Below are 72,089 nucleotides of genomic sequence, written 5' to 3'. Positions count from 1 at the left end.
CTTGTTGGTTATTCAAACAGATATTGCACGGGCTAATGAGCTCTGGAATTGATGTTGGTACTCTTCTACCATGGTCATCTATTTTAGATTTTGATCGATTCTCTCAATGCATTTCCTCGAATTGAGAGGGTATGTCATTCTCGGATCTCCTTTTTTAACTTGTAGAAGTTAAAGTTAGTTTGGACAGAACTTGCACTCCCTTACCTTTTTCATAAATAATTGTTTTGTAAATATATCCTTCCTTATAAGAGGTGAGGTGAGCCGAGGATGTTTGTTTAGTCAATTTTCATACATAAATCAAAATTTAGATTTTTTTTCCATGGATGGATCGTACTTACAATTTGAAATTAATTGCTCAAATTTAAACTTCAAAAAGCTCAACGTTGGATGTGTGGTTTGGCTTTGAAGTCAATTTTTTAATGAATCAAAATTCTATGTGGTTTGATTCGATTCTTTGATATTTCGATTTCAATAAAATTTTGATTTAGTATAATTATAATTTGATTTTCATTTTTCAAAACAAGTGTAAGTGTATGTAATTTTTTCATTAAAAGAAATTATATTTGAATTATCATTTAAATTTAAAGTCAATTATTAATACAAATTAGATCATATATATGTTGTACATTTAAACTATTCACAAATTATATAAAGTGTATGTATGAAAATAAGCATGAAAACAATAATATAAATATATTGATTAATTTATATTTCAACTACTATTTTATTATATAATCTTTAATTATATGGTACATATATAATAAATTATTAAATTTATTATACATATGGTAATACAGTTGCAATTAAAACCTATAAAGGGGTTTAATATTTTTATAATTAAATTTATTAAAAAAGAGTTAGATTAGTAAAAGATAATAATAGTAGGCAAATTATAACCATAATTTAATAATTATATCATACATATATTATAATTTGTTTAGAGTATATTATTAGATAACAATACAGCTGTGATTAGTTATTGTAGATAAGTCTCTTCTGTAACTGAATAGCTTAGAGTCTTATCCTTTGTATTCTATAAATACTTATAATTATAGAAGTAATATACATCGAGACTAATATTCTATAACCATTTACATGGTATCAGAGCCCTATTAGGTATCAACTCTTTCCTTTCTTCTATTTTTTTTTCCCTGTTCTCGTTGTCTTCGTCATGTCTTCCAACACAACATCCCCTTCTCATCCTGCCGAGTCTTCCACCCAACCTGCTGTTTCCAATTCTTCTCTCCATCCATCTTTTGGAGTTTCTAATATTAAAAATTATGTCAATGAAGCTCTCAATTTCACCAACTACCTTCTCTGGCGTTCTCTCATTATTCCTGTTTTACAGGGTTATGATGTGTATGATCACGTTGATGGTTCAGTTCCTGCACCACCATGTGTATTAACAAATTCTAATGGTGAATCTAAACCAAATCCAGATTTCTTATTATGGAAACAAATTGACCGTCTCGTTTTATCTTGGATTCAGGCTACTCTTAGTCCTGCTATATTGCGTAGTCTCATCAAACCAAATGTTGTTCTTACTGCTCAGCAAGCCTGGGAAGCTATCGAAACTCTGTTTCATGATCAAGCTCATGCAAAACTTCTTCAACTTAAAGCAGACTTTTACAGCACTGTTAAGGATAATTCTACCATTGATGAATATCTTCAGAAATTAAAAACTGTTTATGATTCACTCTGTTCTATTGGTCATGCTATTACTGAGGATGACTTAGTTATGCAGATTCTGGATGGTTTGCCTGTTGAATATGAAAATGTTGTCATCAATTTGACGGGAAAGAAACCTCTTCCTTCTTTTGCGGAGACACGTACTTCTTTATATCTTCAGGAGTTGCGATTGCAAAGTCGCGCAAAGAAACAATCTCAGCCAGTTCCAAATCCGGCAAATTCGCAGACAGCGTTAGTTTCTACTGAACGCAATTCTTCTTCCAATCAACGAGGCCGTGGAGGTCGAGGTCGTGGTGGCCGTAATTCTGGTTACTATAATAACAATGGTGGTGATTCCTATGGCAGAGGGGGTCGTGGTGGTCGTTCTGGACGAGGAGGACGTGGATATTATTACAATCAATCATCTTCTATGTATCATCCTGGATCCAATTTTTCAGGTTCATACAATGGTGTGCTTGGTCCTCGACCCACTGGTTTTTCTTCACAATATGCTGGTTTTCCACCTCAATCTGCTGGTTTTTCTCAACCCACACAGTGTCAGATTTGTTTAGAATATACCCATATAGCAAGAGATTGCCCACATTTTACTCGTTCTGGACAATTCTCGGGTGATCGTTCCTTTGCTGCGGTTCAATTTCCTGAACCTGTGCATTCTGCGTGGCTACCAGATACAGGTGCTACTTCCCACATGACACCTAATCCAGGTATACTGTCTTCGTGTCTTCCAACTCCCGTTTCTAATACTGTTGTGTTTGGTAATGGACATTCTCTTCCTGTCACTCATATTGGTTCAAATTCTTTTCCATTACCTAGTCGTGATTTACTTTTAAAAGATGTTCTTGTCGTCCCTTCTTTAACTCATAATTTAATTTCTGTTAAGAAATTTGCTCGTGATAATTCCTGTTCAGTTGAGTTTGATCCCAATGGTTTTTGTGTGAAGGATCTCAAGACGCGGACTCCACTTCTCAGTTGCAGTAGTCCAGGGGACCTTTATGAGTTCTCTCCTTCTTCATTTTCGTCTTCTTTGTCTGGTGGTTCTACGAGTCTGATTGCTTCGGCAAATTCATTCGAGTTGTGGCATCGTCGTTTAGGACACCCTAATTCTTCCATTTTGTCAAAGTTATTTCGAACATCTAGTTTTAATAAAGTGTCTTGTACTGCTTGTCGATTGGGCAAGCATACTAAGTTGTCGTTTTCTCATTCTCATGTAAGAGCTTCGGCTCCTTTTGCATTAATTCATTCTGACGTTTGGTCTTCTCCTGTTTCATCTTTTAGTGGCTATCGATATTATGTGGTGTTTATGGATGATTACTCTCGATATGTGTGGTTATATCCTTTAAAACGAAAGAGTGAGGTTTATAATTATTTTGTTTCATTTGTGGCTTTTGTGAAAACCCAATTTGGTGTTTTGATTAAGTGTTTGCAGTGTGATGGAGGTGGCGAATACATTAGCAATCATTTTCAACAGTTTGCTTCTAATAATGGTATCCGTGTGCAATTTTCTTGTCCATATACGCCACAGCAAAATGGCGCGGCTGAACGATTACATCGCACATTAATAAATATGGTCAGAACTTTGCTTACTCAATCCAATTTATCTTTGCAATTTTGGGTGGAGGCTGTGCATATGGCGGTACATTTACATAATATTTTGCCTAGTGAGACATTACAATTTCAATCTCCTTATGAACAATTACTGGGTAAACCGCCTTCTTATACTCATTTACGAGTTTTTGGCTGTTCTTGTTTTCCTAACATAACAGCAACAGTGTCTCATAAGTTGGAAAATCGCTCAATTCATTGTATTTTCCTTGGGTATCCTGATACTTACAAGGGATTTCGTTGTTATAATCCGAAAACTGGCAAAGTGATTATTTCTAGACATGTGCTGTTTGACGAACATCAATTTCCCTTTTTACAGTTCCAGCAACATGTTTCTGCACAACCAGCAGCTTCTGTGCAACGTGGCTTCCATCTTCCTTCATTTCCACGGCAAGTACCATTGTTACAAAGTTGTTCGAGTAATAATAGAGCTCAGAATCAGCAAGCTGTTACCGTACAGGACTGCCGTTCTCCTGTTCATTCAGAACCAACGGATACTGGAAATCAGTCATCTGCGGCTCATTTCGATACCACCAGTCCTGCTGTTGCGGATTCTACACCTATTGTTCCTAATGAAACAAATAATGCCTTGACTCTTTTTCCTGCAGATTTGGCAATTACAGGTACCTCAACTCAGACTTTGCATCCCATGCAAACTCGTCTCAAAGATGGGATTCGAAAACCAAAGAAAATTTTCTCCTTGACTGCTCATGGTGATCAGAATCAGATTTTGCCCGAACCTCAAACCTATACAGAAGCTCAAAGCCATCATGAATGGAGGAAGGCGATGTCTACTGAATATGACGCATTATTGCGCAATCAGACATGGAAGTTGGTCCCTAAGCCATCCAATGTTAATATTATAGGTTCGAAGTGGGTGTATAAAGTGAAACTTCGATCCGATGGAACTCTCGAACGGTACAAAGCCCGTTTGGTTGCACAAGGATATGCTCAGAAGCCTGGATTGGATTATGATGAAACTTACAGTCCGGTTGTCAAACCAACAACAATTCGGACTGTACTTTCTCTTGTTGTTTCGAGACAATGGCCGGTGCATCAACTAGACGTCAAGAATGCTTTTTTGCATGGGGTTTTGAAAGAAAATGTCTATATGAAACAGCCACGGGGATTTATACATCCTGATTTTCCAGAATATGTATGTCAGCTTCAAAAGGCTCTTTATGGATTGAAGCAGGCGCCGCGGGCGTGGTTTGAGCGTTTTACGAATTTTTTGAAAATGATTGGTTTCAAAGGAAGTCGTGCGGATTCCTCGATGTTTGTGCTGCGTGAGGGACACCACATGGCTGTGTTATTACTTTATGTGGATGATATAGTATTGACAGCATCGTCCCAAACTTTGATGAGTCGGCTATTACAGGTTCTTAAATCGGAATTTGCTATGTCTGATTTAGGAAGTTTGCACTATTTTCTTGGTATATCCGTAAAGCAAAATTTGGATGGGTTGTTTTTGCATCAATATAAATATGCAACGGATTTATTAAAGAGAGCAGGAATGGAGATGGCTAAACCTGTGTCAACACCAACTCTTAATGAGTCCTTGTCTTTGTCATCAGATAGTGCTTTACTCAGTGATCCACAACTATACAGAAGCCTTGTTGGCGCTTTACAGTACTTGACTTTTACTCGGCCGGACATTGCTTTTGCTGTTAACCAGGTGTGTCAATTCATGCATAATCCAAGAGAGAAACATATGCTTGCGGTAAAGCGAATTTTACGATATGTCAAGGGGACTGTACATTATGGTTTGCAATTTTATAAGGGTGGTTCGCAGACTTTAACAGCTTATTCTGATGCCGATTGGGCAGGTTGCCATGATACTCGCCGGTCCACTACAGGTTTTTGTCTCTATTTTGGTAAAAATCTGATTTCTTGGTCTGCCAAGAAACAGCCGACTGTTTCACGATCAAGCGCGGAAGCAGAATATAGAGCAGTAGCTAGTACGGTGGCTGAACTGACTTGGATTACTAGTTTATTGCGTGAGCTTGGAATACAGCTTGAAGAGCCACCTGTGGTGTTTTGTGACAACATTAGTACTACATATATGTCAGCTAATCCCATTCAACATGCACGAACTAAGCATATTGAATTGGACATTCATTTTGTACGCGAAAAAGTCATCTCTGGACACCTACAAGTTCAACATATTGCAAGTACTGATCAAACAGCTGATGTGTTTACTAAAGGACTTTCTGGGACACGTTTTCGTTTACTAAGAGACAATCTATGTGTTATGCCACACATTGATTGAGGGGGGATATTAGATAACAATACAGCTGTGATTAGTTATTGTAGATAAGTCTCTTCTGTAACTGAATAGCTTAGAGTCTTATCCTTTGTATTCTATAAATACTTATAATTATAGAAGTAATATACATCGAGACTAATATTCTATAACCATTTACATATATAACATGTCTAAAAAATTATGGAAAAACATGTGTAAAAAATTAATTCTCGATTAGATTTTGATATGATTCTAGAACAGCTTCAGTTTGATTCCTTATAAAGATTTAGAAATATAAAATAAATTTTGTTTAATATGGTAATCGATAATTCAATACGGTTATTTGATTTTGTTTGAAACCTTAAAAACCATAGATACCCCCCTACTATTTTGGCCACATAAATCTCCTCATGTGGATTTGTTTCTCGAATTCCACTAATATCTTTCATTTTGATGCGGAACTCAGAAACAATATGTGATAAAAAATTCTGTCACATAACTTGACAAAGAACGGGACTACGATATTTTCCAAGGGTTGCTCTACTACACCCCTAACCAATGTGATTAGTAATATAGATAATGAAGTAATTCCAGCTAGAGAACATCACAAAAAATTCTTGAAAAGTTAACTAAGTATAGAGAAAATCCATATTAGAACGCTATAAGATTGAACCTTAATAAGTTACTAAACAATGGAGAAGAACCAAAATATTATTCATAACATCATCTCTCTTAATTTTTTTTTAATTCATGGTTGTCATCTTAAGGATATTTTTATTACTTCAAAATCTTAATTCTAGTGTAGGAAGGTGTAATTACAATACAAAAAAAGTATACAGTCAAATAGTCAAACCTAAATTATATTAAAGATCCTTTTCGTAAATTTTCTTGAAGAAATCTTCATCCTAAATGAGTTGCATAAATTTGGCTTTTAAGTTAGACCAAATTAATTTAAAATAAATCCTACAAAATACTAAAATACAAAAATAATAAAATTGGGATAAGTGCAATTCATCCATATATGCATTACATGGTCTCAAATTCTATTGTACGTCCACATATGTTGAAGAGATTATGACTTGTTTTCTCATTATTCCAAACTTTTCAAATATAGTTGTAACGCCCCGGAAATCCGGACCGCTACCGGCGCTAGGATCCGGGTCGACTTAAGGCCGCCGGGACCCGTAGCAAGCCTGACATATAACCTGTAAACCTGTATAATCCCATACATGATCAACAACATGCATAAAAATTAAAACTTTTCCTCATACATACTGTCATCAACTAACTCAACCTGTGCATACTCTGATCATATACATAACATAGTCCCTCTGTGGGATCTCATCAAGCCTTAAAGGCAAAACAACCTGTGTTGAGTTAGTTTACATAAACATCATAACATAAGATCATGTATATATAAAAGGGATTAACAATATATTATGGTCAAGCACAACTCTATCCTCAATGACTTCATTACATAACATCCTGAATATTTCTACATCTCATCATAATACAGTTGTCATGTCCACAAACTAACTATTACATATATATGACCTTTTTCTCTTCTTGCCTTCTCTATCTATCTCGTACCTGCAAACCTGGGGGTTAGGGGAGAGGGGTGAGCTAGATGTCCAGTGAGTAGAACTATAAAAAGAATATTTAAAACATGCTATCATGAAATGCGTCACTGCACAAACAAATCACGCCACGGATGGACTGATTAAAAAATTCCTCAACTCCATGCCCGGCCCTATTATGGGCACCACAGGACTTCGTATTGCCCGGCCCTATTATGGGCACCACAGGACTTCGTACTCGGAGTTATTGCCCGGCCCTATTATGGGCACCACAGGTCTTCGTATTGCCCGGCCCTATTATGGGCACCACAGGACTTCGTATATAGAAGGCTAATGAATCATCCTAATGTCCATCCACTATCATCTATCACAACAATACAATGCGGCATAGTCGTGAATTCTAATGCAAACAACCTATAATATGATCATGATGCATGAAGCATGATAAAAGCATTTCATTTCTTAATTTAAAAAGGTTAAGTTTAGTTCCACTCACCTCTGGCTGACTCTGACAAACTCTGTAGCAGCTGGCTCACTGCTGGGGTCCTTGGTTCCTCGGGTCCGAACCTACACAGGTGGACTCCAATGAGGGACTAAACATACAAAAACATAACTCTAATAAACTCCCCAAAAACCCCCTAAAACATCAGGAAAACATCACATAGAAATATGCATGAAATGGCTGAACAGGGCACTTTCGGCGGCACCTTCGGCGGCCGAAAGTCCTGGACAGATTCGAAAGTCAGGCACTTTCGGCGGCACCTTCGGCGGCCGAAAGTCCCAGACAGAGACGAAAGTCTCTTTTCGGGGGCAACTTCGGCAGCCGAATGCTGCCTCCACAAAGGGGGTTCGGCGGCCGAAACTCCCTTCGGCTGCCGAACCTGGTTTCTGCCAAAGGGCAGAAACTTGGTTCAAACGAACCTCTTGCCTCCCAAAACCTCTAATCATGCATAATCTTGCTCTACAACATGCATACTTCACATACATTACGCCTAGGGGTCTCAAACTATCATATACCCCAACTACAACACTTCAAACACACAAAAATCAACATACATTGCTCAAATCGTCAAAATAACCCATAAACTCAACATATAACCTAACATGCATTTCTACCCTTAGATCTAGCATAAAACTTACTTAAAATACATGAGGAGCTTAAGATCGGCTCTTACCTCTTGAAGATCGAGAGAGAGACGACCTAAACTTAGAGATCCACGAAAATGAGCTCCTGAGTTCCCAAAGCTCCAAAACTTGGTTTAAAAGCTCAAAACCTTCAATGCAAGCTTAAAACTCAAGAAAAATGGTAGAGATTTGGAGGAAGAACACAAGAGTTGCAAAGGGAAGGTCAGAAGCTTGCTGTGGCCGGAAATGGGAGAAAGCTCGCCCATTTCGGCTAAGTGCCCCATTTATAGGTGGCTGGCCAGGCCACGTTCGGGGGCCGAATGTGCCTCCGCATCCATGCAATGTTCGGCGGCCGAACTTGACTTTCGGCGGCCGAACCTGGACTGCCCTCACTCATGCTTTCGGGGGCCTAACGTGCCTCCAAAACGCATGCATGTTCGGCGGCCGAACTTGACTTTCGGCGGCCGAACCTGGGTTTTCCTCCAATGCTATTTTCATGCAAAAACTCATTTAGTTTCATACTTTAAAACCATTAAAAACATGAAAACATTTTATGAAAGCATGGTTCTACCCTACTAGAGGTCTCCGACATCCGAGATTCCACAGGACGGTAGGAATTCCGATACCGGAGTCTAGCCGGGTATTACAATAGTTCTTATCTTGTAAATCTTGAATTAAATAATGGTAACTTAATTTGTCATAATTTATAGCTTTCCATATTGAATCTTTGAAGAGTGTGAAAACTTCAATGCACAATTTATTGCTGAAGAAATGACACGATTCTTTAACAACAAATTATGCATTGAAGTCTTCATACTTTTCAAAGATTCAATATGAGAAGCTATAAATCATGATAAGTCAAGTTACCATCGCTTAAAATACTTACGAGATAAGAACTATATTTGAGAAGAAATCTTTTGATAATGAAATGTTTTAAGAATGAAATCATTATTGAGACTAAATATGATGAGGAGGATTATTCTGTTGAAAAATCCATGCAGTTGATATAGAAGCTCCTTCAATAAATCAAAGTCATGATAATCAAGTTGCCTATGAGATTGTTGCTGAAGAACACAAGCCTGAAGATGAGTATGTGTACACCGATCCTTTTCTCACTATTATGCTTGTTGATTTGATGATGAATCTCCTTGAGGAGAGAAGGGTTAATGCGTGCACAAGGGGGGCAATGCCTTTCAATAATTTAAAGTGTAAGAACATTGTGATATTCTTCAAGTATTCAACTAGGAAGGCAAGAAATCATTAGGACTCAAGGAGAATTTGAATTATTCATGTTGATACCACGTTTGAAAGACTAGAAAAAGAAATGGGCTTATTTTCTTAAAAATTTATGGGTCCAATTGCAATCATACATGAATTACACGATTTAAAATTCTATTGCACGTCCACATGTGTTGAAGAAATTATGGCTTGTTTCTCATTATCCCATCCTTTCCAAATATAGTTCTCATCTGTAAGCCTTAAACTAAGCGATGGTAACTTGATTTGTCATGATTTGTCGCTTCTCATATTAAATCTTTGAAGAGTGTGAAGACTTCAATGCACAACTTGTTGTTGAAGAATTGTGTCATTTCCATGCTTGCATCATTCTGTCCTTCCTCGAAAACATTTGTCCTTGAATCTTCAACTATAATGACAAGAAAATGATAAGCATACACGGGATCATTTCCATACAGGTTGTTTGTGCAAGAATGTCAAAAGTAATTGGAATCTCAACTTCTTGAATCTTGGATGGAATAATCATCTGAATCAAAATTAGAGCCAATATCAAAATTTTTTCAATTTCAATGTTTTAAAAATTATCTTTATATTGGTTGTGTTTTTCAACAATAGCAACTTGGATTTCTTGGAATTGATCTACCAAAGTGATTTTTATCTCAAATATGGTTAAAATTTCTTCACTATCAACATGTTGTGGTGGTAATTGGGATTGTTTTGCCCATTATAATAAAAGCTTCTTTAAGACTTTCGCTTCATTTTAGAATTTTTTGATATGCGCTTTTACAAAATCACAACTTTCACTTAAGAAATTAAGGATCTCTGATTATTTTCTTATATGGAATTTCTTGGATCTTCTATACGCCATGTTTTTTATTACTTTTTTTCTCTCTTTTTTTCAAATCTCACACAACTAAAACGAATTTTTTTTTCTTTTTTTTTTGAAAGGAACGAGATAAAAATTGAAATAAATGAACAATAAATTCAATAGCTAAAATAAAATAAAGAAACTCAAAATAAACAATAATAATAATAATAATAAAAGAAAACGTAGATAAATAGGAATTTATCTGCTACTAAGCTCTGATACTAACTGATACCAAATCCAGGACCAACTCGTAATAAAAAACCCTGTCACATAACTTGATAAAGAATGAAACTAAGATATTTTCCAAAGGTTGCTCTACTACACCTCTAACCAACCAATGTAATTAGTAATATAGATAATCAAACAATGGTGACTAATCCATTTTACACCTAAACAAAAATTGTAACATTTAATATCTGAATTATATTGTATGATCCATATAATTTCAATATACTTAAACACCTGCATATATGAGTTGTAAGATATTGGAATTCTCTTATATTAACCCAACAATTGTATATATATATATATATATATGACGAGTGCCATCAATAAGATTATCACAATATTTTTTTTTCTTCAATTTTTCTCATGGAATCAGTGCAATAACCTATGAATATTGAATACTTTACTTAAACAACTACCTTATCTACCTAAACAAATACCTAAAATGGCCACTACCTTAGAGCCATCTTTAATGGACTCAAATGCAACCACCAAGAAAAATGAAGATGTCCTCATATTGCAAAATTCAGATAATTGAAGAATAGTATTAGTCACAATACCTCTAAACAGTACTAACTACCTCACTAGAGCAGGTTTATGGTCATTGCATTAAAAGCTAAAGACAAGCTCTATTTTTCATAAATGAAAAGTGCACAACACTAGAAGCATATTCAAATCAGTACGAAAAGTGGTTGAAGGTGGATTTTATGGTTACTTCATGGATTTTGTATGCCCTTTCCAAAGATCTAGCTAAGTCCGTCCTTTATGCTGTCTTTGCAAAGGAGTTATGGAAAGAAATTTAAGAGAGGTTTGGAGATAGCAGTGGACCCCTTCTTTTCTAGCTCAAGAGAGAGATAAGTACCCTTTGAAAATACCAATAACCTTGCTAAACACCAGCAAAGGAAGTAAATTTGGATTAAATGGCCAGACTATTAGATTTTTAAAATTTCCTTAACTTCTATGTTTTAATGCTCAATTTTTCTTGAGTCTGATTCAATTAGAGGCATGCATCAACAAATAAAAACATGATCAATGACATTTGTTTTAAGGATGAAGCCCTATTAGCATATATGAAGTGTAACGACCTGACCCAAACTCACCTAAATAACTTTTGGACTCATTTTTCACTTAACTCAAAATAGTTAACCCAAGTTATTTAGTAGGTATTAAGCTAGCTATATATTCCTCAACAATATTATCACGGAATGATGTGGGATTTTCAATCCTAGATGTTGTTGGGCCCCACTATCTTTCCTGCTAAATTTGCAACATCCTCGTCACAACTCTACTATGCTAAATCGAATATAATTGCTAAGTTAGGACCGAACTGTCAGGTATTGTGGTTTACTAGTGCCTTGAGTGACTCTATCTCGTCTCACACAAGTAGCCCTTTCCTCATAGACTCACTAACTCCGCATAATTTTTCTGATCTAGGTACTAATTATAATAGTCTGGTCCAAACTGAGCTAAATAACTTTCGAACCTATTTTCTACTTGTCCCAAAATGGTTAACCCAAATTATTTAGTAGTTTTGACCCGATATTATATACAATTTCAAATTTCAGTGAACTTTCAATGTGGGACAAGTCCCATATTACTCCCTCACTCAATTTTGTGATGTCACTGTCGTAATCTTTCTATGCTGAATCAGGTGCAATTGCTATTTAAGACTAGACCCTTGGATATTGTGGTTCGTCAGTGCCTTGAGCGGCTCCACCTTATTTCACATGGGTAACACTTTCCTTGCAGGCCCACTAGCTCCGCACAATTTTTTTGACCCAAGTGGCTCTAATACTAATTATAACAGTCCAACCCAAATTAATCCAAATAAATTTTGGACCCACTTTTCATTTCTCTTAAAATGATTAGCTCGAGTTATTTAGTAGTTATTAATTGAGTGGGAAAGTAATGTGGGACTTGTATATAATAGCGGGTTTACTGAAATTTAAAATTGTATATAATAGCGGGTTAAAAACTACTAAATAACTGAGGTTAACTATTTTGGATCAAGTGGAAAGTGAGTCTAAAATTTATTTGGATTAATTTGGGGTAGGCTGTTACATGGAAAAATCTAGGTTAAAGGTTAAAAATATCCTAAACAAATATAGGATTCTACCTCTTATAGTATAGATCAAATTCTTGCTCTAGTGAAGAGACTCTCATAAGTGAGTTCTTTGATCTATCCACACGAATCGAACATGACAATTGCATCAAGGAGAACAATGATAAGGACATCATGGTGGACATTGAAGCATCACAATTTAAAGGAGCCATCACAAAATCTAGAGCTAAAGCCTTACAAACCATAACGTTGGAGCATTCAATAAAATGAGTTTTAAGCCATAAAGAGAGTTTTATAATGATGAACATATAAGTCCAAAAAGGTTTAGGTAGTCCAGAATTAGCTAAATATGTTGAAGCTCATTTAAGAGAATGTCATGTTAATAAGCCGTGTGGTATGCCAAGTAGGAGTTGAAGTGGCATCTTAGTTGAGGTGGAAACCAAGGTGGAGGTGAATTAGATATATCTTTGGCATCCTTGGAAGATCCTCACCCATAATATAGTGTGCACAATTGTCTAAGATACAAGAGCTTGAAGATGAATGCTATAAACTAGATTTGGCTAACCCAGTTTTTATGGCAGATTTGGAAAAAGAATTCATTCTATATTTGGCTAACCCAGTTTTTAGAGATTGACACTTTACTTGCTGGATTTGAGTATTTTCTTTTTATAGTTAGTTATTTAAGCTTTTATGGTATATAACTTTAATTGCTCTATAAAAGCATGGAGTAATAGTTTGAATCATACCTTGGTAAAATCCTTTATAATTCCTTCTTTTTCTTTTCTCTAGTAGTTTTAGAATTTCATAATAGAAAAGTTGAGAGAAAAATTTCATTCAAGCAGGTCTTATAAAGCTAAGGTCATTTTACTCACTGTGAAGTTATGTTATTTGTTAAGTTCTATTTAGAACTTGAATTTATTATAAATTTACCACTTATAATATCTTACGCTTATGCTTTAGAAACTCTAGTATAGGTTGCTTTTGTATTTCAAATGCCATTAACTCCATTGTATCTTTGTGTTTTTAGATTCATAGTGTTAATGAAAGTATTTCCATTCTCAAATGTCATTCTTATTTATATTGAGTTATTCAGAATATTATTTAAGTGTGTGTGAGCTTGGTTGATGGACGGTTCTTCTGTGATCGAATAATATGAGTTATACTTCAAGTTGGATTTGACTAAGTCTTGTATCAAGTGGTATAAGAGCTTTTTGATCCTCAACCAAGTAATATTACAAGAAAAGTAAAAAATAGTGATGAAATTTACCGACTAAATTATGAAAAAGTGGTCACTAAAGTAAATTACTGATCGTTTACCAACCATCTAACATACCATACCTACAATTGAATTACTAATCGATTACTGATGAAGTGTCATATCTATGTTTTTACTTTTTTGTAGGTCTTAATCTCTGTTGTTGTTGTTGTTGTTCCTTTCTTTGTGTTCTATTCTTGGTATTAGAAGCCTACCATTCTTGTGCTTAACCTTTCTTTCTTTCTTGTTTACCAAAAGAAAAATGAAAAAAAAAAAAAGTCTCATTTTCCAAGTTGGCCAGTGTAATCTTTTCAGCTAATGCTAATTTTCTTTTAAGCTTTTTACTTACTTTGTGTTATTTTAACTTAATTGTATTATTTAGCTGGAGTTTTAATATTGAACATTACTTTTAAAGTGGAAGTTAGAAATCTAAGCAAACTATTCCAAAAATTGCTGAAAATTTTCAAACCATTTAAATAGTATCTAAGGGCAAAATCACATAAATTTCATACTAAAATTCCATCATTTGGGTAGAGAACCAAATTTGGCCAAAAATTAGAATTTTCCTTCATTCACATAACAAACCTGCCTAGAACTTTCTGAAATTTTATTGGCTTTCGTGATATTTTCCTACAAGGCATATTTAATTTCAAACTAAAATTTGGCTGCAAATTGAACCTTTTATTCTTTCACATAGAAAATCTGCTTCAGAACTTTTTGAAATTTTATAGAGTTTCTTGAAATTGTCTTACAAGTCATCATATTCAATTTCAGACCAACATTCCACCATTTGGATAGGAAATTAAAATTTAGCTATAAATTGGATTTTTTATTGAATTACATTGCAAATCTACATAGAAACTTCTAAAATTTTAGAGGTTATGTAAAGAGAGAGTTTTGATTCTCCACATTCAATTTCAAGTCAAAATTCCAAAATTTGAATTTTGGACCAAATTGGAAGAACTGGTGCGTTAGCTTTATTTTTTCTATCTTTGTTACATTAAATTTCAACTTTGGTATTTGGCATTTTATCAACTCAAGTGCCACATTAAATATTCTTCATCTCATTTTCTTCCTAAATCATATTTAAGTATAGCTTGAGAGAATTGAGTTTAAAAGTGGAATTTGATTCAAGAACACCTAGAGGAAAAAGGCAGGAGTGTGTGAGGTCACAATATGGTAAAAGCTTAATTTTGAGTGTTCATAAACTTTGGGAGGGAGAGCCATTTCTATTAACTTGATTTTTTGCAAGAAAAACAAATGTATAATACAAGAGAATTAAAGGAGACTAGTAGGATAAAGGATGTTAGAGGTAATGAATCATAAATGTATACTGAAGTTGAGGAAAATAAAAGTGAGACTTTATATAGAAGAGCTATGGCACACAAATTGTTCAGTTTAATGATGGTTGTGCAAAATTCTTTTGAGAGACTCATGATTGAGTTAATAAGGGATAGAGAAGAAAGACTTACGGAAAGAAGAGTTAGTGAAGAAAGGAACCTAAATGTGGAGAGATATGAAGGAGGTATAAAAAGACTCAATTTGGGTTGGAAAAGGGAGAGATAGGAGAGAAGAGCAATATGATCCAGATTGAGAATATGATCTGGTGAAGAGGATTGGGATGAATTTGAGAATCATGATTAAAGTTATCACTAAAGGGGTAGAGAGTATAAAACCACCTAGGAGTAAAGGCATAATAAGGAAAAGAGAAGGCAAAGTTTAAATGGGAGATAACTATGAGAGAGTAGACAATAACATAGAAAGTATCAAGATGAAAATACTTATTTCTATAGAAAGAATGACCCTAATGTCCATGTAGAATGGGAGAGGGATGTTGAATTGATTTTTGAGTGCTACAACTATTTAGAAGATAAGAAAGTATGCCATTGTGTGGTGGGACTAAGTCCAAATAAGAAGAAGAAGAAATAGGGAAAAACCAATCCGCAATGAAAAACATAATGAGGCACAATTTTGTGCCACCCTACTACATTATTTTAAAGTGTTTTTAAATTTTAAATATTAAAATCTTATTCCACAAGAATAAAATAATAATTATCTAAAATTAATTTTGTTATAAATAAGTATAAAATTATGTAAATAACTATTTAAAAAATTTATTTCTTAAGCTTTAAAATAAAATGATAATTAATAAATAATTTATTTTTAATAAAATTTTATATTATTATTTTAAATATAAAATATTATATATTTAAAATAAATTAATAAATAATATATACTATACAATTGTTTAAATAGTAAAATTTCATCGTAAAATTATTTATTAATATCTAAAAATTATTCATTAATATTTAAAATAAAATTGTATCTAATTAATATTTTTATTATTAATAATTTTGTTTAATGTTATTCAAAAATAAAACATAAAAATATTAATTAAATTATTAATATAAAATAATAAATAATCAATAAGTTGTGTGAATATTTATATACAAAATAAAAATAAAATAAATAAGGGAAGAGAGAAAAAAATGAAAAATAGATGATAGAAAAGAGAGAAAAATATTATTTTTTATTTAAGTTAATTTAGAAATAGGTAAAAGGAGGTTTATCGGAAATAGATTAAAATTTGAAAATTTTGAAAAAAAAAATAAGTAATCAAATTAAAAATATATTAAAAATTGAATAATGTTAAATGAAAATTATTATGATTGAAGTGATTTTTTAAATTTTTTTACTCTCAATTTTATAATTGATCTTTAAAGTAAAGCTTTTTTTTTTTTTTTTCTCTTTTGTGGTCACATCTAACTTTTTAGAGATAATATTATTTTTATAAATTAATAATTTTTTTAGAAAAACTAATATTTTTAAAAATTTACAAAATATTATATTTATATTGTAATATATATTTTTAATAAGATTTATTTAAGAAAATATGCATGTCAATAAAAGATTTTTAAAAATATAAGTTACTTTTAAAAAATTTCAAGTAAAACATAACTTTTTATATAATTAAATATATTTTTATTATAAAATAATTTAATCAAAATCACATATAATATTTAAAGAATTGAGGAAAAAACATCCACAATATTAATTTAATGACAAATACAATTAAATAAATTATTTCAAAAAAAAAATACAATTAAATAAATTTAAAAGATCTTATATTTACTCTTTTCATATTCCATTCTCATTTAAAACTTCAATCTCCAATTCTCATTATAAAAAAAAAAAATTGAGAAGAAAAATCCTAAAATTACAATTGTTGATTATTTATATAACATACAAGTGAACCTACGTGGTGAAAAAACTGGAAAGGCTTGAAGAGGAATGGTCAGAAGATGAAAGGGAAAGGTAAAGTTGAAGGGGCGAAAGGAAGCAAAGTTACTGGTTTACACAAAAAAGGAAACGGTTTTGCGACTGAGAAAGGAGAAGAAAATGGTGAGCAATTGCAAGAAAGTGCTGGACAAGGGAAGAATGGAAAAGATGGTGAGAATTCGGACAATGTGAATGGAAAGAAAGAAGCGATGTTTACTGATAACCAAGAAGACAAAGATCTCGAGGATGTAATAAAAGTTCTATTAGAAATGAGAAACAAAGTTTCTCATAATCAAGTGGAGGAGAGGGATGAGGGTATAAATTCTGGGAATCGGAAAATTGATTTGGGAAATCAGGAGATGGATACTGAGAAAGTTCAAGAAAATGAAAAGAAGTTAAGGGATGTTGAGAACAGTGAAGAAGATGAAGAGGTTTCAGTCGGGAAGAAGCCTGGTAGAAAGGGGATGAACGGGACTACAATCACCGGAATTAGGGTTTCAGAAATAGAGACAGTTAATAAAAATGGAGATTTGGCTGAAGGAGATGGAAAGGAAGTGAGTGAAATAGGGAATGAGAAGAATGATGGCGAAAGGGAATCCTTGTCCATCAACAGTGGCTTGCAGCAAGATTCGAAGGAGGTTAAAATTAACAGGCGCAGTCACGAGGTTTCTAACTTGATGTGTATTGTGGATTGTTAATATTGCCTATTTGATTATTCTTGGTGGTCTGTGTTTCTGATTTTTGGGTTTGCAGTTTGCTGCGAAGGTTTGCGTAACGTGCCATCAATGCCAGAGGAATGATAGAGGTCGTGTTGTCCGGTGCAAGAAATGCATGAGGAAGCGATATTGCATCCCCTGCTTGATTAACTGGTTTAGTTTACCCAACTAATTACTTTCTTCCTTTTACCGTCTTCCTTTTAGGCCCGTATTCACATTTAGGGTTGAAAAGTGCATGGCAATATATATTCTTAGTATTGCATGTTTTTGTCAGTAATATTATAGTTAATTCTGATAGTCAATTATATATATCATATGAAAGTGCAGTCTTGATGCTTTCACCACGTGAAGTGGTCTGACAGTTTCAATTGAACCATAAGTTTTTCATTGATGTGACTATTAAAGGTAATTTATAGTTATAACGAATTGGAATTGGATTGTATAATAAATCTGCTAATTTTAATTTTAAAAGATTAAGAGCATGATTTGTTTGAGTAATTTCTGTTATTAAAATTCCCATATTTTTATGTTTAGTTCTTTTAAAAGCATAGAATTGGCAGTGGTGGCATAGCCCAATGGTAATTGTATATATTTTGAAAATTGGGAGACCCAGGTTCAAGTCCCCCTCCCTTACACATGTAACCGAAAAAATAATTTCTGAAATATTAAAGCGAATTGTTCCTACAATAAATAACACCCACCTGATAGGCATGTATCTAGTTTTTACATGATACTGTTGCTTTCATTATTAATTTCATTGTTTGATACTTTTTTTTTCTGTGTATGTTTTCTGCTGGTCTGATAGCAAGTTATTATTAGGTAATCTCATGATATATTCTTTTCCTAAATAAACCTGTATAGGAAATGCTCATTGATTTGCACAGGAGATGTCCTGTGTGATCTGTATGTGCTTCTACAATTGAGCTAAAATTTCAATAATCTGCAGTGAATAGGAACATCCATGAGCCAGTTAAGCTTAGGACTTGTTTTCAATGCATGAAGATGAACAGTATCATGTTTTACATGTGAATGCTGTTACTCTTAGTTAATTCACTATTAGTGTTTCTTCTATTGAAGTCATTTTTTTTCTTGTTGTAGGTATCCTAAGATGACGGAGGATGATGTTGCTGCTGCTTGTCCAGTTTGTCGTGGAAATTGCAATTGTAAAGCTTGCTTGCGTGATACTCCAAAATCTGTCAGTTCTTCCACCTCACAACAATGATTTGTTTGTATATTCTTCATATGTTCTGACTAGTATTGGTCATTCTGTATAGTGCTTGCATAAACTTGAAAGCCTGGTTGTCGGTGATGATAGAAAAGTAATGCATTCCAAGTGTTTGCTCCAAGCACCTCTCCCACACCTGAAACAGTTGAATGGAGAACAAATGATGGACAGAAAGATTGAAGCTACAAAACAAGGTACTTTGCATTAGTGACAGCTTAGTTTGGAGTCTAGAAGTGTTTTAGGTCCTTCCGAATATTTAGGGTTGTATGGAACAATGGTTTTAGTATGCTATTAGTGGTTGCCAGTTTAAGGCCCAAGCATTAATAGTTAAAATTTCCAATTTGTAGCAATCTAGTTATGATTTTGAACTGTTTACCACTGAATTAGAAAATGTTGTTTAAATTGTGTTAAGTATTGAATCTCCGGGACTATCGGAAAGCTGGTATTGTTAATAATTATTTTCTTGTTTTTTCTTTTCTAGTTGTATTTTTTTTTTGTTATCATGAGTTTTGACTTGTGTTGTTTTCTCTTTTTCAGCTTTTGCCTCGCTCATGGACAACCTCAAAATTGTGAAGAATTTTACCCTGTCTAGGGAGACCATGTGGGCTGCACTAGAAGCCTTAAGGGCTAGCAAATCTGTAGCGAACATGACTCGTGAGGTTTTCCAGTTTGTTGCCCCTGTTTTTGCGAGCCAAACTCTTGCTCCTGTCCCTGCTCTAGAGTTGACATTTGCTGCGGGGGGCTCTCGTTCTGCAGTTTCAAAGGCCTCTATTCCTGCCAAGGTGTCGGCCTCGGCCAAGTTCCCGACAGCTCCCAAGCAGACCTCCAAGGAGCCTATCGCCATTAGTGAATCTGCCGAGGGCGGTTTTAAGGGAGGTGTTGAGGTCGCTCCTTTGGACATCCAATCTCTTCAGACCTTCACTGCTGTTGTGATTGGAGGGGCTGCTGGTAAGCGGGCGCGAACCTTCGAGCCCACTCCTGAAGGTAGAGTTGCTAAGAGGACTCGGGCCGCAGATTCTACCAAGACCGCGCATCTCCCTTTTACTGACAAAGGGAAAGGGGTTGTGGAGCTGCTATCCTCAGCCCTTGACAACGAGTCCCTCAACACTGTCGATGTGACTCCTGAATCTACATTGGCCTCAATCGCCAAGGAGCTTTGTAATAAAATGTTTGGTGGTGCTCCAGACACTTCAGATCCTCGCTTCCTAGCCTTCTTTAGCTACCTTGCTTGCTCCACTAAGCAGCAAGCAGCGTTCAGTGCTCGCTCCTTGGACAACCTCAGAGATAGTATGAGGGAAATGCTCGTTATGGTAAGCTGTTGTGCTTTTCTTAAGGATACTTATATCTTCCTTGGTTTTTCTAATTCTGTCTTTTTCATTCTTTGTGGCAGGCTTTGGGAGTGTTTCTTGAGATTGATGCTCGGAACCGGTCATTTCAAAGCTCGGTAGAGGAGCGTCGAGACGAGAATATTACTGCCACTGGTGAGGCTCGCGGGCAAATTGTCGAGCTGAAAGGAGTCATTGAGGACCTTACTCAGCGGCTGGGGAATATGAAAGAGGAGGCTGCCCGAGCTTCCTGTCGAGCTTCTACAGCCGAGTCTCAGCGAGACGAGGCCTTATCACAGCTGTCCTCTTTAGAGGAGTTCGGTCGTCAACATGATGAGGCCACGACCCAACGTGATGAGGCCTTAGCTCATACTGTAGTCCTCCAGCAGGAGCTTAATAAACACATCGAGGACCTAAAGGGTATGGTCTTGGCGGTGGAGGAGTCTCGCATTCAACAACAACAACTCCGCCAAGAGGTCACTGCTCTAGAGGAGAGATGCTCTGTTTTGTTAAAGGATGCTCGGGCCGCAGAGGATAGGGTCCAGCGGGCTTGTGAGAAGTGCTTACAGGAGTATAAAGACTCTCCCGAGTTTAAAGATATAATTCACTGGGCCTATGAGATACGACTAGAGGAGTATAAGGCTTCCGCAGAGATGAAGGAGGCTATATATAAGGAGGCCTTTCGAATGTTCGCCTCAGGCTATAACCAGGGCTTGAAGTCGGCTAGGGATACCCCCTCCACTCCGTTGGCGGACTTACGAGCACCAGAAGTGGACTCTGATGGCGAAGACGTGCGTTATGGAGAGGACGACAATCCTTTGCCCAAAGGAGTTCCTCGCTTGCAAGGGGAGGATGCTGTGGACAAATCTTTAAATGACTTAATTAGTTTTGGTTCCCCTCCCCCCCTGCTACTTTTGTAACCCATTCGAATGATCAATAAAATTTATATTTTTCCTTGATCTATTTGTGTCTATTTTATTTATCACTTCGTATTTAAATTATCGCTGGTGAATATTAAAGGTAATTTATAGTTATAACGAATTGGAATTGGATTGTATAATAAATCTGCTAATTTTAATTTTAAAAGATTAAGAGCATGATTTGTTTGAGTAATTTCTGTTATCAACGTTCCCATATTTTTACGTTTAGTTCTTTTAAAAGCATAGAATTGGCAGTGGTGGCATAGCCCAATGGTAATTGTATGTATTTTGAAAATTGGGAGACCCAGGTTCAAGTCCCCCTCCCTTACACATGTAACCGAAAAAATAATTTCTGAAATATTAAAGCGAATTGTTCCTACAATAAAAAACACCTACCTGGTAGGCATGTATCTAGTTTTTACATGATACCGTTGCTTTCATTATTAATTTCATTGTTTGATACTATTTTTTTCTGTGTATGTTTTCTGCTGGTCTGATAGCAAGTTATTATTAGGTAATATCATGATATATTCTTTTCCTAATAAACCTGTATAGGAAATGCTCATTGATTTGCACAGGAGATGTCATGGGTGATCTGTATGTGCTTCTACATTTGAGCTAAAATTTCAATAATCTGCAGTGAATAGGAACATCCATGAGCCAGTTAAGCTTAGGACTTGTTTTCAATGCATGAAGATGAACAGTATCATGTTTTACATGTGAATGCTGTTACTCTTAGTTAATTCACTATTAGTGTTTCTTCTATTGAAGTCATTTTTTTTCTTGTTGTAGGTATCCTAAGATGACAGAGGATGATGTTGCTGCTGCTTGTCCAGTTTGTCGTGGAAATTGCAATTGTAAAGCTTGCTTGCGTGATACTCCAAAATCTGTCAGTTCTTCCACCTCACAACAACGATTTGTTTGCATATTCTTCCTATGTTCTGACTAGTATTGGTCATTCTGTCCAGTGCTTGCATAAACTTGAAAGCCTGGTTGTCAGTGATGATAGAAAAGTAATGAATTCCAAGTATCTGCTCCAAGCACCTCTCCTATGCCTGAAACAGTTGAATGGAGAACAAATGATGGAGAGAAAGATTGAAGCTACGAAACAAGGTACTCTGCGTTAGTGACAGCTTAGTTTGGAGTCTTGAAGTGTTTTAGGTCCTTCTGAATATCTAGGGTTGTATGGTACAATGGTTTTAGTATGCTATTAGTGGTTGCCAGTTTAAGGTGTTTTAGGTCCTTCCAAATATTTAGGGTTGTATGGAACAATGGTTTTAGTATACTATTAGTGGTTGCCTGTTTAAGGCCAAGCATTAACAGTTAAAATTTCCAATTTGTAGCAATCTAGTTATGATTTTGAACTGTTTACCACTGAATTAGAAAATGCTGTTCAAATTGTGTTAAGGATTGAATCTCTAATAAGGCAGAAAAATAGGACGGGAGCGGAATAGAAGAAATAGTAGAGAAAGAAAGGAAAATTGCAGAGTAGAGATTGATTAGTATTGATAATTCTTGGAATGCCTTACGAGATATCTTCTGCTGGAACTTATAGTTCTCAATAACTGCCCTAACAGAATCAACTATAGTATCAACTAATTGATAACATTTTTCAACAGCTTGATCACCACAGACCACCCTAACTATTTTACTAGTTCCACAAACAATCACAGCCCCCTGCCCTCATATTCTCCTTATCAGTCATGACATTCCTGCTTCTTGAAATCATTCCTGAGGACAAGAATGAGTAGTGGAAACTGCAATCTAATTTATGCAAACTCTTATTGAAATAGAAGTTTTGCAGAGTAAGCAATAAAAGATAAACAACTAAAATGGTGAAGTTGAAAACCAAATCGAAGATTCTTGTTTTATTGGTCGTGTTTTTTCATAGTTGAAAATTTGCAAGCAGGCAGAAGTGTTTCAAGGTATAAGCATCAAGGGATGAAATTTACCGTTAAAGAGTTAATATAGTTTCACTCTGTTAGTAAATATTTAACACCATTAATAAATACTGATGTGCCATTTAAAAATTAATTAAAAATAATTTTTAATTAAGATAAATTATATTTTAATATTTAAATTTTTATAAAATATATAATTTAGTTTAGATATTTATAAATTTTATTATAAAATTTGATTTTATAATAAAATAGTCCCTTAGCTATAATTCATTCCTATATTCTTATAAATTGATCTCTAAATATTATAATTATTTACAAATAAGTATTTATATATTTTTTTTCAAATTAATCTCACATTAAATTTAATATCTTAAATAAATTAATAAAAAAAATTAAACCAAGAATCTTGATACAATATGCATCTAAATTCAAGTCGAAATATTTTTTTCTAATCTAACTTTTCCTTCTCAATTTTTTTTTATCAATTAGGACAAAAAAAGATATCATATTTTTTTGCCAAATTTTATTTTATTATTTTTTACATGTAAAATATTAAAATTTAATAAACAGAGAGATTAATTTATAAATATTAGGATTTATTAGTAATTATAATATTTAGATTAAATTATAATTTATCAGTAATATTTAAAAAAAAATATCACTTTGCTAATAATGTGAAAATACAAAATCTTTTTTTATTAAAAATTAAAATATAAACCCTATTTGAAAATTGGCTAAACTACATTATCATTTTTAGTAAAATTTTCCAAAATTTTAGAGATATAATGTAATTATATCTAAAATTTAAAGGGTTTACGTTATAAAAATATAATATCCAAACTATTAATATGATAAAGTAATTTACTTCATAATGAATAAATATACAAGCATCACCAATTAAATACATTAAAAGAAAATAAGCATGGTGGTAGTATTCACAGACTTAAACCGGTAATAAATATATCTGAATAAATTAAAAAAATTTTAGATTCTACTCCTTAATTCCTAATTCTCAGTTCAAAAAAAAAAAAAGCATGGTGGTAGTCCGATTTTAATTATGAATTGAACCGAAATAAGTTATTTTAAACTAATATGAAATTTTATGTTAGGAAAGTAGAATCGACCGGTTTAAATTTATGATTCAATTAAATTTTATTTTGATTTTGAATTTTTTAAAATAAACAATAAATAACTTAATTATCAAAATGTTATGTCAATTTAGATGTAATATTATTTTTTAACATTATACAAATGTGTATACAATTTACTTATTTATTTAATTATAAATGGAATAGTATTTAATATTTATATTTATTTTCTTTAATTTCATAAAAAATTTTGATTCTCCATTTTTTTTCTAATCAAACTCTAATAAAGCAATTTAAAATTTAAATTTAACTAGAATTAAAATCATAAAAAACTGTAAATTTAACTGTAACGGTAATCATAGCTATTTTAAACTCCATTGAAATCAGATCGAAAACGTCAAAAAAAAGTTATTTTAAACGGTTAAAAAGGGGAAGATTTCAATGTAAATCGTTAAATCAAATTGAACAGCTAATCTCGAACCAGAACCGGCCTTTGCATGCCTTCGGAGAAATCACAATTTGGCGCCAGATTTTAAAAAGCCACGTGAATTCCCTACCCACTGTTTTCGCTTACCAAATACAAAACCCCCTCCTGTCTCCTCACGTTGCCCAATAAAAAACCCTCTCTTCTTCTTCTCCTCTTATTTTCTCTCTCCTAATTTCTTTGCTTAAATTTCTGTTCCTTTTGCTTGATAAATACCTTCTCTTCGCCGATTGATCTTCTGTGCTCGGTCCTTTGGCCATAGGACGGGGTAGAAAGCTGCAGCTACCGGAGGCAACCCTCGAAAATTTGATGGAACTGCAGGAAACTGATGGCGATTCCCCGGAATGTTTTGAGTCCATGGCGGAACATGGGGTGGGCGATGAATTGCTACAGGGAAAGGAGCAAGTTTTGGAAAACAAAGAACGCGACAGTGAAATCGGCAAAGTAAACGGCGGGAAACCGAAAGGAACTGAAACGATTGGGACGGAAATTGGAGGTGAGGTTGTAGATAATGAAGTAATTTTTAGTATTAGGGAAGAGAAGGCGGTGGAAACTGAGAAGAAAGGGAAAGGAAGTAGTGAGGGAGCAGCGGAAAATTGTGATTCTGGGAAGGCCGGTGGTGGTGGGTTGGGGAAGAAGCGTGGTAGGAAGCCCAAGAAAAAGCAGGAAAGCTTGCAAGTTCAGGACAATGAGTGCGGCACTGTTGAAAAGAGTGGTGAAAAAGGGGAAAGGCTTGAAGAGGGTAGCCCAGGTAACGGTCAGACGATGAAAGATAAAGGTGAAGTTGAAGGAGATGGTGCGAAGCATATTCGTAGAAAGGGTAAAAAGAAAGGAAGCAGAACTGGCGGCAAGGTTTCTGGGTTAAAGCAAAACCAAAATGGTCTCGTGACTGTGGAAGTAAGAGAAGAATTGCAAGACATTGCTGGAAAAGAGAACGAAAACGATGGTGAGAAGTGGGACAAGCTGGGGGGGCTATGCCTGAAAGTAAAAGTAGAAATGACGTTTACTGAGAACCAAGAAGACAAAGAGACGGGGAATGAAATAGTAGGTAAATTAGATATGAAAAATGATATTTTTCTGAAGCAGGAAGAGGAGGGTATAACATCTGGGAAGGGGGCAACTAATTTGGGAAATCAGGAGATGGTTACTGATAAAGGTGGAGAGAGTGGTGGTTCTATTGAAGTCAACGAAAATTCTTACAGGAAGAGATTGAGAACTAATGAAAAGAAGGTGAGCTATGCTGAGAACGGTGAAGAAGATGAAGAGGTGTCGGTCAGGAAGAAGCGTGGTAGAAAAGGGAGGAACTGGAGTACAGTCACAGGAAACGATAGTTTGGAAATAGAGTCAGTTAGCGAAAGTGGAGATTTGGCTGAAGGAAATGGAAAGAAAGTGGGTCAACGAGGGCGAAGGAAACACAATAAGGAGAAGAATGATGGGGAAAGGGAATCTCTGACAAGCAACTGTGGAGGTTATTCGTTACGCAATCTGAAGGTGTTGCAGCAAGATGTGAAGGAGCTTAAAATTAACAAGCAAAGTGACGAGGTCTCTAACTTGATGTCTTTTTGAATATTAATATGGCTAACTTGTTTTCTTGGTGGTTTGTGTTTCTGATTTTTTTTTTTTTGTGGCAGTTCATTGCCGAGGTTTGCTTAATGTGCCATCAGTGCCAGAGAAATGATAAAGGTCCTGTTGTTCGGTGCCAGAAATGCAAGAGGAAGCGATACTGCATTCCCTGCTTGACTAAATGGTGTAGTTTACCGAACTAATTATTTGATTTCTTCTACCGTCTTCCTTTTAGCCCCTTTGACATTGAGTTTTAGATTAAAAAAGGTACTTTTTAGAGGGAAAAAAACTTTGTAGTATTCTTATTGATAAAACATATCAAATTGAATTTATAAATTTTCATACTCTGTAATTAGGTATATAAGAAAGTATTTTTCTGAAGAGCAGCTCTAACAATAGAGCCAAACAGATTAATAATAGTGCATAGAGTTAAAGATTGAAAGTTAAATTCATTTATATGTAATATGTGAAAGTGCAGTCTGAGGCTTTCACATCATGAAGTGCCTTAAACAGTTGCAATTGAACAAGTTTTTCAGTGATGTTGTGGTAATCAATTTTACTTTATATAAAATTTCCAAATTTATTGTATGATTTCATTCTGAAATTGTTGTAACTATAAATTACTTATTGAGTTCACTGCACTATCATATATATGTACATTTGTATATGTATATATATGTATATCATATACAAATGTACATATATATGATAGTGCAGTGAACTCAATATGTAATTTATAGTTACAACAATTTCAGAATGAAATCATACAATAAATTTGGAAATTTTAATTTTAAAAGATCAAGAGCGTGAATATATATACATACACACATATACATATACAAATGTACATATATATGATAGTGCAGTGAACTCAATATGTAATTTATAGTTACAACAATTTCAGAATGAAATCATACAATAAATTTGGAAATTTTAATTTTAAAAGATCAAGAGCGTGACTTGGTTGAATAACTTATTTCTGTTGTCAAAGTTCCCATATTTTTTGTTCCTTTTGAAGTATTAAAATTACTAAAAGTTATTTAAATTAATTTTTTCTATAATATGTGTGCAATAGTCTGGCTTGTATCTATTTGTTACATTAATTTATGATTTTGGATGTGTATGTTTTCTGATAGTCTGATGGTGCAAGTTATTATGTGGTAGCCTTAATTGTATTTTGGTATCTTTTCCTAAATGCAACCCATATGAGAAAATGCCCATTGATTTGTGCAGGAGATGTCTTGTGTGATTTGTATGTGCTGATATCTAAAATTTCAATAATCTACAATGAGTTGGAGTATCTATGAGCTGATTAAGCATATTAGTTGTTTTCATTTCATTTCACTGAATATAGCATAGTGTGGATATTTATGATCTGGATCGTGTCTTAAATATTACTGAAAGAGCTGTTACCATTAGTTAATGTTCTTATTAGTATTTCTGCTTGAAGTTCTTTTGTGTTCATGTTGTAGGTATCCTGAGATGCAAGAGGATGAAGTTGCTGCTGCTTGTCCAGTCTGTCGCGGAAATTGCAATTGTAAAGCTTGCTTGCGTGATACTCCAAAAGAAGTCAGTTCTTCCACCTCACAACTGTGATTTGTTGGTATTTCAACATATGCTCTATTTGTGCACTTGGCACATAATTTACTCCTTCCTTTATTTTGGTTATTCCTTGCAGCGTCTGAAGAAACTCAAAGGCCTGGTTGTCAGTGATGATAGAAAAGTACTGCATTCTAAGTATTTGCTACAAGCACTTTTTCCATACCTGAAACAGTTAAATGAAGAACAAATGATGGAGAGAAAGATTGAAGCTAGGAAACAAGGTACTTTGCATTAGCTCCAGCTAGTTTGGAGCCAGGAGTGTTTTAGGTTCTGAAAATTTAGGGTTTGCATGGGTCAATGGTTTTTGGTAAACTATTAATGGTTGGCAGTTGAAGACCAAAGCAGTCACAGTTAGAAATTCCAACTTTTAGCAACCGTTTACCACTGAATTTGAAAATGCTGTTCCAACTGCTATGTTTACAAATACTTCCAAATTAGATGTTGTGGACCCAAAAGCCAACCACTGGTTCTCAATCATTCTTCCAAACTGGCAATTATAAAAGAGACATTCTGTTTGTGTGAAAGGTATACTTTTTGTTTTCTTGCCAATGCCATCAGTTAAACGTCTGGATGCCTGAATCTGACAAATTACTCCTTTATTTATATCCCTATTCCTATTCCTGTTTCTGCAGTTGCTTCTAAACTCTTAAGTCATTGCTCTTTTCAGAAAAGCTGTTGATTTGTGATTCATATTGAAAATTTAATTTTAATTTTATTGTTTTATTATTCTTCTGTGTTGTATGCACATGAATATTTTTGAGCTCGACTTAGAGTAGAGGGTGGATGCTGCAAATATGAGTTTCTGTTTTTCTGCCCATGCATAAGTGTTTAGGCTAGGTTGTGGGCTTGTGTGAGAAATGTTGTATTTGACATTGCGAAATGACAATTTAATTTCTGCACAGGTGTATCACTTGCAGAGTTAGAGGTACAAAATGGTAATTGTCCTAAGGATGAACGCATATATTGGTAAGTCCTTCTCTAGGTGTCAAATTTTGCTAGTTTCCCTCAAACTTTGGTTAGCATTGAAGTTAAATATGGTTTTTCATTCTCTCTCCTCTGTTCTCACTCTTTTTTTATTGGCAGCGACAATTGTAGGACCTCCATCTTTGACTATCACAGAAGCTGTTCAAACTGCTTTTCTGATCTCTGCCTTATCTGTTGCCGGGAGATTCGTGATGGACACCTACAGGGTGGTGGCCAGGGGATGGTTACAGAGTATATTAACAGAGGGCTTGCATATTTACATGGTGGAGACAGTGAATTTATTTTACGACATGAGGTGTCACCAGGAAGTAGCTCTAAGGATTCTCTGAGATCAAACTTTGGATGGAAAGCAAATGAAGATGGAAGCATTGTTTGTTGTTGCGGTTTTGGCAACCTAGACCTGAAATGTTTGTTCCCAGGAAATTGGGTTTCAGAGTTAGTGAAGAGAGCAGAAGATGTTGCACAAAGATTTGAACTTGACAGGGCTACAATTCCTATTGAACGATGTGCATGTTTTAATTCTTTAGGAGATGTTGACATGAGAAGTAATCAGTTGCTGAAAGCAGCATCTCGAGAGGATTCTGATGACAATTATTTGTACTATCCAAGGGCCATTGCTATCAAAGAGGAGGATTTGAAGCATTTTCAACACCATTGGATGAGAGCTGAACCTGTGGTAGTTAGCAATGTTCTTGAAACTGGAACTGGTTTAAGCTGGGAGCCAATGGTCATGTGGCGTGCCTTCCGCCAGATAAGAAACGAAAAACGTGACACACTTTTGGATGTGAAGGCCCTTGAATGTTTGTCTTGGTGTGAGGTCAGTTTAATTCATTATTTATTGCAGTATATTAAAGAAAAGGTTGCTTGATTACTTGGTGTAATTTATCTCTTTAATCATAATTTTTAGTTTTGACATTCACCAATAATGTTAATGCATAATCTTCAAGGAGAATACTTTCTGTATTTTATATGGCAGTGATCTAGTGTGAAACACAAACTCTTCATTTTCTCTCGGGTCCTAGATTGTGTCTTGGGATAATAGTTAGGAAAGGAGCTCATTGGAGCAGCTCTAAACACATCGTACTCATTAATGAGTCTTAAATCTCAATTTTTTAAAATTAATCTTTTAATTTTATTCATGATAAATTGGTCGTATTTATGGTGAAAGCTTACGGCAAGAGTCCTACTCAAATACTAAAAATTAAACATATCTACTTTTATGATAAGATAAAAATGAGGAAAAATTACTATTTAATCCCTATTGTATGACAAAACACACTAGCTGGTCCTTCTATTTTGAAAAATGCATTAAAACGTTATTGACATTTTAAAAAGTCTATTAATAAGTTCTTATGTTAATTTTAGCCGTTAAATATTTTATTGTTTAGTCTCTGTGGTTTTGAGAAAATTCATTAGTTAATTCCTCAGTTCTTTAAAAAGTCTATTAGTTAGTCCTTTCGTATTAAGAGCGTTTTAGACTTTTTTGAAATACTTAATACTTAAACTTAATTGAGAAATTAATTAATAAACTTTTTAAAACGTCAATGACATTTTAATGCATTTTTCAAAGCAGAGTGACCAACCAACCAACCAGTGAGTTTTACCATACCACATGGACTAAATAGTTAATTTTCCTAAAGATAAATGCTATAGATAATAGATTTCTTCAATATTTGGATTCTGTTGAAGAATAGATTTGGTCTATTTGTTCTTCAACAACATCCTAATATTGAAGAAGTCTATCATATATAATATTTTTTATCTTTATCTTATCGTAGCATTTTTTTTACCTTTATCTTATCATAGGAGTAGATGTGTTTAAGTTTTAGTATTTGAGTAAAACTCTTGCTCTAAGTTTTCACTATAAATATCGTTAATTTATCATGAATAAAATAAGCAGATTAATTAACAATAAAATTTGCGATTTAAAACTCTCTTCCCTTAGCTAGTCTAATGTGTTAAGAGCTCTCTCTGACTAGCTCCTTCCCTAATAATTCTCATTCTCCCGTGATGTGATCCATGACGTGAGACCACAACAGCTTTTGCCTTAATGGCAGTTTGGTAGAGCTAGCTACCTTTATGGTGATGTTATGCTTGTATGCTATCCTGTCAGCAAAACATTTTTCTAAAGAAAAAGATACAGACGCTTTCTTGTCCTTATGGTTATGTGCTAGAATGCACTGCTTTGTTGTCCGTATGGTTATGTGCAAGTATGCACTTTGTTATCTTCTTTGGAGTACAATATTATTTTTGCATCAAGTTTCGAGTGTTGCAATAGTTATGAATACTTATTGCCAGTAGAAAATTCTTAGAAGCCAAGTCTCTTATCCCTACTCCAAAAAGTGAGGTGGACTGCTTTCTCATGATATGGATCTTAGTGATTCAACAGAGACATGTATAGTTGAGTAGTTTTGCTACACATATAGAAACACCAAGTAGTTTTGGCGCTTGTTTATCAAATTTAAATTGAATATTTTGATGTATATGTTGAACTAATAAGATCTATACTATGAATAGCTCAATTTTTAAAGTGGGGACCAGAGAGTTGGCTTCTAAGGAACTCTCTCTCTCACTTGCTCTCTCTATGCGCGCACACGCATGCATGCAAGTAGTATTTTCCACTTGTTTGTTGAATTTTAATTGAAAATTTTGATGTAGCTTGTCAACGATGTGCATTTTGATAATATATATATATATTTTTTGTCTGCATAGTTGTGCAATCTGTTTTCAGTAAGTGAATTGTTCCAGCAGGTGAATGGTATAGATTTTTAATAAATGTATGGAATTATTTGCATTATATAACTCACTTGCAGGAACTATTTAATGTCATTTATCGTAATAAAGTATAAACCACATCTATACTGGGGTTTTTAGCATAGGGGTGGGGGTAACCGCTATTGTGCCATGTCAGGTTGGAGAACCATATGGTAAAAAGTTGGGATGTAATATTCCTGTTATTAACTATTGTTCCTTATTTTATACACAAAAGTTGGGATATAATATACCTGTGATTAACTTATTTTCCTTATTTACACTGATTGTGAATTTTTTTCAATTATTGTCAAAATTTTTTTTCCTCTTTGCCGTAAGCCTTTTAGCATAAATATTGGAACTATAGGTTCTTTCTTATATGAGTGGACAAATATAGTTACAGGTACGACTCTCTCCATTGTTTGTGTGTATGTGTGTATTCAGTTTGGATCTACACTCTCTTAGCATGGCATTTCATTATTACATGTTTTCTACTGATTCCTATAGTCTCATTTCCCACATTGTAAGCGCCTATATAGAATTGGAGGACTAAAATTGTTTTCTTAGGAAAAAGCACAGTTTTAAATGATGTTGAAAAAAAGCAGTTTGAAGGAAGTTCTATAATTTTAGTGTTCTTATAACTAAATCTTTTTCAGATACATTAGTTAGAGAGTATTCAAAAATTTGATAAGTTTTTCTCAATGACAGCTCCAATGATAATATCATACAAACCCCAAGTATATGGTTTTATTATGATGTGACTGCTGTGTGCAAGTTACAATTCTAACCGGTGATGGTGAATTTTTGACAATATGCAGGTAGATATTAGTATTCGCCATTTCTTTATGGAATACTTGGATGGTCAATGTGATGCAGAGATGTGGCCTCGGATACTAAAATTGAAAGACTGGCCTCCATCTACTATGTTTGATGAACTTTTGCCACGGCATGGTGCTGAGTTTACCTTCTGTTTGCCCTTTAAGGAGTACACACATCCCTATAATGGTCCTTTGAACCTTGCTGTCCGATTGCCTAAAGAGTCTTTGAAGCCAGATTTAGGACCAAAGACATATATTGCTTATGGCTATACTCAAGAGCTTGGGCGTGGAGATTCTGTAACCAAACTTCATTGTGACATGTCTGATGCAGTAAGTTCAGTTTTTCCTCCTCTTTTTTAGTTTTTCTTGCATGAAATGAGAGTTTGAATCTTAAATTGAATGGGAGTAGCTTTGGGAATCTATTTATGTACTTCATGTGTAACACTTCCGCTAAAAATGTAATTAGGATATTAAAAAGGCAACTATACAGTTATGTTGTTTCCAGAAGATTGAGTTAGTTAGGACAATTATTCAACTAAGCAGAATAACAGTAAGGTTTCCAAGACTTCTGTAAAAAATAATTTCAAATTCTTCAATTAAATGATATCTCTCTTTCTGTCTATTCTTTAATACTCTTGATTCTCTCTCTAATTTATCTCCTTTCTCTCTGAATCTTCTAATTTTTTAAGATAGGTTTCCTATACCTTAACGTGCTCTTCCTCCAATCTACCCCTAATATAACACAGAGGCTGCTCAATTCCAATATTTTGAAATCAAAATGAAATTGACCCTGCACTCCCTTCCAAGTGAAGTATTCACAAATATGGTTTTTAATTGCGGTTGTGGCATGTTCTGTTCATGGTTGCTGTTGCAGTCTTAATATAAGGGTAATAGCCAAGTGCTACAAAAAATTTTCAAAAAGTTTTCATAGGTTCATAAAGTGGGTAGATATTGTAAATACAAATAAAACTAAGATTAAAAACTAGATATTAAGTATAAGGGTAAAATATAGTTTAGACTCTGAAGTATAATGAAATCTCCACTTTAGTCTTTGATCTTTAAAATCCATGTATTGAGTCGAGAGTCCTTAAATTTGAATAAACCTACACATTAGTCCTAGTCCTACTGTTAAAATGCCGTGAATTCAAGTAAAATGACTAAAATGCCCTGTATTATATTTTTTAATATGAAACAACCAACTCCTTAAAGTTTAGCAAAATCTACAATTTAGTCCTTTTATTTAAATTTTATTTTATTTTATACAATTCACTTTCCATGCAGTTCTTTAAATCTACTGACTGTTTAAACCCAACAACCCTTGGCCTCTCAATACCACTGCTTAGATGGCTAAAACACTAAAAAATGAAAAGATAAAAAGAAAACAGTGTGTGTATATAACTTGTAGCAAATGCATTATCAGGGGTAAAGACCGCTACTGTTACATAATTGTGGTAATGGCAGCTATCCATACAGTTCACAGAATGCCTTTAAGTAATGGTGCAACAGATAATGAACTTTTCCAACACTTGCAAATAATTATGTAGTGGCAATTATTGAAACAATACAAACATTGCAGAAACTAGTTTTCTTCCATCTACTAAAGACCCAATTCTTAAGCAATCGGGCGGGGCCTAACTCACTCTGAAAAGCTAGCTTAAGGGGAGAGAAGTGCCCAATATTTCTCGATTAATTTAGCTCCTAGTATTGTTCAAGCTCAATGAGAACAATTAAGGCAAATTAATTTGCAGTATCAATTGCACTATCAATTAATAGTATATCTTGAGCATCTATACTAGTGCACTTACTAGTTGGAGGAAAAAAATTGCATAAATCCTACAAGTCGTAGCATGGGCTTTGGATTAAAATAATGATCCTTTTGGTGTTATCAGAGAAGCCAAAGCTATATGCATATATTTCAGCTTTTATATTTTTCTAAATATTTTTTTTCCTTCTTCACTCTTACCCAAAGGTTAGGAGAATCTTAGAATATAAAGTTGTGCATTTTCATAATTCTACTAAATCATGTATTTTTTGTCTCTTCAAATGTTGTCCCCATGATTTGTACTTATGTTTGCACATGTGTATGCATGTACAAATACACTAATGTATGTATTATATATCTTTGCTAAAATTGGCTGTTTCAGGTGAATATTTTAACACATACAGCTGAAGTAACCCTTTCTCCTGAAAGGCTTGCTAAGATAGAAGAATTGAAAAAATTACACATAAAGCAAGACCAAAGAGAAATTTTTGGAAACAATCAGGTTGTAGAGGAAGATGATGGCGAAATGGATGGTAGTTTTTGTGGCAGCTTACTTGCAACTGATAATAAAACTGGGGAAGTTGACAACCGAACTGAGGATTCTCAGTCTAATGTTTGTGCTGCTTCAAATAAATCAGAGTTGAAAATTAGCAAGCAGGCTGAAGTATTTCAAGGTATAAGCAGTGAGACTGATGGAATTTACTCTTGAAGTTGGTGAATACATTGAGGATTCTCTGTTAATTGAACATATCTTTTCTTATAAATTAGAGCTTAAATATTATGAGGCAGATGCTGTTCAGGGTAGATGCACTGAGAGTAGTGGACTATCTAGTTGTGCAAATGTGTCATTGGGGCCAGATGATGGTGGTGCAGTTTGGGACATTTTCCGAAGAGAAGATGTTCCTAAGTTGCAGGAATATCTTATCAAGCACTTCAAAGAATTTAGGCACATTCAATGTTGCCCACTGGAGAAGGTATTGTAGTGGAATAATAAATTCGGCTGTGCATGGTTATTTTTTCCACTGAATTATGTCGATGTGATAATTTTTAATTTGTCAACAAGTGTGAATCCTCTCAAAAAAAAATGCAATAAAGAAAGATATGTTACTCACTGTAATTGATGATTAAAACTTTATGGGCTTTAACTTTTAAAATTGCCCTAGTGTTTGAACCTTATTTAAATGATTATTGTGCAATAACGTTCTGGAAAGCCTTTTAGTTTATTTGCAACTTAAATGGTACACTAAATATTTTCAAAATGGGTGGCTGTGAATGATAAGTGGAGGTTATGAATTGGATGAAAAAATTTGGAAGTATGGTGATTTTGCAAATCAGAGGCTTGTTGAAGTTAAATAAACTAAGCCAATTAACTGCTGCATGTGTTGTGGTAGGTATTGCTTTTTTGATATTTTACTTTGTGAACTACTGTTTCTTCTTCTATAGGTTGTTCATCCTATACATGATCAGACTTTTTATTTGACTCTAGAGCACAAGAGGAGGCTGAAAGAGGAATATGGTTAGTCATCTCATTTATACTATATGTCATAGTTAGATAAATTTTATTTTATCATTTGTTTTTAGTTTGAAGTTCTGGTTATGTGCTTTACTGTATGATACAGGTATTGAACCTTGGACGTTTGTCCAGAAACTTGGAGATGCTGTCTTTATTCCTGCAGGTTGTCCTCATCAAGTGAGAAACTTGAAGGTAAAGTAAAATTTTTATTTAGCAACTGCTTGGGTATCAGAAAATTGTGACAATACACCAGGACACTGCCAAATATTTTATCATTCAGCCTGTAACAGTTTTGTTATTCAATGAGATAAATTGATGTCTGCTTCCTTCATCCATATGTTATATAGTGCAAAATGTCATGTATGTATCAGAAAGAAGTTGCTTTTGGGAACCACATGATTTTCTGTTGAAAATTGGCGAGTATGGCATTTTTTCATTTTGTTCATGTTGACACATCTTTGGACATTATCATTTAATGTTTTTGCACATTTTGAAGCTTGTAGGAATAATTTGATAGGACCTTCTTATCATAATTTCTGATCCATTTGCTAATTTCATGCATGACAAAGTATCTCTTAACAATTGTTTCCATAATGCTATAGTCATGTATAAAGGTCGCATTGGACTTTGTTTCACCGGAAAATGTTGGTGAGTGTATTCGTTTGACGGAGGAATTCCGTTTACTTCCGCCAAATCATCGGGCTAAAGAAGACAAGTTGGAGGTATAACTTGCTTCTCGATTATATAGTTATTGTCTAATATACATTTTATGTTGTGTTATTACACAGTGGTCGTAGTAATGTTGAAATGGTTCTGATATGATTCTATGCTGTATAAAATATATATATGTATGTTTGTATATTGGTCCAGTGTGCAGTTTTTTTTCTTTTTATAGTTTCATGGTGGAAAAGAAAAGTTCTTGTACTTCCATGATTTGGTGGTAGCTGCTATTTTTATTCCAAAGTTTGTGTGGTACAGCCTTGAAATCCAGATTGTGGAGTTCGTTATCAGCACAACTATAGCTAAATTCTACCTTTGCGTATTATGCGTAATGAAGTTTTAATTCGGAAATTTGATTAGACTGAAGGGGTGTTTGGTTCAGTTGTTAGATGCAACTGATAGGATTCCAGACAGCTGAGCTTAACTGAGATCAAATTGATAGGATGCCTATCAGCTTTACAATTAGAGATGTTTCTTATTAGTTGGTGGCTAATTTGATTTTATTTTTTATTTAGACTATACCACCCTTTGTAAAATTTTATTGATTGTAAAATTTTTCTTTTAAATTAAAATTTTTCATCAAAAAATTATTTAAAGTTATAAAACATACTAGATAAATATAAAAATATTATAAACAATAATTAAATTAATCATCACATTCATCTAATAGGATAAATAACATTTATATTCATATAAAACATCATAGTTATTAAAGACGTGCCTAAGGCTCTAGGCACAACTAGGCTCAGAGGTCAGCGCTCAGAGGTCAGCGCCTTGACACACCCTAGTCGAGCGATGATTCAAAGTCGCAGCCAGGTGAGCCAAGGTGCACTCAGGCGAGCGTATAACTATGTGTATATTTGTAGAAGTGTGTGCGAGTATATAAATATATAGGCTGTGGTAGTGGCGCTTCACTTTAAAAAGTTCCTGCCTTTTGCCTAAGAACATAAGGTACCTTGTTGCTTTGGTGTCACCTCTTACTTTAATAATACTGTTTCCAACCTAGTTTGGCTATATATAAATTCTTTATGGCTATTTGACTTTATTTAAAATAGTTATGGTATATAATTTGTAAATTACATAAGCATAGGCATAGTTATAGGCTTAATTACATAGGGAATTGATTGATTCAGTTTCTATATTAATACCTTGTAATCTGCATATATACCATTAGATTCAGAGAATGCAATACACAATTTTCATTTCCACCTATTCTATTCCATGGTATCAGAGCCTTTGGGTTTGGGGGTTCTAGGATTCTTGAGAACTCGTTTTCTTTGGATCACCTAGTTCTGGTGATTAGGTTACTACATCGTTGACTTGGGAAGGTGGACAGTCACGTTTTTGGCCATTCCCTGAAGATCGGTGATTGTTCAATTGGCAAGTGAAACTCACGCGTTGGTTTCCTTTTCAGTCTCAGATTCACTCGTCAGCGAGTGAGACGTTCGACGATTCTCTGATTCCTCCGACAATTCTCTAGTGATTAGGAATCTTTTATATTGGCCTCACTATCTCCCAAATTGGTGCATAGATATCACACATATCCAACTTGCAAAGTAAGGTGTGATGGGTCTTGTTGCTAAGCACACCAGCTGGCTAGTCATTGGAAGTTATATGATCTAATCTCAACACATAATTTATTAACTTCTCTTGAATGAAGTGTTGATCAATCTCTATGTGCTTCATTCGGTCATATTGAATCGGATTGTGAGCTATACTGATGACAGCTTTGTTGTTACAATATAAGAGGAGCTTACCCCTCTCCAACAGTTTCAATTCTTCTAACAATCTCTGCAACCATAAGAGTCCACAAACACCTTGTGCCATCGCTCTATATTCCGCTTCAGCACTTGATCGACCACAATACTTTGCTTTTTGCTTTTCTAAGTGATAAGGTTTTCTCTCACAAGTGTGCAGTAACCACTAGTCGACCTTCTATCATCAAGGGATTCAACCTAATCTGCATCTGTCAATGCATGAATGTGAAGATGACCGTGTTTAGAGAATAGGAGACCTTTTCTAGCATCAGACGTCAAGTATCACAAAATGCGAAAAACAGCTTGCATACGAGACTCATGAGGATCATGCATAAACTGACTGACTAAGCTGACTGCATATGCTATGTTTGGTCAAATATGCGAAAGATAAATCAGTTTGCCTACCAATTTCTGATATTTGCCAATATCCATTCTCTGATATCTACTAATATCCACTGATTCACAAATCCCTGCATGTAGCTTGTGATTGCTTTCAATGGGAGTTTTTGTTGGTTTGCAGCCTAACATACCAGTTTCTTCCAAAAGACCCAGAATGTATTTTCTCTGAAAAATCAAGATTCCCTTTTTTGATTTGGCAGCCTCGATTCCAAAGAAATATTGAGCCAAAAACTTTTTCAGTCGAATCATCTCTTTAGTGTCATCTCGTGTCTATGTCATCAACATGGACTATAAGAAGAGTAATTTTACCCTTGTGATGTCTAATAAATAGAGTATGGTTAGCATTGTTCTGTTGATAGCCAAAAGAAATTATAACTCTACTGAATCGATCAAACTAAGCTCTGGGTGACTGCTTCAAACCATACAAAGCCCTTTTTTAACCTGCACACCTTTTCTTATATTTTTTCTTTAACAAATCCAAGAGGGATTTCGATATACACTTTCTCCTCCAAGTCTCCATGGAGAAATACATTTTTCACATTAAATTGTTTTAAGTCCCAGTCAAGTTTGGTAGCACAAGATAAGAATACTCTAATTGAGTTCATTTTGGCAACATGGCAAATGTCTTCTGGTGATCCACTCCATATATTTGTGTGTATCCCTTAATAACTAGTTTGGCCTTGAATCTTTCAATTGATTCATCTTCATTGTGTTTCACAATAAACATCATTTGCTGCCAACTAGTTTTTTTTATTCTAGGTGGAAGAGACATCAACTCCCAGGTCTTATTTTTAGTCAAGATTTTCATTTCTTCAATGATTTCTCCCTTCCAATTAGAGTTTGTGAGAGTTTCCTTTCAATCCTGTGAGATAGACACAGAGGAAATAGACAAGACAAAGACTTTGTAAGATAGAGACAAAGAATTATAAGAGAGGAAGTTAGAAATAGAGTGTTTTGTGCAAGACCTAATTCTTTTATTTTGAGCAATTGGTTTATTTAAATCATCTTTTCCTGATCACCGATAGTCTTCCCCTGTATAGTACCTCTAGAGTAAAACGCTCTAGAGTTATAAGATTAGGAATCTTCTCTTTTCTCTCATTGTTCTACTCTTGAAGAGGTGATGTGGTAGTACTGAAGTAAGGTTCAGACTCTCTAAATATAACATCCATATTGACAAGGTCTTTGCTAGATGGAGGGTGGTAATACTTGTAACTTTTTTGTATGGGAGAGTACTCAACAAACACACATTTAAGAGCTCTCGGATCTAGCTTCCCACCTATCCTAGTATGAACAAAACACGTGCATCCAAATACCTTAGGTGGAACAATATAAGCATTTTTTTCTTGTAGCACCTCTGAAGGGTTTTAAAAGGCAAGAGCTTTGAGAGGTATTCTATTAATGAGATAAGCTGTGGTTAAGACTGTATCTGCCTAATAGATTTTTGGAAGGTTCATGGTGAAAGGGAGAGATCGGATTACTTCCAACAAGTGCCTATTTTTTCTTTCAACAACACTATTTTGGGCATTAGTGTAAGGACAACTAGTTTGTTGCAGTATCCCATTAGACTCGATAAACTGAAAAACGGCCACCATATACTCTGTACCATTATCAATTCTTAAAACTTTTATCTTGGCATCAAATTGAGTATAAATCATCTTGTGAAAAGATTGAAAGCAAGAAATCACATCACTCTTTGCCTTTATCAAATAAATCCAAGTCATGCGAGTGTAGCAATCAATAAAAGTAACAAACCAATGATTACTAGATAGTGAGATCATTTGAGTAGATCTCCAAATGTTAGAATGGATGATTACAAAAGGGATCGTACTCCTATTGTTATGGGAGGGATAAGAGGTTCTTGTATGCTTAACATACTCATAAGTATCACAAACTAAAGAGCCACATTGAGCTTTGAAAAATAAATTAGGATAAAGTTTCTCTAAAATAAAGAAGGATGGAAGTCTTAACCGTTGATGCCATCAACTGTATACTGTATAATTTTTTGGTTGACATTTTGATTTCTTTGAAAGAGCCCGAGGTCAATTCAAACCCATATTCCCTTCCAACATATATAAATCATCGTGCAGTCTATTATAGCCAATTCTCTTCCTAGTTTGAAGGTCCTAAATAATATAATGGTCAAGAATAAACTCAATTTTACAGTTAAGAGATTTGGTAAGAGCACTGACAGATAAAAGATTAATAGGGAAATGAGGAACATGGAGAACAGATGATAGCTTAATATTGAAAGTACAAATAATTGATTCTGTTCCAAAGACAGGAATAAAAGAACCATCGGCTATTCTGACAGTGTCCTTTTGTAGACATGAAAGGTAATTAAGGAAGTTTTTAGAGGAACTTGTCATGTGCCTATTTGCACTAGAATTAATACTTCATTAAGCAGTATTAAAAACACGTACATTACCTCCATTAGTGCCTTTCTTTTATGATATTTTAAAGGTAAAATGGAGCCAGCAACACAAAAAGGCAGGAATGATCGAGTTACTATTAAAATACCTTGAAAAATCCAAAGGAGAATCCGGTCATAGAACAAGGCCTGTTAGAGGCGCGTGGAAGGAGATGCAGAATGCTATGGCAGCGTGTGAGGACACGCGTGTGCTCGTAGCAGGGTCGCATCGCTGGGGATAGGCCGAAAATTCGATGGGCTTTCCTATTGTATGGGTGTTGTCGAACAACTCTCTTGATATAGTCGCTTAGAAGCTTGACCTATTTGTTACCCCCAACTTTTTGTGATCAATTTGAAACCTATGTCAATTAAAGTGGCAAGGCTCTGATACCATGAAGAATTTTGGGAGGAAATTTTAATTATATTCCAATTGAATTGATCTTTACAATGTTTGAGTATTTATATACAAAGAATCAACTTAAATTAGCAATATTTATAATAAGAATAAAATCCCTATAATCAAGCCTAATTGGGATTCCAAAAATCTAAATCCTCCTAACTAGGAACCTTTTATATTGGTCAACAATTCGAAAACTCTCCCTTTATGAGATTCTATGTACTCTCCCTTTATGAGATTCTATGTAGAAGCTAAAACCTTCTCCATAACAGCTTACAATCAACAACTTATGAGCATATTCAAACGACTCGTACAAAGGCACTCATAAAGTACTGAAATACAAAACAATTCTTAGAATTGTACTTCCCCCTCCAAAGGCAATACCGACGAAGAAATATCAACATAAAACTCTCTCCAAAGGTAATAGCAATGAGGAAACTTCAACACGAAATCCCTTTCCAAAGGCAATTGCGTTGAGGAAACATCAACATGAAATCCCTCTCCAAAGGCAATAGTGGTGAGAAAACATCAACAGGAAATCTATCTCCAAAGGAAATGCTAGTGAGGAAACATAACACAAAATAACTCAGTATTAAACAAACCACACCAATTGAACACAAACGTAGGTGAATTGTGCCTATAAACAATACTGATGAATAGTGCCTATAAACAGTACCGATGAACAATAACTATGAATAGTAACCGTGAACAATGTCGATGAAAATGCCCAAGCCTCGAAGAATTGAAGTCTTTGATACTATGTTAAAGCTAGAATAGTGGAAGAGAGAAGAAAATAATATAAAAAGATTTTTGTGGTTTAGCTAAGAAAGCCTACATCCACATACACAACGTTTTGTGAATTCTACAAACCTTGCTTGACTCCTGAGCAATAAAATCGGGTGGTTAATATAAACTTTCTCCTGAAGATTACGACGGAGAAAAGTATTTTTTATGTCTAGTTGGTGCAAGGGCCAATTATGTGTAGTTGCTAAGGAAATAAACAATCTAACAAAGGCCAACTTGGCAATGGGAGAGAAAGTGTAAGAATATTCAAATTTTATAAGTTTGAGCATAATCTTTGGCAACTAAATGAGCCTTGAGACGCACAACAGACTCATAAGGATTTATTTCCAAGGTGAATACCCATTTAGAACCAATAGTTCGCTTTCCTTGGGGAAAAGGATACTAGCTCCCAAGTAGCATTATCGTCTAAAGCCACTATTTACTCCTCTATTGCAATATGCTAGCTAAGATGGGATAAAGCCTCACTAATAGTTTTAGGGATTGAAACAAAATCTAATGCACTTGAAACACAATGAGAGGAAGAGAATAATTGATTATAAGAGTTAAAAGGTGATACAGGATAGAAATAGAAACACTTACCTTTGCGAAGAGCAATGGGAAGGCCTAAATCAGTTTGAGGAGTAGGATCTGCTAACGAATAAGCTGGTAGTGGATCTGAGTTGGGAGTCTCCATTTGCCTAGGGTAAACAGTATGATATTTTCTTTAAAAAGGGAAGCAGATAATTATAATAAGAATTAATTTCAAGGTTACTAAACATTGACCGCTTTCAAATAAAAAAAGAGAAAAAAGATAATGGCAATAAGAAAACAGCTTCAAGATAACCATACATAGATTATATTTTCAAAAGTAGGATCTTAGGAGACTTGCATTTCTTTAATGAATAAAATACGAATGACATACAACGACAATTAAACCTCAATTCTAAACTAGTTAGAGTTGGCTTTGTGGATCATTATTTTTCTATGCAGCTCTGTTTGAGAATGGTTTCAAATCAATATTCAAAATTTGTAAATCTTTTGATACTACATTCATTCATGTTATTTTACTTCTCTCATTTTTCCTATACACTCCTACTAATTTATCTCATTTCCATACAAATGCATTTGGCTATGTATGTTGGACATGATCAAACTATTGTAACTGGCATTTTATCCTAAGTAGTAATTTTCATGGGTGTGATCTTTCTTAATTTTACCCATTATTGTATTATTAGACACATCTTTAACATCTGCATCTTTAGCACACTCTTGTTGTATGTATTTTGTATCTTAGGTGCCCAACATTTACCCTCTTATGTATAAATATATAGCCATACCATGAGGATTGGATTATGAGGGATCTTTTTATTTTTCATTTTAGAATTTCCTTTCATATCATGACTCAACCATGCCATCCTACATCATATTTTGAGTATTCTACTTATGGTACTATAAAGTCCATACTTATATCCAAAACTTCATTTACTTCTTAAAATATTTGTTATTGCATCTCTATTATATTTAACCAATGGTGCATGTTTTGATCATAGTAGAATTATTCCAATTTTGTGTTCTTGAAACAGGTGAAGAAAATGTATCTTCATGCTATGAATTGGGCTGTGGAAATTTTGGAGCATGGTGGAGAGTGAGTAGCTAATGATACATGCTAACTTATAAATCAATTCTTGTACTTGAACATGCATGCAATGCCTGTTTCATCATTTTTTTTGAACATGCATGTTTCATCATTTTTCTTTTCTTTTCCCATAAACAATCAACTAGAAAATTATTATGTGGTCAGTGACAATGGAAGCATATCTCAAGAGTCTGCTAGTGTTGGAAGCCGTTGAATTAGAATTTGAAATTGAATTGCCACAAAATCCAACATTGAATAGGATCAAATTATATGAAGAAAAGGTGAAGAATTTTAGGAGGAATTTTTAATTTTATTCCAATTAAATTGATCTTTACAAGGTTTGAGTATTTATACACAAAGAATTAGCCTAAATTTGGAATATTTACAATAAAAATAAAATCCCTATAATCAAAGCTAATTAGGATCCCAAAGATATAAATCCTCCTAATTAGAAACCTTCTACGTTGGTCACTCTCCTTGAAGTTGGTGTGTAGAAATCACATGTGCCCAACTTGCAAACCATTCTAGATCTCATTTTTAGCCAAGACTTTTACTTCTTCAGTCGTTGTACCCTTCCAATTAGAATATTTTCAAGCTTACTTTCAATCCTGTGGGATAGACATAGAGGAAATAGACAAAGTAAAAGCTCTATAGGATTGAGACAAAGAATCATAAGAGAGAGTTAAAAATAGAGTGTTTTGTGCAATACCTAACTCTTTTTCTTTGAGCAATTGGTTTATTTATATCATCAATGGGCTCAAAGTTTAGAGTTGACTTACCAGATGGAGAAGAGGAAGATTTATGACACTGAGTAGACTGAAATGACTTTTTTTTGCTTCTGTTGTGTCTCTTCTTGAGTATCTCCTTAAATTTAATTTATCCAAATGCCCAATTATATTTTCCTGATTACTAATAGTCTCCCCCATATAGTAGTCTCCTTTTGAGTAAAACGCTCTAGAGTTATAGGGCAAAGAATTGTCTATTCTCTCTCATTGTCCTCCCCCTGAAGAGGTATTGAAATAAGGTTCAGTCTTTCTAAGCGTAACATCCATATTGACAAAGTATTTTCTACATGGATGGTGGTAACACTTATAACCCTTACGTGTGGGAGAGTACCCAACAAGCACATATTTAAGAACTCTCGGATTGAAACTTTCTAGTTGAACCATATCATTCAGAATCACAGAATTCGGGATCACCTCTTCTTGCTCATTATTCTCCTCCTGAAGAGGTGAGTGGGTGGTACTGAAGTAGGGTTCAGTTTCTCGGAAGGTAACATCCATACTAACAAAGTATTTCCTAGAGGGAGGATGATAACACTTGTATCCCTTCTGTGTTGGAGAATTCCCAACAAACACACATTTAAGGGCCTTGGGATCCAGTTTTCCTGCCGTTCTAGTATGGACAAAGCAAACACACCCAAATACTTTTGGTGGAACAACGTATGAATTCTTCCCTTGTAGAACCGCCAAAGGACTCTTAAAGTCAAGGGTCTTGAGAGACATTCTATTGATAAGATAAGCAGATGCAAGAATTGCATCTCCCCAATATGCTTTGGGTAGATTCATGGTGAACATAAGAGATCGAGCTACCTCCAATAGATGCCTATTTTTCCTCTCAGCAACGCCATTTTGAACACTAGTATAAGGACAACTAGTCTGGTGTATTATCCCATTACTCTCCAAATAAGCAAAAAAGCTACTATCCATGTATTCTCTTCCATTGTCAGTTCTCAAAATTTTCACCTTAGTATCAAATTGAGTACAAACCATCTTATGAAAGGATTGAAAACAAGAAAAGACATCACTTTTAGCTTTAATCAAATAGACCCAAGTCATTCGAGTACAACAATCAATAAAGGTGACAAACCATCGATTACCAGACAAGGAGACAGTTTGAGTAGGCCCCCACACATCAGAATGAATAGTCGCAAAAGGAATTTGACTTTTATTATGACTCAAAGGATAGGATGTTCTAGTGTGTTTAGCATACTCACAAGCATCACAAAATAGAGAATCAAACCGAGTTCTAGCAAACAAATTAGGATAAAGTTTTTCTAAGGCAAAGAATGATGGATGCCCTAACCGTCTGTGCCACTGTATTATTTCCTGATTGACATCCTTATTTTCTCCAAAACAGGCGTGAGATATCGAAGAACCTGGATCACCCTCCAACATATATAAGCCATCATGCAGTCTACCATTGCCAATCCTCTTTCCTGTGTGAAGATCCTGAATAACACAATGATTAGGAAAAAATTCAATTTTACAATTAAGGGCATTGGTAATAGCACTAACAGATAAAAGGTTGACAGGAAAGTGGGGAACATGGAGGACAGATGATAATTTAATATTGGATGTGCAAATAACGGAACCTGTTCCGGATATGGGAGTAAAAGAGCCATCAGCAATTTTGACACTATCTTTGGTTAGGGAAGGAAAATAATTGAGAAAGCCTTTAGAAGAACCTGTCATGTGTCTATTCGCACCAGAATCGATAATCCATGGAATATTATGAAGAGATGAAGCATTACCTGACTTTGCAAAGTCAGATGTGGCACTAAAGAATGAGAAATCAGAGTTAGAAAGCGAGACTCTTTTACCTTCTGCTATCGACACCCTTTTACCTTTTGTCATTGACACCCTTTTACCTTCTGCCATGGTAAAGGTTTATAAACTGTGATAGAATAGGAGGTATCCAAGGTTGTACACACAAGAGAGCCCAATCGATTCACCAAAAAGACTGAGTAGCAGCACGGGAAGGCCGGAAAGATGATCGGAATCGTCGCCGGAGTGATTGGAGCAGCAAAGCAGTGACAGACGATGGGTCACGCGCCGGGAAGCGACGGGTCACGGGCCGGGAAGGGGTGGCGTGTGAGCCTCACGCGTAGGCGTTTCCGGCGTCGGAGCTTGTCGATCGGCCGGCGGCAGTCCGGCGGTTCTCCTGGTGCCGGCGGTGAGAGATTGAGAGGCTCCTAAATGGGTTAGTACCAAAAAGGTAGATCTAGGGTTTTAAAACCCTAAAGAGGAAAAATTGAATTTGGACCAAAAAAATCAGGAAAAGGCTTTGATACCATGAAGAATTTTGGGGAAAATTTTGAGTATTCTTGTATTTCACTCTTAATCTTTATAATTGGTCTACATGACTATTTATACACAGAGAATCATATCTAAACAGGAAGCAAATAATCAAATAATAATTACAGAGATAATTAAGGATCCTAATCAGATCAAATCAAATCTCTAGAATCAGCTAGGATTAGTAAATAAGTCAACAAAAACACATGCACCCGATCACTTCTGGTAGAATAGTATAAATATTTTTCCCTTGTAACACCTCTAAAGGGCTTTCGAAAGCAAGAGTTTTGAGAGACATTCTATTAATTAGATAAGCTACATCTAAGACTGCATCTTCCAACATATTTTTGGAAGGTGCATGATGAATTCGTGACAAGTTATTGTTTCCTTTGGAGCCATGGGTGTTTAGTTGTACTTGTTTTGTTCGTGATTTCCGATCTCATATTACCAAATTGGATTCCAAAGCTTTGAAGTGTCTTTTTGGGGTACTCTCGCTTTCAGAAAGGGTATTGTTGTTATTCTCTTGAGCTTAATAGATTTTTAGTCTCAAATGTGGTCCTTGTTGACAGAGAACCATTCTTTTCTGTAACATCCACCTATACAAGTCAGGAAGAGGGAGATGAAGGGCTCATTTACAAACTCATCTCAGATAGTGTGATTTCCTCTAGTGCCTTTTCTCCTATTCAGTCCGATGATAGTGGACCTACCAGTGCTCAAGTTTCTGTCTCAGTCAAACTTCCAGTTGGTCAAGTCTATTTCACTAGCAATGCTTTGGTGTGATAATCAGGTAACTCTCTATATTGCCTCAAATGCTGTGTATCATGAACGAACTTATCATATTGAAGTGGATTGCCACTTTATCCGTGAGAAAATACAAGAAAATGTAATTTTTACTGGACATGTGAAGACAGTAGAGCAACTAGATGACCAATTGAGCAAAGCGGTAAATGGACCTCTAGTGGAATAACTTTGTAACAAGCTAGGCATGATTAATATCTATGCTCCAGTTTGAGGGGAAGTGTTATGGTATATAAGCTGTAAATAACATAATCATTGGCATAGTTATAGGCTTAATTACGTAGGTGATTGATTTAGTTTCCATATTCATATCTTGTAATCTATATATATACCATTTGATTAAGAGAATGCAATTTTCTATTCTCCAATCTGTTGTATTACATTAATAAAGTAAGGTAAGGATTTACCGGAAAGAAGAGTTGTGGAAAAGGTAATGGTAACTCTTCTAGTAAAGATTTGAGGTGAAAATTTCCTCACTTGAAAATGCTCTACAAGGTGTTGAATGACGGAAAGCATTAAGAGAGCTCCACTAAAAGTGCACTTGTTGCATCTCAAATAGCAAGGTGCAAGCGGGTGATGTAAAGAATGGCTTTCATTCAAAGAGACGTAAAGATAAAAGATTTAACCAGAATAACAAAGGAAGAGTCAGAAAACGTAAGTATCCGCCTGGTTCTCATTGTAAGACGAAAAACCACATTGAAAATTACTAGGCCTGGGGTCTAGTGCAAACTTGCAAGCATTTGGACACGTTAAAAGGGTTTTTCCTGGAAATTCTAGTCTACAAAATCAAGGACAGGCTGCTCAAGTCATTGAAGGATCTGAAATTCAGGAGGAGAAACTTTGTTGCTTCTATTGTTGCAAAATGTTCTGCTGCAATTCAAAACACTGGTGCCTAGATGATTGACAGTGGCTTTACTCGTCATATGGTAGCAATCTAAAAAATTTTAAAACTTTGGGCAGAAAAATGCTTCCATAGTAAAGCTTGGTGATGGGAGACTACTGGATGTCAAAGGCAAAGGTGTTGTGTTTGTGCAAAATATTTCAGGTAGAAGCTCATCTCTGATGCGTTGTTTGTGCATGAGATTTCACATATGGTGGGTAGTTGTTAGATAAAATTATTCGCTTAAATTCAAAAACAAGTTCGGTGAAATTATTGATCCTTCTGGTACAAAGCTCTTGTCAGTTAGAATAAATAAATAGGGCTTTAATATTGATTGGAAAAATGTAGTTGAAGCTTTTGCTACTATTGAATTTGAATCTTGCTTGTGCGCAAGAGGCTGGGCCACGTAGATTATGGTGCTTTGAAATTGCTTGAAAAAAGTTAAATGGTGAATGATTTGCCTTCTGTGGGTGTAATTTCTGATGTTTGTTGTACCTATCAACTTGTTAAGTTGAGCAAGATTCCATTTCTTGTAAACCAAGCTTGGAGAGCAACTGAGAAGCTCTAGCTGGTTCGTATAGATATATGTGGTCCAATGAGCACACCTTACAATTGCAGCAAATATTTTATTTATTTATTGATTTTTTTTCAAGGAATTGCTATGTTATTTCCTCAAAAGTAAGTCTGAAGTGTGTTTCATGTTTCAGAAGTTCAAGGCTGCTGCAGAGAACCAAAGTGCACATGATATCAAAATTTTAAGATCTGACAATGGCTGAATATATTCTTCTTAGTTTCATTCATATCTTTGAAAGGCAGACATCTGTCATCAACTCTCAGTCACTTATACACCTCAACAAATTGGTATGAGCGAAAGAATAGATCAATCATGAACATGGCACAGTGCTTGCTGTTTGAAAAGGGATTACCAAATTAATGGACTGAAGCAGTTAATACTGCTGTGTATTTGCAGAATAGACTTCCAACTAAAGCTATTGATGATAAAACACCTCATGAAGCTTGGACAAGTGTGAAACCATAAGTGACACGCTTGAAAGTCTTTGGCAGCATTTGTTATGCCCATGTGCCAGAGGTAAAAATTCCGCAATGCCTTTCCACATCGCCTCAACAACGTTGGATCAGTAAATTGATGGGCTTGAGCAGGTAGAGTATCAGGGTGGTAATTTGAATAGAGTTGCTGATGCCCTTTCCCATCGTGATGAAGATACTGCTGTTTTGTTTGCTCTCTCTCGACCCACCATACTCATTTTTTATGCAATCAGAAACGAATTATCCACTACAAAGTCTCTATCCCAGCTTCGAAGTAAGATTGAGAAGGAAGAAATGGGAGCTATTGAGCACTTGATAATGGCCTAATTTTTTTATTGACGAGTTTATCCCAGCCGCTCTTCACCCTTGCTTACCACAATCCTGACGGATGTGCATAATGTAACGTGTGAGAGAGTCCAGAAAACCTTGCAGTGCATTGGCCAAGATTTTTTTTTTTGGCAAGGCTTAAAGGCAAAAATAAATGAATTTGTGGATTCATGCACCGTCTGCAATAGAACAAAACTTCAAACCTTAATCTAGCAGGTTTATTACAACCGTTGGCATTACCAACACAAATATGGGCAAATATTTCAATAGACTTTGTTGAGGGGCTCCCTAAAGCAGGCAACAAATCAATTATCCTAGTGATAGTGGATAGATGCTCCAAATATGCGCACTTTATCCCGATATCTCTGCCCTATATAGCTGAGTATTGTCCATATTTTTCTCTTGATTGTTTTTTGTCTCCATGGACGACTGGAATCCATTGTCATTGATAAAGATGTGATCTCTACCAGTTATTTTTCGCAAGAATTATTTCGTTTATGTGGAACAAAATTGACCTTCTCCTCTGCATATCACCCATAGTCAGACGGACAGACAGAAGTAATGAATCGCACCAATAAAAGTTTCAATTCATTGAGATTAGATGATTTTATTCAGTAATCTGCTTGTAATACTCTAGTTAGCATTAGCTCCTAACTAGAGCAGAATTCTTCGATTATGATGTAAGCTTCTCTATTTGAACTTGCCATAGTTGAGCTTTGCAGTCTCCAAATTGGAAAGCTTCCATGGAGGAAGAATTTAATATGATAGTAAAAAGGAAAAATTACTTTTTAGTCCTTGAGGTTTAGCGTAATTAATATTTCTGTCTCTCTATTTTGATGATCCAACACTTAATTTCCATCAAAATTCACCGTCTTTCCCTCCAAAATAGCCGTTTAGTCAGAGTCTAAGGTGAGAGGTGACTTTTTTTCCAAAAATACCCTTAATAAACTTGTTAAAAACCTCAAAGTGAAATCCCTAAATCTCAGCAATGTCAAAACTAGAGAACAGAAGGCAATTTATAACCATGCTTTAAAAGACTAGGGATCAAAGATGCTGCACTTGTCACATTTTATTTGGCATCATATATTTTGCTTTTTTCTCAGCACGCTTCAAAATTTGGAAGGAGCACTCAGATTTTCATCTACACTCATAATAGAACCAACATTATCAAATTCACCACAATAGTTGGAAGCTTAAAAAATAGTGACAAGCTGCCTTTCTACAAAGAACGCATACCCATGCTCCACAACCTAAAACCCAGGCAACCTCCCCAAAAAAAAAAAAAACAAAAAAATAAGTGAAAAGGAATCATGCCAGTGTCTAGAAAGAGAAGAGCGATAGACAAATATAAAAGGGAGGGATATCAGGACCAAAAGTATATGAAACTCCTCTATTGTTCATTCCTTAACCCTTAACATTTCTATCAGATGTGATCAGAGCAAATCACATAATAATCAAAAGAGGGGTAGAAAATCTTTTAGGGATTTCACGTTGGGGGGTTTTTAACAAGTTTATTAAGGGCACTTTTGGAAAAAAAAATCATCTCACCCTAGACTCTTTGACCAAACGACAATTTTGGACAGAAGGATTGCGAGTTTTGACGGAATAGTAACTAAGAGACTTAAGTGTTGGATTTTCAAAATAAAGGGACTTAAGTATTAATTACGTTAAACTCAGAAACTAAAAGTAATTTTCCCTAGTAAAAAATGTCACTGGTTACTAGTTGACAGACCAAAAGATCAACAAGTGAATGGTACAAAGTGGGAATCAGAAATACAAATCCAAACTAGTACTGAGTTTATTTTCAGCAACAAGGTATTAACTTCATTGAAACTTTTATTGTTGTATCTAGATTTGATACAACTAGTTTGTTGCTTGCACTCGTTGCTCATAAAGGTTGGAAGGTCTATCAGCTAATGTTAAATAAACCTTCTGTGATGGTGTTCTTAAGGAAAAAGTTTCAATTGAGCAACCGGGTGTTAAGGTCTCAAGCTGTGGATCTCGTCATAAGACGATTGACTGTGTTGAGATACTTTTCGTAAATAGTCTAGATTTGTAGTGATTGTGTACATAATTAGGGATATGATTGTGATATGATTGGGATATGATTAGGTTATAATTAGGGAATTAATTTATTCTTGTAAGTAGTATTTATACCCCAATTGGCTTAAGGGGAATGATCAAGCATTTTCTCTCAAAGTTTTTGCTTCTATTCTTTTTTTATCACTGTTTTTATGGTATCAGAGTTAAGAAACTTGATTTAGCTGTGAGTGGCAGATCTGCCACCTTCCTTTGGAGACTTTCTGGAAATCAATTTGTTTCACCACCTAGCCCACCATTCTCGCTAGCTTTCGATCGGTGATCCAGTGAAGCTTCACCACCAGAACCAGCTCCATGCGCTGCCCAAGTTGTCTGACTTCGATGCACGTGCCTGCACGTGAACTGTTCTCCGGTGACTTTTTCACGCTGGAGACCCTTCCTCCAGCATCTCTCCGATGCTGGCGACTCCAGCCCACTTGGTTCGGTCACCCGCCCAGCTCTTCTTTACATGTCCCTTGTAAACATTAGCTTTGGATATATTGTTCATGGTCACAGATTTTTTTTTTTCCTGCAGATTCAGTCCCCATGGCCCAATCAAATATTGCTCATTCTGGTAATTCTTTTGCTCATCTAACCAAGTCTTTATCCATTGGTTCATGGAATCTCGACTCTGGTGCTTCTGATCATATCTCTGGTAATTTCAATCTCTTTTCTACTCTTGTTTCACCTTCTACACCATCTAAAGTCACATTAACTAATGATTCATAAACTCAAGTTAAAGGGATCGATAACGTATATCTCCTTTCTTTTATCCCATTGACTAATATTTTATTTACCCTGAATGTCCATATAATCTAATCTCTATTAGCAAATTGACTAAAGATCTTCACTGTTTAGTCATCTTTATTGCTGAATCTGTGGTTGTGCAGGACTAGAGTATTGGTAAGATGATTGGAGCAGGATATGAGTCACAAAGATTGTACTATTTTTCCACTTCTAACTCTCCAATTGCTTTTGTGTCTACCACTTCTGTTGAACTCATTTATAGTCGTTGGGGACATCCAAGTCTGAACAAGTTATAAAAACTAGTTCCTAGTCTCTCTTTCTTGCTTTCTTTAGAATGCAAGTCTTGTCAACTTGGGAAGCAAACTCAAGCTTCTTTTCCCAAGCGAGTCAATAATAGGGCAACTTCTATGTTTAACATTATTCATTAAGATATTTGGGGTTTAAGTCGGGTTAGTCTGAGATTTCAATATTTAGTTATCTTTATTGATGACTATTCCCATTGCACTTGGTTTTTTCTGATAAAAAATTTGAATTGTTCTCTATTTTTCAGAAGTTTTATGCTAAAATCCATAATCAATTTGGTGTTCACATTAAGATATTACGAAGTGATAATGCAAGGGAATATTTATTTTTCTCATTCACTTATTTCTTGTTTACTCAGGGTATTACTCACCAAACTTTTTGTTCTTATACCCCACAATAAAATAAAGTTGCCGAGCAAAAAAATCGACATTTAATTGAAACAGCTTGCACCTTACCCCTATATCACAATGTTTCGTTGCATTTTTTAGGGGAAGCTGTCCTTACTGCTTGTTACTTGATTAACCGAATGCCTTTTTCTGTTTTACTGTATCAAAGTCCTCATTCTGTTCTATTTCTTAATCAGAATTCCATCCAGTTGTCTGTGCGTGTTTTCGGATGTATATGCTTTGTTCATAATTGTACTCTTGGCAAAGACAAACTCCAACCCAAATCATGTCTTTCTCGGCTATTCACAGCTTCAAAAAGGTTACAAATGCTATGACCCTACTACTAACAAATATTTTTTGTCTGCAGATGTCACCTTTTTAAAAACCTTTTCTTACTTTTTTCTAGTCCAGCACACAAAACCTTTGTTCCTAGAGCTTTACCTATACCTCCGACTCTTATTTCTCCTCTGCCTCAAGTATGTCCATCTCCCACTTCTATGCCACCTATTTAGGTCTACACATGTGGACCTCACCCATCTGCTAATAATAATGACATTTCTCTCCCTGATGCAGGTACTTCTAATGACTCACTTCCCTTTCTATCATCACCTACTTCGGTCATGCCTTCAGTAGCAACAACTACCCCTCTTACTTTTCGAAAAGGTATTCGTTTTTTTTCGAAATTCTCATTCCATTTATAATTTTGTGAGTTACCATCATTTGTCTCCTTATTATATTTTTGTTTCTGCTGTCTCATACCCAAGACAGTTAGAGAAGTATTGGATCATCTTGGTTGGTGTAATGACATGGTTGAGGAAATGACTGTTCTTTATAACAATGGAACTTGGAAATTGATATCTTTACCACCTAACAAGTCTACTGTTGATTGTCGATGGATTTATATAGTTAAGGTGGGACCTGATGGCAAAATGGATTGCCTTAAAGCTCGCCTTGTGGCTAAAGGTTACACAGATTTTTTGGCTTGGTTACAGTGGTACTTTCTCTTCAGTTGCCAAAATAGCTTATGTTCGCCTCCTTATCTCATTGGTTGCAATTAGTCACTAGACCCTTCATCAACTGGACATTAAAAATGTCTTTTTTCATAGAGAGCTCGACGAAGAAGTTTATATGGAGCAACCTCTGGGGTTTATTGCTTAGGGGGAGTTAGACTTAGTATGTTGTCTTCGGCGCTATTTGTATGGACTAAAATAGTCTCCAAGTGTATGGTTTGGACGATTTGGCACTGTAGTTCAACAGTTTGAAACGTCTCGAAATAATTATGATCATTCTGTATTTTTTCGTCATAGTGGTAATAGATGCATCTACTTGGTGATCTATGTTGATAATATTGTCATTAAACAAGTACTCCAAAAATTAAATTCAAGTATGACAACTTCTAGTGTCCCTTGATTTTTAGAAAGAAACAAAAGAAAGATGGACAGGAGAAAATAACAAGCAACATATGTAAGAGTTTCAGCTATGGAAGGAAAATGTATAAAAGAGCTATTTTTCTCCCATTATAAGATTATCCATTGCTAGTGGTATACTGATAGAAGTATCCCAACCAAGGCCTCCGAAAGTATAGGCCATGATCCAAAGACGGTGAAAATCTATTATACAAGGAATGTGAGGGAAAAAGAATTTGTGGAAAATGTAATGGAAGAATCTATTATACAAGGAATGTGAGGGAAAAAGAATTTGTGGAAAATGTAATGGAAGAGCCCAAAGGTGAGGCTGGAGAAAAAGACAAAATTGGAGGTTATGCAGTTGGGAGAAATTCACAGAAGGCAATCAAAAGGGAACATTGAGCTGAAGGGCCACGAATACTCATGACTAAATAAAGCACTTCAGAAAAGGGATGGAGGGTTAGTTTTCTTTTAAGGCAGCTTTTGCTGGGCAGCTTGAGCTAGACGGGAGTCTCTCCTGGTTTCTATTGTTTTATTTTTCTTTGTATTTAATGTTATGATAGGAAGTTAGTGTTGATTGTAAACAGTAATTTGCTGCCATCTTCACTAATATAACTAGGGGTGAGCATGTTTGATTCGATTTGGTTTAAAATTTTGAAAAGCCAAATAAACTGAACTCATTAAAAATATATACCAAATCCAACTGAATATTAAATTAAACTGAATTAATTCAGCTCGATTTGTCAGTTTTAAATTTATAAAATCACTTATAATGGCAACATCAAATCAAAAGAAATACAATCCAGATTTCCTCAAGAATTTAGCTTTTAAGAAGCTTGATTTAACTTAAATCCACAAACATATACAAATACAATAGCTATGATGTATTTCACCAACAAAAAAAAGGGGAAAGAAAAAAGAAATACAAATTAGTAAAAAAAAAATTACGAACAAATCAACAAATAGATCTAAAAAGAAAAATGAAGAAAAAGAGAAATGGGAAAAGTAACTAGGACCGACCTTGCAACAAATAGAAACTTCAACCTTGCAAATAGGAAGAACAATACAACATACATATTTGAATTTAAAAAATAAGTAAACCTGATCCTGAAAATGATATTGCTTTCTAGGAATCCAAGTATTATAGATCTAATATTTTATAAGTGATCGTCTCTAGTGTAAATGGCATAGATCCATATTCTGAAACCCTTCATTTGGCATGATTTATTTTGTAAGAAAGGATTTAAATGAATTTTTGCAAAATTATGCATGCTTTCATTTAGGAGTGAGAAGCGACAAGTAGATAGGAGGAAGAAGATGAGAAGGCTGCTACTGTCTCTATGGCTTGAAGAGTTAGCATTTGAGAAACTAAAGAATATATCAAGATCATCAGAAATAAACAGATAAGATTTAGTTAAATTAAAAGAAAAAAAAAAGAAATAAACTTGTGTAGCCTTGGAGATTTGAACTTGGGACGTTGAGGTTTATATGCAATGGAGTAACTCTAGGCTACAAATGACTAAATGCTTTTTTATCTTTAAATTTGTATTATTTCGGTTCGGTTTGGTTTGGTATTACTGCATTATTTTCATTAAAACCAAAACTGAACTGAATAGACTAAAATTTTTAAATTTCTTAATCCGAACCAAAATTCCAAATTAAATTGGTTTTGTCGGTATTTTCCATTTAAACGGAATCTGCTCACACCTAAATGTTAACTGTCATCAATTCCTCCCAACTTGTCATTCATATTTATTTTGTTGTTCCTCACTCTATCATAGTGAATATGAACTTCAAAAAAATACAATGTGGTTTCAGGTATTGACGTTTAAGTGAAAGTATTATTATTAACATCAGAATGGTCTTATTATGTTTTCTCTTGCATTTTTCCTCCCCTCCATTAAGTGCAAGCTGACATGACGAGACATTGTGATAGTACAAGTATGAGTTCCCATTTTTACTTGGTTGTTGGCTTAAGTGTATTTTACCACCAACTTTCTATATGCTCTAAAAGTGAGCTTGAGCTAAGCTGTAGGCATAACGAAATAAAGTTGAGTACTGTTCATCTGCAGCCTCATTTCGATGTGTTTAGTTTTGCTGTATTTATCTGGAGTTTCGGCATGAACTTTGCTGTGACCCTTTGTGAGTTGCTGTATTATGTGTTTATTGAAATTTGAATGTGTTTGTATTAGTTTCATTGAGAGGTTTGGAGTTGTCGTAAATTAGGCATAAGCTGACAGTTTTGACCATAGTTTGATGTATTACTGACACTCACAAATATGAATGGATGATCCGGTTTCAATTGTATAACGTAGCTGCAATATGGTTCTGCTGAAATCAATTTCAATTATTGAACATTTTTTGTTAATATAGATTCTATCCAAAGCTCTTAAAGTTTTCATTTTTCAGTGGGATAATGTTGTCAAAATTTCTCCAGTTAATTAGTTGAATAAAGAGTTTGAACTTGATTTACAGGCCTCGGTGCAGAGAGGAAAATCAAACTGCAAAGAAACAGAAAAGCAAGAAACGGAAATCTTCAGGGTGATAGACATGCTTGGTAGCTATGCCTTTATTTCAGCATTATTGTATAACTGTTCGTTAGGCTACTAATGCCCCGTAAACTTTTTTTTTTGGTTTATTGTTTACCCATGCCACTGTTAAATCATCCTTGGCAGAAATATTTTGTGCTGTATATAAGTCGGTAATCTCTCATGTCTACTTGTTACTTTCATTGAAGAATTTCTCATTCATTCTCGTGGGAACAGGTGAGCCAAGGATAAATTTTGTGTTTCTCCTAGAGTGGTTGAATGGGAAACTAATTGATAACATCATTGCTCTGTTTAATTTGTGCAATATGTGTTATCATGTTGAAAAGAACTTACTGTTTATGAATTTTGCTAATTCACAATAAATTTTATTATAGGGCAGAATTGTCATGTAAATTATTCAGAAATTGCCTCATTCTTGATTTTTTTAATTAATTATTATTGCCTGGATGTAGTTTCATATATTTTCTACTGTTAGTAAATAAAAACTGCATTCCAACAATGAAATTGAAGACTTGATTTTGGTATTGGATGCTTAACTGGCAAAGTGTAGTAAATTTCTTTCAGCTAAAACATCGTTTGTTAAATTTAATTGCAAAAATGAAATAAAAATTATCATTGCATTCCGGAGTTCAACTTGAGAAATTGGTCACCATTTCTAGTCAAATCAAATGAAATAAGAATGAAGTGAAAACTCCATAAACTTAAAAAAAAAAGTTGGTTAAATTAGTTTATAAGTTTTGAAAGTAAACTGACTAATTGTTTATATATTCTGTGAATTTACAAGTTTGAGTTTATATACTAAAAAAAAAGTTGGGGTGGTCAATTTTTTATTTTGATACTTGTAAATATTAAATTTATAAGTTGGCTAGATTAAATAAATTACTATATTATTTTTATTGAACTTTAAAATTTCATCACATTTTATTTAATATAATTTTTTATAATTTCAATAATAAATAGGCTTATAAACTATTTATAATTAAATATATATAAAAATTAAAAAAAAAAAAAAAACAGAATTGCTATAAATTTTAAAAGTTTACAAGTTTCAAATAATAGTGCTTATAAGATAATTTTTATAAGTAAAGCCAAACCCTCTTTAAATGTAATTGATTTACCTATTCCCTAATCCTCTTTAGTTTGTGGATAGAAATTTATTACCCTGAGTAAGATTTCTTTAATGAAATGAAATCCACATTTGATTATTACAAGTTGGGCATGATGAGATACCCTGTGTCAGAAGACGAGAGGAAGGCATGACTAGGGATTGCAACGGGTAGGGTACCCACGAAATTGGGAGTACCCAAATCCGAACCCGATTATATATAAAATTTTCAAATCCGTCCCAAATTCGTTTAGTGTTTTAATTTTACTACCCGTACCCGTTCTAAATTCGTTTAGCAATACCCGCACACTACCCGAACCCGATCGACTTGTAAAACCATTCTTCTCAGCAGTAGGGTCAACCAGATTCAATAGTTTATGAGAATGACGCAATCTGATATTAGTGGAGTCACCACCTGATGGAACGATCAAGGGTGCCCCATCCCCAACAAGCCCATCAAAACTGATTGTTTTTACAGTATCTGATTGTAATTTTAGCCAATTTTCCTTTTCCAAAACCATTTTAAGTGCCTGAAAAAAGAAAAGAGTATTTTTTCTTTCATGTTTTTAGCATAATTCCAGTATGTGTTACTTTACTACTAAACTAGCAGTTCCGAAAATAGATAGCTACTGACTACAACAAGCATGTCAGCCAGAACCCCCAGAGTTTGCAGTATAATATTCAAAACAATATTGACAAATGCCAAGCATCCAAAAAAACCACAAGAGAAGATGACAACAGCAAAAAGAAAGGTTAGGAAAACCCTGACAAAAGATGCTCAAAAAATCAATCCATGAGACTAAATATATCAATGTGCCAAAAGATGTAAAGTTTATCTGCATAACATTTAAACTGGAAAATACATTAACCTGGTAAGTGAAGAGTTGTCTCCGACTGGAAAGTGGGAGATGTCGCCACACTGGAGAGAGAAGGAGATATCGCTGACCGGAGAGAGAGAAGATTTATCGTCAACTGGGGAGAGAAAGGAGACGTTGCCGGTGCCGATTGAGCTGCCGGCACTCGTCAAGTGAAGTGGGGGAGAGATACGTTGACTGGGAAGTGGGAGATATTGCCGACTGGAGAGAGAGAAGGAGATATCGCTGACTAGGGAGAGGAAGCAGATGTCGCCGATGCCGACTGGGCTGCCGGCAGTTGTCAGTGAAGTGGGAGAGAGGCGTCGATTGGAAATTATGGGAAGGGAAGGGGGGAGAGAGGCGCCGACAGAGAGAGAAGCTCGAGTAAAATGAGAAAATGAATTAGAGATAAGGAATTAGGGTTAGTATAGCTAAATGGGTTCGGGTAACGGGTATCCGATCACCTAATCCCGAACCCTATCCGAATCCGAGACGGGTAAAATTTTTCAAACCCGAATCCGCCCAAATCCGTTTTGTAAATACCCAAATCCGTCCTAATAGGGATTGGGCGGATCGGGTACCCGTGAAAACCCGCCCGCCTGCCATCCCTAGGCATGACTTGTGTTGTGTCTCTTTCATGTAGCCATAAATTAGTAGCAAATGGGCATTGAAAGAACAAATGAACTACATCCTCCTCATAACTTTACACAAACTGGACAACAAGTTGGGACCTCAACTCTACGAGTTTTCATATTCATCCTCGTAGGAAGTACATTTCAACTCATATGTTAGACCAAGTCTTCAACCTTATCTGGTACTTTAACATGCCACAACTTCTTCCAAGAAGGTGATGGTAAAGGTGGAATGAAAGTAGCACAACCTTGTCGTGAAATGAGCTTCCAATAACCACTATAAACACTGTAAAACCCTCATCGTGAACCAAGCCAGATCCATGTATCCGAACAAACATATTTACTTAAAGGAATTGCTGAATCAATTCCACATCTCATGCAACAAAAGCACTTTGTAATCGAGGTAGATTCCATGTCCAAGGAACTAGGTGGAGAAAATCTGCCACCTTCAAACTGTGCAACCCCATGGAAGGAATGGAGCAGACATATGGGTTTCCAGAACATGGTAACCATGGATTGGTCCAGACATTTATGGATACACCATCTTCTACGCATCTACAAACCCTGTTTTGAAGAAAACTCTCAATTCAAGGATACTCCTCTAGACAGAGCTAGAAGAATGCCCTATAGTTGCCTCCAAGAAGGAACAATTAGGATAATACTTAGCACTAAAAATCCGACTAGCTAACGAATAGGGATCAAAAAGTAAATGCTAGCCTTATTTAGCTAACAAGGATAAATTGAATACATGCAATTTGTAGAGACCCATGCCAGTTGAATCGTTTCTAATACAAGGCTTATCTAACTCTGTAAGAAAAAAAAACAAGCTCTGATATCTCGGTTGGAAAAATAAAAGGAAACTCTTATAATATATTCGATTTAGAAGGAAAAATAAATGTCTAAAACTGAAATTAGATAACTAAAAATATAAAATAGATATATAAAACTAGACAGAAAGAACCAAAAAAACAGAATATCACACTTCTGTATAAAAATACCAAATGTCTAGCAACAAAACCAAATATCAAATGCTGAATATTTGGTATTTTTATATAGAATCATGATACTCTTGTTAACAACCCATACTTAAGCATGGCTACATTACTTGCCTTACGCTCAAATTATTTTTATTTAATTTTTTCACTAAATATATCTTATCAAGAAAACTTATTACTGTAAATATTTCAGCGACCAACACTCCTCCTTGAGATTTTTGCTGTGAATTCTAGAGCTCCTCCTTAAATGCAACCAAAGATTCACCACTGTTCAAAATTTAGAGAAAATAGTAGATATCTAAATACTGAAATCAGATATTTAGAATTGAAATACAGAACAATTTCAATTGATTTTCGCTACTCCTCAAACAACAAACCATAAAAAGAAATGGCTAACAACCTTTTAATAATAAAGTTGTAAATTAAGTGGTTTATGGACAAGCATTAGCTCCCTTCAAAAAAGATTTTTGCAGTTTATGGACTTGTCGGTCCCTTCCACAAAGGTATTTACAGTTTATGCACATGCCAGTCGGTCCCTTTAACAAAGATTTTCCATAGTTTATGGATATGTCGGTCCCTTCAATAAAGATTTTACACATATCAGTCTGAAACAAGTTTAAAGATATTGAGATATTCACAAATTTATATTAATTTATAAACATGCAAGTTTCTCACAAATTTTAGATAGTCTATAGACATGTAGGTCTCTTACAAATATTTTTACAGACATGTGGATCCCTTTAAACAAGTTTAGAAAATTACCTTCCAAACAAAGAAATACAAAGAAACTCTCATAGCTTCTTCAAATATGAAAATTGAAGATAAAAATAACAAACTTTCATAAGAACAAACTTCATTTCAATAAAAATAATAAATTGGTTTCTAATACCACCGTTGGAAAAAATAGAAGGAAACTTTGATAACATGTTCAATTTAGAATGAAAAACAGATGTCTAAAATTGATATTAAATACCAAAAAATAAAAAATAGATATTTAAAATAAGATAGAAAGAACTTAGAAAAATAGAGTATCACGATTTTGTATAAAAATATCAAATGTCCAGCAACAAAAATAAAGATCAAATGCTGAAACTTTAAATTTAACAAATACATAACAAAATATTCAAAATACCACAACAAAGGAGATGAAAAGATGAAGAGAAAATAAATATTAAACTTAAATAAATAAAAATAGAGTAATACAAATAAATTTTTTCTTCTTTTTCTTCTTCATCTTTTCAGAACGCTTTTATAGAAATCCACACTTCTCTCTCTTTCTTCTCTTCCTTACATTTTTATAGCACAATATCTTTCTTTTTATAGGCAAAGGAGAAGTCTTACAAAGTCAACAACCCATGCTTAAGCATAGATATATTACTTGTCTTACTCAAATTCTTTTTTATCTAAATTTTTTACCAAACATATCTAATCAAGAAAACCCGTTGCAACAAATATTTCGGCGGCCAACAAACTCATCCAATGAATACTAGCCATAGTCTAACCCGAACTCCATAAAAAACTATTCATCATACGTTCTATACGAGTGTAGATATCCCAAGGCAATAAAAAAAACACTCATTTTATAGGAAGGCATTGCCTGAGCAACAAATTTAAGAAGGATTTCCTTACTCGCTCTTAAAAGTGAATAAGGCTTCCAATCTTGTAAATGTCTCCAAAACTTTTCCTGAACAAACCTAAACATCTCATATTTATTCCGGCTAATAAGTGATGGTAAACCAAGATAAGCCTTTGCAGTTTTCATCAATGATCAAATAAACTCATTTTTCTTCCTTTCCTTTGACCTAAATAAAATTATAACTTTTTGATTAAATTTAAATAGCATATTTTTTTAAAAAAAAGCATATAATAAAAATCATTTTAATTTTTAACTTTTTAAAATTATCAAATATATAATATCTAATAAAATTAAAAAACCAAAACTAAAACATCCATATAACCTATTTAACAACCTAAAAACAAGAATCCAATTGTCTCTTCTTCTCATTCATTTTCTTGTTCCATAAGCATTTATATAATCTCAATCATTTCACAACCGAAATCCAAACTATTTTCTTCTTCTACTTTTCATCTTCTTCCCACAATCACTTCACAATTCAGATGAGTGATCCTCTTTGTCGAGTTATTGAATTCATCACAACTTCATTGCCCTACCATGTATATTGGCGATGCCACAATATAATGTTATAGGTTGTATAGGCACTTGGATTTGGATTGATATAACGGCTTTGGTATGCCTTTATCATACTTAACTTGATACAGAGCAATTAGTCTTAAATTTTATGACATATTTGAACTGGACCTTATTTTTGCTGTCGACGTCCGATGGAGACTCACGATAGCTTTTTGGAAAGGAAATTTTGAGACGTACGACTTTCAAAAGTGTGACAAGGACCAAAAGATTTTTACAAAGTTCAAGGCGAAAATTTTATCATTTAGAATGTCAATTTTGCATTTTAATTATTTTTTTGGATATTTTTATAATTTTACATATTAGAGTTTTTTATATTATAAATAATATTTCCTTGACTATTTGAGATACTTTTCAATTTTTAAGAATTTCAATAAGATTTTTCGGATTTTAGTCTCTCATTTCTATTGTTTCTTCTTAACCAAATGTTATTGGTTAAAAATCCAGACGGAATCTAATCAGTCCAATATCATAACTCTATCTTGTAAGAATAAAAACATCTAGCAAAACAAGCATATCCATTCCCTCTAACTAAGATAGGACAACCTATAACAAATAATAAAATTTTTCTATCAACACTGATTGAACATAAAAATTTACTATTATCCACTAACATATAACCTAATTTATATTATCTATAAAAAAATTGAAACTCAACAATTTATAAAAACTTATCATATAAAATTTATACTATGTAACTAACAAATATTGTTTAAAATCATAAAATAAATGCACATTATATATTAATTTTATATTAGTAAGAATTATTTTAAATAATTAAATATTATACTTTCAATTAATAAATAAAAATAAAGTTAAAATTGATTAACCAGAAGAGAATTTTTTGTTGCGTGAGAAAAAGATGAGAGGATTTATTTTATTGAGAGAGCTGTGTGCATGAGAAAAATGAGAGGGAGGTTGAGATGAGATGATTTGTATTCATCACAAAGATGTGGCAGACAGCAATTTTATTTAGAAAAAAATAAGTTATTACCACGCTACAAAGGCATGGTAATATATTTAAAATGTAAGGGCACAGTCAAACTTACAGGAGGCATCAGGCACACCTCTTGCAAGATGGGAGATTCTCCTATTACACTCAGTAAGGTAATTACTCTAGTTCTCAAAAAAAATTTTCTCAATCCGTGATTTAAATATTTTTTGTCTTACTATGCAAAAAATTCCAAAGATAAAGCTATGATTTTTGCAACTGACACTATCTAATGTTGTTGAACCTAGATTGATGACGTGACCTGAATGGAGCTATATTGTGATTAGCTAGGCCTGTAAGAAAGAGAACATAAGGTAGTGGGTACCCGTAGCAGTTACACCTACATTCAAGTTTGTAAATTAAAGAAAATGACAAATATAATGTTTTACAACTCAAGAGTAGTGTGAGAACAGCGTACCTTTACTTATGTGATTGTTCTCATTTTATACTGTTAGAAGATGGAGATAAATATAATATTCTCTGATAATCTGGCGATAATGTGGCCGGCTCATTGGTAAGGTATCTTCACCTGCTAATTGATCAGGAATCCCGTGATCGCAGACGTAAAGGGGATTGTAGCTTTTTAACAGTAACTTCCTTATGGAGACTCGCCTTGAAGTTAAGAGGGCGAATCTATCCGACCTGAGGCTGATCTTTCTTGAAGCCGACCTGAAGAGCCCAGGTCTTCTTTTCTACGGGTGGAACCGCGTATAGATTTATCAGATCCTTTCCACGTGGCTTTGTCTTATAGTGACAGCTCACTGCCTACTTTGGACGAGTTTCATGTAGCATTAGAGGTCCTTTGCTAGTTTTCGATTCTTTAGATTCAAAAATGACAGTTGTCTTTATGATCTGGGTCATGTAGCTTATTTGTCCGGGTTGAGTGCAAGATGTCCTTGCTTTCTTCTTGCTTGCCCTGCCCACCAGTCAGGTCCAAGATCTTGTCTGATAAAAAATTATCCGAGTGATGTAGCAATACCTTAATGAGCTTACGGGCATTTCTTAGTCCTGACATGCTTCCGAGCTTTCTCTAGCCCTGACTGGCTTACGAGCATTTCCTGACCTTGATGTGCTTTCAGACATTCTCCAACCTTGACGAGGGCATTTACCAGCCCCTGCGAGCTCCCTGGTCTTTTACACCCCTGACAGGCTTCCGTGTATATTTCCAACCCTGACAAGCTTTTGGGCATTTTCTCAGCCTTAACAAGCTCCTTGGCTTTTGATAGCCTTAATGGTCTTCCTGGCATTTTACAGTCCTATTGAGTTTCTAGGCATTTTCTAGCCCTGACAAGCTTTCGGACATTTTCTAGCCCTTGCAAGCTCCTTGCAAACTTCATTTACTCACTTCGCAGCCTGTCCTGGCGATTGTCAAAAAGTCTCACCCACCTACAAAAGTTCTAGATCTTCAAAAATGATTGTAAGAGCATCAACACGTGCTAGAAGTGATTGTAAAAGTAATTATATGTGCCTGTGATCCTTTTTGTGAGATGAGACCAATGCTCTTGGCTGCATGCCCTGTCTCATACTTCCCTTGCAGCCTAGGAATCAAATACCTTGAAAACTTCTCGTGAAGCGAGAATAACACCCGGTTGGTCGGCTGACTGTGCAGTTGTCGAGGCCGGTAAAAAATAACCTTTTTGGTTATCCACAATTTTACACCTGTAGATAGTGGCAAAAGGATCGAATCCACAGGGAATTGATACTTACCTATTTTTCTTATCAAGACCAAGTAAATAAACTGAAAATAAAGTAAAAGGGCGGGAGTTTTGAGGTTTGATGAATCAAACTAATATTAAAAGTAATAAAGTAAAGAGAATTCAATAATGAGAAAAATCTAGTTGAAGAATTGGATCCACTTCAGTTATTAGGATTGATCATTGACACTTATATTCTTTTATTTGACTCAATAAATTAGTTATGGGGGTGGAAGACGCTTCTCACCACCATATCCCTCATTAAGCATAGATTAACTATGAAACTCTCTAATTAATCACTAATCAACAAGTTGCCAAGGAACATCCTTGGGGTTTTTAGCATCATACAACTGTCAATTGCATTAAGAAATAGAGAGACTTAATTCTAGCTATCCAAACATATGGTGATATTACTAGATTATGCAATCTCATTGGTTTTTATACCAAGGGTTACTTGTATTTGAATAATTCAAGCAATTACGGACTTCAAACTATCAAAACTAACAAATTATTACTTTGAAATCAAGAATCAGTGGGCCCTATTGATCTAAATAACAAAGAAACAATGGAATTAAACATGAAATTATATAAATATTGATAAATAAAATATAAACAACATGTGTTCAGATCTCACAATCCATAAACAAATTGAAGTTTCACCTAATCTTCAACTAGAAAAAGGGGTTTCAGCCACTCATGACTGAAACTAACACAAAAATAAAAGAAAGAAAATAAGAAAGATAGAGAAGGGCCGGCTGGGTGGCGCGCGGCTTCTGGTGTTGATCTCCGAAGATGAGAGATATCTCTTCTTTGCTGGTTTGGTTCTCTTTTTATAGCTGAATAAGCTGCCCTTTGTTTCCTTGTTGAAATGGAGTTCTCTTTCCCATTTAGATTTGAATTCTTGGAAGGTAATTGTATCTTTTTGAGATTTGGCTTCCTAGATATGTGGGATAGAGTGCTGAGGTATCTTGAAGATTTGCTGAGCTGTCCTCACGTGTTTGGGGAGGGAAAGACTTCTTAAAGGCTTGAATTCCAAGTTTCCCGTGTCCCTACTGTTCTGCTGTCGTGCAATTTGTTTGCCCGATCTATGTGGGCAAACAACTTGGTCAAACAGTCTGTCTTGGGTGTTGTCTGCCTCTCTGCTTCTGTTCTGCGAGGTTTATTTGCCCAATTTGCTTGGGCAAACAATCTGATCGAACAACAAATCTATACTTTTCTCATCCTTCTCTCATTTCAGCTTCAACTTGGTTTGGGCAAACCGACTTGGGCAAATCAGGCTTGTTCTCTTTCATTCTCTTTTGGACAGTTTTAAGGCCATTTTCACCAAATTACCTTTTTACACCATTTTCTACAAAATAAGATCAAAACCACAAAATTAGGTAGAAAATGTGTAAATTAACATAAATAACAACATGAAAAATGGGTCTAAATTTGGCTTGATCATCGGCCTAGCTTATAGCCGCCTTGAGGCCTGGGCATTAAATGCCTTGAAAACTTCTCGTGAAGCGGGACTAACACTCGGTAGGTCGACCTGACTTATACTCGCCTTGCAGCCTGGCATGAAATGCCTTAAAAACTTCTTGTGAGCTGGGACTAACTACCAATCAGTCGGCCTGGCGTACACCGGCCTTGTGGCCTGGTATGAAATACCTTAGAAACTTTTTGTGAAGCGAGACTAGCACTCGGTCAGTTGGCCTGGCGTACACTCGCCCTATGGCCTGGCATGAAATGCCTTAGAATCTTTTTATGAAGCGAGACTAGCACCCTGTAAGTTGGCCTGGAATATACCCGCCTTGCGGCCTGGCATGAAATGCATTAAAATCTTTTCGTGAAGTGAGACTAGCACTTGGTAAGTCAGCCTAGTGTATACTTGCTATGTGGCCTGACATGAAATGCCTTGTTGTACGAGACCCATGCCCAACAAGGCTGCGGTCTTTTATGTTTGTTTGTTTCTATAGACCAATGCCCGGATTATATGCGACACCTATGCCTAATAGAGCCTCTTATGAATGTTTATTTTTTTGGACCAACACTTAAATTATATGTGAGACCCATGCCCAACGGAGCTGCAGTCTCTTATGAATATTTATTTCTGCGGATCAACGTCCGGATTATATGTGAGACCCATGCCCAATGGGATTGTGATCTCTTATGAATATCTATTTGTGCATACCAACGCCCGTATTATATGCGAGACCCGTGCCTAACGGGGCTGTAGTCTCTTATGAATTTTTGTTTCTATAGACCAATGTCCATATTATATGCGAGACTCGTGCCCAATGAAGCTGTGGTCTCTTATGAATGTTTGTTTTTGCGTCTCTTATCTCGCCTCCCAGCTTTCTCAGGGTTAAGATTAGGAGACCATTAAACTTCCTTGTCGTTTTTCTTGATCCATACTAAAATATGTGTTTGAGAGTCATTTAGGGGAGTGTAATTCTATACTTACCTCGATTATTCCTTCTTCGGGAGACTGAGTAACTTTTGGGTTCTCCCTCATCTCCTTGCTTTTCCAGCTTTTGGTCTTGCTTTTGACTCATCCTTTTGTCATCTTCTTGGTATTTTTGGACAGCCCGTATCGGCTTATAGTCGACGTTCTTCAGAGCGTCATCCAATGAGTCCCCTTCCTTAAACTTGTCTTTCCCTTTAGACCGCATCTAGATTGCCCTTGTTCGGAGCCTTGAGGTATCAATGGAGACTTCCTCCCTTCCATTGGGAGCTATGAGCGATGCCTCCTCTCGAGTTTTGCAATGCTCGAAAGTAACCTGTAACCTTCTAATGTACTGGAGCATTTGCTTAAGACTTAGATTGTTGAGATCTGCTTCATTAACCATTGATGACGTGTTTTGTCCACTGCCAAGAGTGAAAGAAATGATAGCATCCTCATCGATAGTAACGTTAGCAGCAGCTTGTGAATTATCGACCGTTTTGAGATATAAAATAGAGATTTCTTTTTAAGAGAGAATGGATAAGAGACCGGACTTAATCCAAATGAACTGAAAGGATTCAATGGATTTCTCGACAGCGGAACCAAATGATGTTGCTGAACTTAGATTGATGATATGGCTGGAATGGAGCTGCGCTGTGATTGGCTAAATCTGCAAGAAAGAGAACGTAAGATGATAGGTGCCCATGGCAGCCACTCTGACGCTCAAGTCAGTAAGTTGAAGAGAAGGGCAAGTATAATGTTTTAGAACTCAAGAGTAGTATGAGAGAATATCATACATTTGCCTCTATGATTGTTCTCCTTTTATATTGTTAGAAAATAGAGATAAATATAGTATTCTCTAATAATCCGGCGATAATATGGCTGGTTTGTTAGTAAAAGATTTTCACTGGCTAATTAGTCGAGAATTCTGTAATCGTAGATGTAAAGGGGATTTGCTGGATTATAGCTATTTAACGGTGACTTCCTTATGGAGACTCACCTTGAAGTTAAGAGGGTGAATCTGTCCGATTTAAAGCCAACCTGTTTTAAAGTCGACCAAAAGTGCACGTATCTTCTTTTCTACGGGTGGAATCGTATATAAATTTATTTGATACTTACCATATGACCCTATCTTATAGTTACAGTGATTGCCTACTTTGAACGAATTTCATATAGAATCACTATTTTTGCAATTTTGATATGCACACCGAGATTATTAGGGTAGAGAATAATTTGAAATTTAATTTCAATTGTTTCAATTTAAAATTTCTTTTAATTAGAATAGAAATTACCTATATATCCTATAATTAATTAGTAATCAAGATTTGTTTATATATTATAATAGAATCCACTTTGAACGATAAAAATAGCACTAAGTCAACCATGAGACATATCCCTAAATTGATATTTCAAATTAGGATAAAATTTTTGTAAAATTTTTTATTTTAGTTTAAATTACTGAAATTGAATGTTCGAATCAAATTGCAAGACCTCACAAATATTTAGTTTTTTCAAGTCAATTGGCTTTAATTAATTCATGAGATCTTTTTTTCATAAAATAGTTAGTCATTTAAAACATTAATTTCAATACTTTTAAGAACTCATTCATACAATAAAATTGTTTTAACTCGCTCATAATTTAATTTTTATAATTTTATATATTCTAACAATTTAGATAATGCAGTTTAAATAAATGTAAAAAATTAATTCTTAAAAAATATAATAATAATAATAATTTAACTATATTTTTCTTTAAGTTTTTTAAATGGTTTTGTGGCTTTTTTTTAAAAAATAATTTCTAGATTTATATTTTTTTGGTACGAATTTATATTTATACTCAGATAAGTTGTTATTCATATAGCTAGAGTTTATGTTGTCTGCTTTATCAGTATATTTATCTTCTCTGTCTTGTGGTGATCTTGTTCTTACACTGTGAGTTTTTTTTTTTTTTTTCGTCATGGAACCAAATTTTCTCTAATAGAAAATATTAAATTTATAATATAGTCCCTTAAAGATTAACAAATTCTATAATTTAGTACTTATTATTCTAATAATAAATAATTTAATATTTAAAATATTATTTTACTAATAAAATAATTTTTTTGTTAAAATTCACTATTAAATTATAATAATTTAATTAATCCTTTGAATTACATTTTTTGTAACACTTTAATTCTTTGAATATTAATAATTCAGTTTAATTCTTAGAGTTTTAATATATGTAACAATTTAATCTTTTTAATTTGAATTGACTTCTTCAATTAATGGTTAATTAATGGTAATTTTAATACAATAATTATTTCGTTAATAAAATAAAACCTAAATTATTTATTATTATAAAAGTACAGATTGAATTGTAAATTTTCCTAAACTTTAAGGACTATACTGTAAATTACCCTTTAATATATAACAATAGTTGAGAAAGTGTGGAGTGAATTTTGGATGGCTGCAACTGCAAGCGCCATGTGAAGGAGTGTATCTGAAGCTAATGCGGTGAAGGCGACGTGAAACCACTTCTGTGACAGTTTCCATTTTTGGCAATTCCCATGTTTTTATTATTCTCTTTTTTTTTTCTTTTCAAATTTATAATCTTTTGCTTTTATATTTATTTTTAATTTTATTTAAACATTTTCTTTTGTATGCTGAAATAAGTATACTTAATTAGTAGCAGTCAAAACAATATATATGTAGAGAGATATGGAAATCATTACATTGGCTGGCAGTTTCAGTGCATGGGGCAACTGGGATAAAATCATGATTCCAACAATTAAATGCTAACAGAAAAATTAACTCTGCTCACTATTTAGCTAACCCTGGTTTTTTCCAGGTTTGGCATGTCTGCTCTAACCATGGTTGCTAAATCCACGTTGAATTCATCATGGATTATGTTAAATTTGGATCAGACTCTTATTAGAGTCTCAGTTCTCAACAATCGATCTGTTTTACATTCATTTTTTAAATTGTGAGTACTTTAACTTTTATTTTCTGGAGTGCACGACTAATAGACAATCATAATTTTGATGAATTAACTTTTAAGATGAGTTAAACTTAATTCAAATTTGGTATGTTAGATTAATTTAATATTTAATTCAGTGTTTTTTCTATTTTTTTATAATAAAATTTTATTTTTTAATTTTTTTCGAGAACAATAATTTTTTTATAATAAAAAATATATTATATTATTTTTATAACTAATATTAAATAATTAATTTAAAATATTTAAAAATAATTAATATTATTACAAGATAAATGATTAATTATGGTAAAAAAATTTTAAAGGTAAAACTAATTAAGTTTTAAATAAATTTTTTAATAATTTATTTTTCAATTATGAAAGTTATATTTTTTATTTTGAATTTAAAAATATTTTTTATTATTGACAGATGAACGATTTTTTTTATTTTTTATTTATTTTACATAAAAATAAAAATTTTCTTATAAATAATATCAATCTTCACATTTTTCCTTTTGGTTATATATAACTTGACGTTTATATAAGCTCTATAATGGCTTCCTCCAGGACACAGGCTGTTCATAATGCATGCTTTTAATGGCTTAACTAGGGTTTCTCAAAATTTAAAATAAAAAATTCCCATACAATTATATTTTTTACAAATTTTTATTTCTCAAAATAATTATTTTCTAAATTAAAAGAAACGAAGAGGCTGTTA

The 72,089-nt window shown here is 34.4% G+C and overlaps 2 protein-coding genes across 2 annotated transcripts; both read left to right on the top strand.

Moving 5' to 3' along the window:
- The first annotated feature begins 17,080 nt into the window (after nt 1–17,080).
- On the top strand, nt 17,081–21,390 carry LOC110627013. The gene is made up of 6 exons (XM_021773227.2): nt 17,081–17,828; nt 17,917–18,032; nt 18,978–19,074; nt 19,154–19,298; nt 19,642–20,414; nt 20,495–21,390. Exons 1-6 carry the CDS (start codon nt 17,187–17,189, stop codon nt 21,347–21,349), a joined length of 2,628 nt encoding a protein of 875 aa, XP_021628919.1. The 5' UTR covers nt 17,081–17,186; the 3' UTR covers nt 21,350–21,390.
- Nucleotides 21,391–24,879: 3,489 nt separating this feature from the next.
- LOC110626432 (lysine-specific demethylase JMJ25-like) lies at nt 24,880–57,813 on the top strand. The gene is given in 14 exon segments (XM_043961570.1): nt 24,880–26,364; nt 26,454–26,569; nt 27,858–27,954; nt 28,064–28,208; nt 28,890–28,953; nt 29,071–29,788; nt 32,541–32,870; nt 34,685–34,995; nt 34,997–35,276; nt 35,746–35,818; nt 35,922–36,007; nt 36,418–36,537; nt 43,862–43,923; nt 57,440–57,813. Coding segments are annotated over 14 exon segments (3,705 nt in total). The 5' UTR covers nt 24,880–25,131; the 3' UTR covers nt 57,510–57,813.
- The last annotated feature ends 14,276 nt before the right edge of the window (nt 57,814–72,089 follow it).

This window comes from Manihot esculenta, chromosome 11 (genome assembly GCF_001659605.2).
Source record: "Manihot esculenta cultivar AM560-2 chromosome 11, M.esculenta_v8, whole genome shotgun sequence".
NCBI classification, from domain to species: domain Eukaryota; kingdom Viridiplantae; phylum Streptophyta; class Magnoliopsida; order Malpighiales; family Euphorbiaceae; genus Manihot; species Manihot esculenta.
Note: the sequence above shows the minus strand (reverse complement) of the source record. Positions and strands in the feature narration are given on the sequence as shown.

Excerpts from the sequence above, each read along its gene's own strand:
- LOC110627013 (XM_021773227.2), top strand. The coding sequence starts at position 17,187 with ATGAAAGGGAAAGGTAAAGTTGAAGGGGCGAAAGGAAGCAAAGTTACT. Across the intron at positions 17,829-17,916 it reads TTAACAGGCGCAGTCACGAG|TTTGCTGCGAAGGTTTGCGT; the intron begins GTTTCTAACTTG and ends TTGGGTTTGCAG. Across the intron at positions 18,033-18,977 it reads ATCCCCTGCTTGATTAACTG|GTATCCTAAGATGACGGAGG; the intron begins GTTTAGTTTACC and ends TTCTTGTTGTAG.